The following is a 72,089-nucleotide window of genomic DNA, read 5'->3' on the forward strand; positions in this document are numbered from 1 at the left end:
AAAATTATGACATTAATTAATTTAGTATATTCCTACCTTTTGTTATTTTTCATTGCATATGTTTGGATTTGAAATTAATTATACTTGGCTAAGATTTACTTTCTTTAGTATTGATAATTAAAGTTGGCAAAGAGTTTTTAACTTTTTGTTCAAACAATAAATTCGTTTTCCCTCGTAAAACTGTAATATTTTTTTTAAAGTGAAACGCGTGTCTAAACATAATGTCAAACATCAAATATTATTTTGTAGCTTGAGTTCATATTTTAGTGTTCAAATGCTTACTTAGTTTCTAGGAATTTTTACCTAGTTATCCTATATTTATAAACAAATTACTTGTAGTCTACAAATATACTAGAATAGTATTCTAATATTTGAGCATATCATACTATTATATCAAAGGTTTTTATTTGTTGGAAAACTAATTAACAATTGAAGAAATTTAATTATATAAAATGTGATATTTGCTAGTTATATTTTGTTTCCTTTTGTCTTTTTGTTTTCTTGAGTCGAGGATTTTTCAGAAACAACCTCTTTACTTTTTCAGGGTAGGGGTAAGGTTTGCGTTCACACTACTCTTCCCAGATTCTATTAGTGGGATTTTACCGGATTGTTGTTGTTGTTGTAAAGAAGTTTAAGATGCATTGAGAAATATGAGTTTATGAGTTAATTATTAATAGGTATTATATTCCTTCACCATCAAAAATTATTTTTCTACCTACATGTAAGTATATATCCCAAAATTGACCAAAGGAAAGACTTGAATTCAAAGCTATAAAAGCTTATCACCCACGTGTCCCATGTAAGTATTAATTACTACAAGAAAACACTCATTAGCTAATTTAAATAAACTAATCCAAAAGCACAGCTACCCACCTTTCCCTTTCTTGACAGCTAAGTGTGATTAATTATTAATCATCCTAAAGATTTAATTCAAAATTATTAAAAAAAACATGAAAGACAATGTCTCTGCTTTACGAGGCTGAGAATGAGAGGGATACTATCCACGTGTCAGCTTCTCTGTCTCCATAAACTACCTTGACACGTGTCGTGTTCTCTCTGATTTGTTTATTTGGTAACACGTGTCCCACAAAATTAAAAAACATTTTCTCTCTCTCTAACATTTTTAGTAGTTCTAGTGTTGTACTCCTTACTATAGCCCTTGTGTACCCTACTAGCTGCAACTTGCAAGGGCCCCCACTCCCCCTCCTATTGTGATGTCTCACATTTATAGTTTGTTTGGCCAAGCCAGAGAAATCAGTTTATTTTGAAAAGTATTTTTTTAAAAATGTATTTTTGGAGAGAAATCGTTTGTGTTTGGCTAATCACTCTAAAAAGTACTTTTGAACTATAATTTGTGTTTGGCCAAGTTGTTTAGAAAGTGTTTTTAAATATCAAATTACGAATAAGGACATGAATAGATTTACTTAATAATTAATATTATAAGTAAATAAATAATATCAAAATTTTGTTATTACATGCAATAATTAAATTTTTTTTATTTTATTTAAGTAAAATATGAAAATAAAATTAAAAAGTACTTAATTCTTTTAATATAAGTTAAATATATTAAAATTCATTCAACAAATATAAAAACATTCACTCCTAAAGTCACTATATATTAGAAAACTATCCTAAAAATAAGAAAAAATCATTATACATTAATATCCTAAGTATTAGGTTTAACGGTTATTTTGGTATATACTATATTTTGTTAAGAATATTTTAGGTAAGAAAAAAAAACAAAACTGCTTTTGCTTCTTCCCAAAATTACTTTTTCCCTCCAAAAAGCTTGGCCAAACACCTCAAGTTAGGAAAAAAAAGTACTTTTGGGAAAAACACACTTTTGGCCTCTTGAGAAGCCTGGCCAAACAGGTTATTAGTTTGTGTTTGGCTAGTTAATTTGAAAATTATTTTTGAGCAACAATTAGTGTTTCACTCAACTTTTAAAACGTACTTTTAAGTGTTTGACTAATCAATTTAGAAAACACTTAAAGTGCTCATATCTTTCGCTTCAATTTGATTAATAACTTACTGTTATTACTACTTGTTGCCACTGCTCCTGTGCTATTAGCCAAGGGTCTATCGAAATAATCTCTCTCATAAGATAGGTGTAAGATCTGCATACCTATTACATTTCCAGATCCCACTTATTGAAATTCAGTGGATTTTTTTTATTATTGTTGTTGTTGTTATTGTTATTGTTATTGTTGTTGTTGTTGTTGTTGTTATAGTTGTTATTATTATTGTTGTTGTTATTATTGTTGTTCTAATTTTTTTTTTTCAAAAATATTTTTGGGGAGAAACTATTTTTTTCTACTTCTGAAAAACTGCTCGTGCTTCCATTCAAAGGCCTTTTTTTAAAAATTCTAAAAGCTTGACAAAAAATCTTAACTTTGGATTTTTTTTTAATAAAAAAGTATTTTTGACCACAAAAAAAAAACATGGTCAAATGGGCTATTACTCATTGAAAATGATAAATACACTGTTTATGACACTTACAGGTCGTTTGGTAGGATGTATAAGAATAATGCAGAATAAGGTGTATTAGTAATGCAATGATTAGTAATGCATGAGTTAGTAATACAAGCATTAGTTATGTAAATATTATTTCTTATTTACTGTTTGGTGTGGTGTATTAAAAATTATAATGCATTGCATAATTTTAAAGAAAAATAGATGTTTACAAAAATGCCCTCCATATTCTCTAGCTTTAAGGGACTTTAAGGACAATTTTATCTTTAACCATACTTTTGCATGCATTAATAGTCTTGGTATTACTAATGTCATGATTTTCTATGCATTACTTATACATAAGATAATACCAAATATGATGTATAACTAATACAAGCATTAGTTATACACAGGCCGGAAAAAAATGAACCAAACAAGATATTAGTAATGCACAAAGCCAATGCTTGCATTTGTTTGTCTAATACCTCCTACCAAACGATTCCTTAGGGATCATTTGGTTTGAAGACATTTATTGCTGCGATTAGTTATGTTGAAATTAGTTATCCTGATATTTTTGTTTTATTGATTGTTTGGTATGTTATATTAATCTAAGAATTGTCAATTTAATTGATTTATCCTGAGATTAGTATTTTATCCTCCGACAGATATAAATTATCCCAAGTTTAGTAACTAAATAAGGGATAAAGTGGTACTAAATTTTTATCCCAAAATTAATTTTTTATACATCGTACCAAACGATGCCTTAAAGGTTATTATTAGGTTCAGACCATATAAAGACTTTTTAGATTACAAGATTACATACATTTTACATACAAACATGATTGGCTAAAATAGTGAGGGTTTCAAGTGTGAATCACCCACACACTAAACTTCCCACATATAAACATCTTTCTGTGAAAACTCTATCGTTAGAGACACCACCAAAGAGGGAGCTATTCACTCAGTCCCACGTGTCTTTCTTTCCTTTCTCTCACTTCTGCCACTTGTCCTCTCCCAGTACTTTCTGTTGTCCCCCCAGCCCCCTATAAAACACAAAGGGCATTTTTGTCTTTACACTCCCAACCCCACTACCCCCTCCTCACTTTTTTTTCCTTTCATTTTCCTTTTGAGTCTTTTTCTCCCCCTACCTGTTTCTATCTTTCTGAGTCTTGTTTGGTTTATTATTTCATTGTATTCTTACACTCTACCCCTTCCGTAGCTCTTTGCTTCTCATGTTTTCTTGATTTTCCGGCCACCCTTTTGCCGGAACACAGCATTTTCTCACCAAGATTACATTTTTATCCATTTTTTCTCTTTTTCTTTTGTTGTATGATAATCTTTGGTGGATTTTCCTTCTCCGGGAAAAACTCCGGTCATATTTACTTTTTTTCCCAGTTGGGATTTTAAAGTTCAAAATTTGCCTCTAAAGACTTAATCTTGGAGCTTATTTAAGCTAATATGCAGTTAAAGATTAGATTTTTCCACCTGGGGTTGGTTAAATTAGATCATGGAAGTGTTAAACATGCATGTACATGTGGAAATAGTTAAGTTTAAGAGGTTTAGTGTGGTGTTGTTGATAATATATTTTGTGGGTAATTTATGGTTTGCCATGGGAGATAATACAGATGAGAAAAAGAAAAGTAGTAGAGTACGGGAAATGGAGAATTTTTCTATGGAAAGTAGTAGATTTTCAAGGGACTTATTGCAAAGATTTATGGGGAGTAGTAGTTCAAGAGCAAAGGATGAGGATGAGGAAAATGATGAGGGAGAATTAGAGTTGAATCTTGGATTGTCATTAGGAGGTAGATTTGGTGTGGACAAATCTTGTAATAATAAGTTGATAAGGTCTAGTTCTGTAGCTGCTTGTTTGCCAATAGTTAGAGATGATGATGCTTTAACACCATCACCCCCAGTTTCTTATCCAGCTAGTTTAGTGAGAACATCTTCTTTACCTGTGGAGACTGAGGAAGAATGGAGGAAAAGGAAAGAGTTGCAGACTTTGCGAAGAATGGAAGCTAAGAGGAGAAGATCAGAGAAGCAGAGGAATTTAAGGGGTGGTGATAAAGAAAGTGGTGGAGGATGTGTGGAAGATGAAAAGAGGGAAATTGAGGTGAATTTGAAAGGTAAATTGGAGAAAGAACAGTACTTGGCGACCGCTAAAAAGTTTGGTTTATCGGTATCTCCAACGTTAGCTGCAGTGGCTAGACAAGGTAGTTTGGGAGGAGGTGGAATGGATTTGGCAATGGGAAAAGGTAAAGGAAGTTATTCTGGTAGTAAAAAGCAAGGACAAGGGCAATTGGGATCACAAGGTTCTGTGGAATCCCAAGGTGGCTGTGGTAGTTCTTCAAGTATGTCTGAATTGGAAAGTAAACCTCCACAAGGTACACCATTTCCCTTTATTTTATGTTAGCATTCATTGTTTATGTGAAGGGGAACCTTGGAGCGATGATAAAGTTGTCTCCGTGTGGCCTATAGGTCACGGGTTCGAGCCTTGGAATTGGCCACAGGGTAGCTTGCCTATGTCACAACCATTGGGGTGCGGCCCTTCCCGGACCTTGTTCGTTCATCGGGCTGCCCTTTTTTTTTACTCATTGTTATGTAACTTCTTTATTGATTAAATCCTTGAGACTTGATAGCCAGTTGAATTGGAGATTTGTAGTACTGAATGATTTTACTTTGGGTTTGAATTTTTGATTGTTGTGTTGGTACTCTTATCTTTTGGGTATGGAGTGGTTATCACATGTTGCAATGAGGATGGTTTAAAACATGCTATGTAACATTGGTCATAAATGATTACTGCGGAGTTATCCATTGCCAGAAATGTGGCATTTGCTTTTATGTTCTGTTCAATAAATCTCAATATATTTAGTCAATACTTGCTGATGAGGTCCCCTCGCTTTCAGTGTTTGCTAGTTTCTTTGGTACTTGTTCATGTCTTCTGTCTTATTGCCATTTACCACATTCTTGATTCTTTTCAAAGCCCACTGGACCACACCTTAGCGTGCGGCCTAGCAGTCAATGAAGTAGGTGAAAACTAGGATTCCCAACAGAGAATTTATCGGTATTTCTGCTGGTGGAGGTAGGAATAGTCGAAGTGCGCCCAAGCTAACTCGGACATCACCGTTATCCACCCCACCCACACACACACATACACACAAAAAAAAAAGAAGAAGTAGAAAACCCCATCCGACCATCCCTGTTCGCCCCTCAAGGGATCAACAGTAGTTCCCGTTCCCTCTTGGTGACTCATACCTCTAACCTAATGGTTCGAGGTGAAGGTGTTCTATCACTAAGAAAACCCTCCCTTGTCACCATATTCGTGGTTTAAAATTGTGGTATCGCGCTTCCTTCTACTTTCGACACCTCGAGAATGTTATGCTATATTGACTGTTTGGAGATACTGTCTGATTGTCACTGTCAAGTGTTGTACTTATGCCGTATGTTTAATAAGGTTATCTAGGTGCCTTTGGGAACTTTCTTTGTTGCCATATGCGCTGAAGTCACAAAATTTGCCGGAAGAAATGCAGGAGATGAGAAGATACAGGAAAATGCATATGATAAAAATTGCAGGTGCAGTTCTTTGAGCAAAAAGTTCTGTGATGTAAAATACCTTCTTAATCTTCAATTGCTTGCTTTGATGTGAACTCCAGTAGGTTAGAACCCTAGGGAGCGTCTGCTACTGCTGATTTGACTATATGATTTTCTTTTTTGTAGTATTATATAGACCAAGTCTGATACCCTTTCCGCAGAAACTCGAGATTCATATCTTTTCCACGAAAATGATTAACCAGAGCTCACTACTTCCAATTAAACAGCAAGGAGAAAGATGGACCGTTATTATTTGTAGACTTGGGAAACCAAACTAGATCATTTATTCGTGGGGTACTTTGCACCGTAAAATAGAAAGCATTCATTCTTTTATTGTCTGATAAAATAAAAGAGGCCTTGTGTGATACATGCCACTATGTTTGTATAATGCCAATTTCCAGTCTGCTCTCGAAAATCTTGACAACTTAGCTCTACCTACTTGAAAGTACTCTAGTCTCGATTAAACTAACAGATCTCTCTAGATGGTTCAGTTTCCTTCTCACCCAAGGGAGTTAGTCATGTGTATTAAAGTCTGATGGATTTTACACCTCATGGTTTCAGATGTTTGCCCTACGTGTGCTACTTTTAGATAAGCAACAGTCTTTTCAATTAGTCTTCTTCGTTAATTACCTATTGGGCAATCAAGATTGTCTCCGGCTCTCTTATTTACCTTTTCGGTTGTGGTCCATGCGATAGAACAGATTAGGGTCCAGGTCAGCTCCTTGGAATCGCGCAATTTTACAAATATCACATAGATGTAAATTTGCCTTGCTAGTTGATGCATGAGGACCTTTGTTGCTAGATAGGAATATCTGTTGGGGAATTAATAGATCAGTATCTTATGTCCTATGACCAGATTTAAATTCTTTTTCACTTGTCCTATTCCTAAATGAAGTTCCACGATATTGCTGAGGAAATTCAATCTTTTTAATAGTTATCTATTGTCATGAAATCAGCAAGTCGATCGAATTAAAATATTGGAATTTATTTCAGCTGCTTAATTCCTGTTATCCTAAGTTTGCTGACCTTAGATGCTTGTACAATAAATGGTTATTTAGTCAAAGAATGTTGAATATGCTATTGACTATTCACTACGCAAGTGGAGTTCATTATTGTCACCAGAGAATATTAGATCGTTTGATCTGGTACTGGTCTGTATTGATTGTTCTATAATCATTCAGTAGTGTCTAATAGTTTTGCATTTTACTGCAATTTATGGTATGTTCATTTGTATGACATTAAATTGTTTTTGGAGCTTACAGCGTAAAGGAAAGAGCGAAAAGATGCAGTTTATATATGATATCTGCTTTTCTATCTTTCTGTCCGTCTATCATCTTGACCATCTTTCTAGAACCCTGATGAATTCCGGCTACAGGGTCTGGCGAGCTAAGCCCTGCCAGTATCCACTCATTACAAGGAGGAGGGAGTCAAGACGTTGGTTCATCTGGGTCAAAAATGAGAGAAATTGTAAACAGGCTGTCGGGAGGTGACATGGACAGTAGTCCATCTAAGAGACTCGGTGCAGCAAAAAGTCAGGCAAAGGAAACGGGAGCAAACATGTTGGGAGATATGCCGTGCGTTTTCACAAAAGGAGATGGTCCTAATGGTAGAAGAGTAGACGGAATATTATACAAGTACGGGAAAGGGGAGGAGGTAAGAATTATGTACGTATGTCACGGTAGTTTTCACTCACCAGCCGAGTTTGTCAAGCACGCTGGAGGTACCGATGTTGCTCACCCTCTCAAGCATATAGTTGTAAACCCCAATGCTTCTCCCCTCCTGTGACTGATACCACGGGGTTTCAGAGGAAGAGGATATCGCAGAATACTACATGCGAACCAGTAAGAACTTTTTCATTTCCATTTTTGCTTTTTCTATTCCTCTTTTTAAGAGTGAGATATATGTATCGAGTCGTGCACATGTTGGAGGGATAATGGTCTAAAGAAAAAGTTTTTTATGTACATTTACGGATTCTTTTTAGGAAATTCAGAGGAATGAATCTTGAATGATATCATGGTCTTCTCTAATCATCCTTACTATAGTTTGGTTTATATACATCGTATCCAAGTGTGCTACATGGTTTCTGTATATTGAAAATGTCTAAAAAGGCAGTCCGGGCGCACTAAGCTCCCGCTATGCGCGGGGTCCGGAGAACGGCCGGACCACAAGAGAGTATTGTACGCAGTTTTACCCTGCATTTCAGCAAGAGGCTGATTTGTTATAATCTCAAGACTCATTTTAAATGAGTAGTGTTTAGAGGCTTTAAGTTCTGGGGACCATATTGAATGATTGAATCATTCTGCTGTTGGGGTAAAGAAGAAGTGTTTGTTGGCTGCAATTATAGGTTGCCCTTTAATGTGTTCATTACATGGATTAGGAACATGTGGTTGAATTCAGATTTGTTTTTGTTCTTTTAAATAATGATAGTGGGATTATACAATACATGTTAAGTGGGCGTTTGGACATAAGAATTATAAAATTCCAAAAAAGTGAAAAAAATAAAATTTCAAAAAAAGTGAAATGGTTTTTGAAAATTAGAAGTGTGTTTGGACATGAATATAATTTTGGGTTGTTTTTGAAGTTTTGTGTGATCTGAGTGAAAATTTTGAAAAATATCTTTTTGAAGTTTTTCAAATTTTCGAAAAATTTCAAAATGCATTTTCAAGTGAAAATTTAAAATTTTATGAGCAAATGCGACTTCGAAAAAAAAGAAAAATAAATTCTAAAAAAAGAAAAAATTTTCTTATGTCCAAACGGGCTCTAAAACGTGTCTTTTAAGAAATGTAATTCAAACAATAAATAATTTTGATTTGTCTAATATTGGCCCTTTATAATCTTGGTTGGCCAAAATACAAAACTGACCAGTCTGTTGAAACTAATTATGCTCGAAATTAATTATATTCTCTAGTCAAAAAGTGTGTGTATTTTATATATATATAATTTATTTTGTCGGCTATTATTTGTAAGAGCAGCTAAAAATATATATTTTTTATTTTGAAAATAACCTTTCTACCTATATGTAAGGTTTACGTGCATGCTACCCTCTCCAGATTTCACTTACGAGATTACATTGAATTTGTTGTTGTTGTTTACTACATGTTATGAGATTACATTGGATTCGTTGTTGTTGTTTACTACATGTTCATAGAGTCTACATTTGTTGAGGTTATGGGCAAACACTACCTCATCAGCTGACTTTTCGAGAGTTGGGCCCAAAGTTTTGAAAAGATAAGTAGATAATAAAAGTTGTAGAAATAACGTGGGATAACTACTTTTTAACATGATATTTAATTTTTATTCAGTATTTTTAATATTGAGCAAAAATAACCACTATTCTATTAAAATTAATACGAAAAGATGGTTTTACCCTTTCTTCATGGGTGCTGTGTAAATGGACATGGCGTTCTTAACATTTACACTGCACATATGAAGTTAAGGACGTCATGTCCTTAACATTTACACCGCACATATGAAGTTAAGGATACTATATCCTTAACATTTACACTGCATATATGAAGTTAACAAAAGGTGCAAATTTAAGTTAAGGACATTATGCTTAACATTTATACTGCGCACACATGAAGTTAAGGACGTCATGTCCTCAACATTTATACTGCACATATGAATTTAAGGACATGACATGACACTTTGTCCTTAATATTTACACAGCATTCATGAAGTTAAGGACATCATGTCCTTAATATTTACGCATCACCTATGTTGGTATTTTCGTCCGGACGGATAAAAATTTATTAAACACTAGTTAAAGAGTAAATACATATTAAATAGTGGCTAAAGAATAAAGTCATTTTTAATTAGTGGTTAACCGTGCACTTCCCTATGAAAGTTTCCCTTATTTAACAATTCAAGATTTTAACTCAGCTAATTACGCATTCCAGGTGGTATGTTGGCAATGGCCTTCAGTTTAACTTTTATTGTCACCCATCATAAAAATGAATGCTCGTATATTTGTGCCGTAAAAAAGAAGGAAAGAAAAACAGTTTCATATGTCGACGTATATTGTAAATATAATATAAAGTAAATAAATGTATATTGGTTCATATCGTATAGGTTTGTAGATGAGGTGATTATGATTACACGATTGAACATTTATTTATCAAATAATATAAACAGACTGTACGAACAAATGATATTACTTTGGACCTTCTAACCCTTAACATAGTTCAGCTTAATTTTAAAACGACAGTTCGGTGCACGAAAGATCTCATATTCACTCCTCAATTAGAGGGGCTACATGTTGCATTACCGCACAGGTCATCATATCCTTTTACTATCCATTACCCTCCCTTTAGTCGTTATAAAAGCGAGTTTAATTAACGACCTCTAAGCGTGCTGCTACCCGTCCCTTCCTTATGATCCTGGAGGAATTTAGGACCTCTAAATCTACATAGTTCTAGACAACCTAAGGTTTTTAAAAGGTAAAAATTTAGGCGACAAGCAAAGAACACATAGGACAATCAGATTGGGAAAAAAGTAGTTAATGCTCATGTTTATAAAAGAAAATCAATCTCTACTTATAAAAATTTCTTTCACGATTTTACTATGAACTATTACAATGGATAATAACATATGAGAATTGGTAAAATTATATTATTAATAAAAAGTCTTTTACACTGATTCTAAAAGTTGTAATTTTGAATCCATGTGAATTGTTTTGAGCCTCTGATATCCTTTCTTTTTAACCTTATCTAAAAGCCCACATTACCGATAGTTCAGTGCACGAAAGATCTCATATTCACGCAGGGTTCGAGGGACGGTCGCACCAAAAGAGATATCATGTAGACAACTTATCCTAATACAAACACTAATAACTGCTTCCGCAGTTCGAATTCGTGACCTATAAGTCGTACCAGGGGCAAAGCTATGTTGGCCCAAGGGTACTAGTCAAATGAGCATCCTTCGTCGAAGAATTATACTACGTATAAGGTAAAATATATGTGTTATTAATTAAAAAATAGACTTTGAACATCCTTGCATAACCCACTGGCAAAGGGTGTTTAAAAATTAAACACCTTTATTAAATTTTCTGACTTTGCCACTGAATCAATATTTATCCAACTGTACTAACTGCTAAAGCATGGTCCCTATAGATAAATGTCTGTGGTGTGTTGTAAACTGGAGACTCATTTTAAAGTAGTCGTCTCTAGAGATTTCAGAATTTTGGGACCATTATATTGCCCGAGGTCAAGAAAGCTGTTTGGGGGAGGAAAAGTGTTTGTTGGCTGGACTTATATAGGTGGTCCTTTACTATATTCATCGTATGGTTCAAGGACACGTGGTTCCTATTAGGGAAAAAAAGTTATTCGAATTCCAAAACAATAATAGTATCACATAAAATAAAAGTTTATGTAACAGAGGAAAAAACACAAATAATAATAATAATAATATCACATAAAATGGAAGTTTACGTAACAGAGGAAATACAAATACAAACAGTGTAAACGGCAAAATATCAGATAATACATTCTCACGCTATTTCTCCAACTCATGGTCGTCCCACCTATGGTGGAGAAAGAATTTTCATTAAGGGAGAACAACGACAACAATAATAATATTGTTGGGTTTTTAAGCTAGTAATACTTAAAAATATGGTGAATGGGAAATAGAGGGAAAAATGAAGTATTTGAGTAATATTTGAGTTTCCCTCCTTGATTGTCCCATATGAGAAGAGGAAAAAGTTTTTGATGAGTATATAAGCAATTGCTCTTCTTTTAGCTCATAAAGAGTTGAGAAGAAGGCAAGCCTTGTGTCGTCGTCGTTGTCGCTCGGCTCAGATTCGGATTCCATCAAATGATCAATGGATTGATTAATTTTTGGACCAAATTTATTTGTTAATAGTAAATATTAACAGAAACGTTATTAAATATTTAGTTTAATAACAAAATATTAATATTAAAATAAATCTCTCGGATTTTCCATACGAATTTCTGAGTTCTTCTCCTTTCTTCTGCATATTTTAACTTCAAAGAAAGCAACAGTAAGTGTGATTTGCTATCGAACTTTGTGTTCTGAAACACTGGAGTTTGGAGTACCACTACACCAGTGTGTAATTCGTTCTATCGGAGGAAATAATCCATAACCTTGGGTACTAGGAGGGGATTAAATTCCTTAAGGAAACACTGTGAATTCAGTGGGCTCGAATTGGTGTTTTTTTTTATTCTGTTTACATTTCTGCTTATGTTATTTTATTTTCTCCAGAATTGTTTTACAAATACAGATTACTAACAAATATACCCAGTGAAATTCTCCGAGTGGGATTTAGGAAGGGTAGTGTGTACACAGACCTTACCCTACCTTCTGAAGGTAGAGGCTGTTTCCGATAGACCTTTGGCTGAAAAGAAATATAATAGTGACGTAGTCATGGAAAAGAAGCAATAAAAATAGCAGGAAAAAAAATAGACAGTAACTAGAGCAAAAAAACTAGGATAACTAAAGCAAACAACATGTACTATTAGAAATCTAAGAATAAGAGAAAGCGGGCGTAATACTAATACTTCCAGGGAATCAAAATATAAGAAGTATAGCAACGAACAAGTCAAGGGGGATCGATATGTAGTGTATATTCATATCATATATATATATTTTTACTTAGCTAGGTAATTTTTCGCGAAGATGCTCCGCCACATTTAAACATGAGAGAGATTATATCCCCTTAATCTTAATTAATTATCTTACTGTTTATTTGGTATGCAGAAAATAGGTCCATTTTTAAAATAAGCGAATTTTATAGCTACAACTTCCAATTACATTTATTATTTTTGAAATTCACTGCTAATATACGTGAATGAGGAATTAATTAATAAAAGAATAATCTGGATAAAAGAGCTACAAAAAAGAACAGTTTTTAGGCAAAATAAAAAAGAAGAAAAAATCGACTCCACTGGGGATCGAACCCAGAATCTCTGGTTTCGTAGACCAGCGCCTTATCCATTGGGCCATGGAGTCAACTTATTAATGAAAGAGCTCAACTGGATTTGAACTAGTGACATGAGGAGGTCAAGTGCTCTACCATTAAGCTAGGGACACTTGCTTTATCCAAATTGCAATATTTAAACTAGCTATGTTAAAACCAAGTAGAAGAAAGGAAAATGGCTCAAATTTTGCCCTTTGTATTATTGAATATTGCTTCATTTTGTCATCCATTTTACTTTTGGTCCATTGATACTCTTGTTCAATTGTTTCGTATTTATCCTTACAATTACTGAAATTTAAGTTTTTCAAGAAAAAAAGGTGTATTTATAGCCCTCAATTTTTATTGTATTTTAAAATTGCTCTTAAGCTGGAGATTCATTAAGTGCCAGTGAAAAAAACGAGATTGTTTCCAAACAACCACTTAGTACAACAACAACAACAACAATAACAACGACCCAGTATAATCCCATAAGTGGAGTTTGGGGAGGGTAATATGTACGCAGACCTTACCCCTACCCCGAAGGGTAGAGAGGCTGTTTCCAGGAGACCCTCGGCTCAAAAAAGCAACAGGAGATGATATATTAGTACCATAAAAATGCGTAATAAAAATAACAATAATATATAAGAGATATGAAATATGAAATACAGGATACGAAATACGAACTACGAAATAGATGGCTGGTATAGTACAACTAGAAGGTAAAGCCCGGCATCGATAGACGACCAATGACATTCCTAGTCTAACTCCTAACTGGATAGTCTCCCTCTATTGTGTTGTAGAAATATTCACACTCTCCCCTAACCTACAACCTTAATGCTCGACCTCCATAATTCCCTATCAAGGGCCATGTCCTCAGTAATCCTAAGTCGCGCCATGTCCTGTCTGATCACCTCTCCCCAATACTTCTTAGGTCTTCCTCACACCTCCTCACCGGTGCATCAGTGCTCCTCCTCTGAATGTGCCCGAACCATCTGAGTCTTACTTCCCGCATCTTGTCTTCCATGGGGGCCACACCCACCTTCTCTCGAATATCTTCATTCCTAATCTTATCCATCCTTGTATGCCCGCACATCCACCTCAACATCCTCATCTCTGCTACTCTCATCTTCTGGATGTGTGAGTTCTTTACCGGCCAACATTCAGTTCCATACAACATGGCAGGCCTAACCACTGCTCTATAAAACTTACCTTTTAGTAACGGTGGCACTTTCTTGTCACACAAGACTCCCGACGCTAACCTCCACTTCATCCACCCCACCCCTATACGGTGTGTGACATCCTCGTCAATCTCCCCGATCCCCTGAATAACCGATCCAAGGTACTTGAAACTACCTCTCTTGGGAATGACTTGAGAGTCAAGCCTCACTTTAACTCCCGCTTCCGTCGGCTCAACTCCAAATTTGCACTCGAGGTATTCCGTCTTCGTCCTACTCAACTTGAAACCTTTAGACTCAAGAGCATGTCTCCAAATCTCTAGCCTCTCGTTGACGCCGCCTCTTGTCTCGTCAATTAGAATAATGTCATCAGCAAATAGCATGCACCATGGAACCTCCCCTTGAATATGATGAGTCAGTGCATCCATCACCAGGGCAAATAGGAATGGGCTGAGCGCAGACCCTTGGTGCAACCCCGTAATAACTGGAAAGTGTTCAGAGTCGCCTCCTACTGTCCTAACCCGAGTCTTAGCTCCATCATACATGTCTTTAATCACCCTAATATAGTTACTCGGGACCCCTTTATCCTCTAAGCAGCTCCATAAGACCTTCCTAGGAACCTTATCGTACGCTTTCTCCAAATCAATAAACACCATGTGGAGATCCTTTTTCTTATCTCTGTACTGTTCCACCATCCTCCTAATAAGGTGGATAGCTTCTGTGGTAGATCTTACCGGAACCGGGTTGAAGAATCGAAAATTGGGCACCAAGGCACGAAGATTGGGTACCGAGTTCGGGATTCGAGATGCCTATTGAGATCGAGGCCAGTAGTGATCGAGGCCAAGTGGGACAGACAACGAACAAGATCGATGACTGCATAGTAAAGGAAATGCGAGATATTCATGACTGGTCGAAGATCATGGCGGTAATCTCGGAACAGATCAAATCAAAGGCGATTGTTTAGGCTAATCATGAGATTTACTTCCGTAATTAGAATTGTACAATAGATAGGATTCCTCTACTACATAAAGAGGGTTCTAATCATTTTGCAATGACCTGACATTCGCGCATATAAGCAATAAAATACTTTATGTCTAGCTTATATTCTTGTTCATTAGTTTGCTTATTTCTCAACTATTCAAGTACCGATCAGTTCGAGGGCACTCAAGCTCGAGGGCTGAATTACGTTTCAACACTAGTTTTCTTTATCTCATTGTTAATTTCTACTACTAATCTTTACATGCATCAATTGGTATTAGGTGAAATCATGTGTCCTTAAAACCACATTGTCACACCCATTTTTTACCAACTTCACTAAACACTCTTAAATAAATAAAAGATTTGTAAAGCTCAAAAAAGGATTTCTAATTAAAAAGTGAAAAAGCATTGTGTTTCAAAAGAATTAACTCAGAGTCGCCACCTGACATTCGTTTCGGTGTGCCAGGTCACCGTTTTTCTTTAACAAATAATTTTTCCTTTTAAAACATTTTAGACTCTAAAACCAAGTCCGCACCAGAGATTAGGGTAAGGGGGTTCATTTGACGGGGAGAAGGTGTTAGGCATTCCCCGAGTCCCGTAACTAGTATGGTTGCGTACATGATCAAGTTGGCTTTAAAGAATATTCAGATTGAGGTAAAAAAAAACACAAAAAGAAACAAGCGATCAAAAGAGGCTCGAGGTCATCCCCACCTAATAAAATAAAAATAAAAATACTATTCTATGCTTCCTCAAAGTGTTCCATCACTGGCCTTCAAACACAAATACTTCGGGGCATACCCCGGATAAAAATATATACAAATTTTTCGGGACATTCCCCGGATATATTCAACTAAAGGAACGACCTCTCGCCGCGAAACCAACAAAAATCCTAACGGCCTAAGCATACTCCTAGTGATTAAAAATAAAATGATATTAAGTGAAATTTATATTAAATCCAGTTCACACGTGTAAACTGTGACCAAAGCTCAAGCCCATTTAAACCCCAATTAACTAGATTCTTATCCCATCCAATACCACTCCTACGACTCAGTTAATGTCCATTCTTTTATCATTCCGTTTGAAATCATTTACTGGTTCATTAAGATTATCTTTCTCACGCATCAACACATATACACAAAAACAGGAATTCAACAATGTTTATATTTGAAAATTCAGTTCAAACAGATTTAAAAATAAATAAAAATCAGTCATAGCATAATAATTAATGCACGAAGCGCGAACAGGCATAAATCATGCACGTGAGCTAGATTAAGTAGAGAACAGAGTAAGGAGTCGACCTCAGGTGGAGCCCAAAACAATGATCAAAATTTAAACTGACGAGAGACCTCCATGCGAGTTCAAAGAGCAACAAACTTTCAGAAATGAACTGGCCAAGAATAAAATCGGACCTCAAACGTATTCCAAATATGGACTAGAACAGCAGGTCGTAACACTCGAACCTCGGACGGCAAATCCAGTTTCGAACTCGAACACTTCACATAAACTCTATTTTGAGAAAGCAAAAATCCGAAACTTTTCTGCTTTTTCTGTTTGTCGCTGGTGGCGATGGGGTTGTGGAGATTAGGTTCGTTGGTGTGGTGGGCGGCTGCCTTAGGTTCAAGGGTCTTGAGTTTTCTTGTATTCATGAAGAAGAAGATTAAACCCAAGGTTTTTGGACTCTTCGGCAAAGGAATGAAAATCTGATCGGGATTCTCCTTTTTTCAAAACGACAGATAATTTTTTGTGTCCAAAGTTTTAGGAGGGTGTTTGGCTAAGCTTATAAGTTGGCTTATAAGCACTTTTTGGCTTATTTACGCGTTTGGTAAAATTAAAAGTGCTTATAAGGCCAAAAATAAGCAAAAAGTCATAAGTTGGTCTCCCTCAACTTATCAAATTTCAGCTTATAAGCACTTTAGGTTTGACCAAAATATTTACTATTCTATCCCTAAAATAATTCTTTTTAAACAAAACTCTTCGTATACCCAGTTCTTCAGCTGTTATTATTAGTTTCAGCACTTTTATCCAAACACGTAACTGCTTATTTTGTAAATCAGTTTCAGCACTTAAAAGTATTTTTCAGCAGCTAATGATTATCAGCTACTCTAAATCAGCTAAGCCAAACAGGCTCTAGATCTTTAGGTTTTTGTTTTATTTTCAGAAACGGCTCCCAATCCAAAATTGTCTAAGGTCCCTTTTAAGTGTCTTCCTAGGGTTTTAGGGGGATTGGGTTTGGGTTGTTATGGGCTAAGTCCAAAAATTAGGCCTGAAAATGGGTCGCTGAGACCAAATTTTATTCCTTCTCCGTGAACGACACTGAAATACGACCTCATTTACTAACTAACCCTACTTAAATAAAATAACTATTAAAATAAGACTAACCGTTAAAACAAACCTATTTTTGGTATTTTTCAAGATTAAAAATGACTACAAAACGTTAATGAAACTATTTTTCTTGTAATTTTCATTTTTTGTGAGTCAAAACTAATTAAAATAGCGATATTAGGCCTAAACTAAACATTTACATGCTAAAATATAAAAAATCTTGGGGAATATCAAAAATCACATGTTTACATACATTATAAGTTTAATTGTTATCTAATTTTAAGGGTAAATACTCATACATAGTAAACCATGACATTAGCAATATCATAACCTTTAATATATGGATAAACATATATAAAGATAGTACCGCCTTTTTAAATCTTTTTCCTAATCCTTTCAACCGTTTTTAAGAATATTTTTGTATATGCATACTATTTTTGATACACAAAACCAAACTATTGATAAAAATAATTTAAGCATAATTAATTTCAATATTATTGATACATTTTATTGAGTACTATTTTTATACCCCGACCAAACAACAAGAGTCACAAGTTGGAGCATCATATTCCAAGTTAGGACGAGTTTTACTATTTTAATACTCTTTTCCCAATGCAATGTGAATATCTCTATATTTCAGATCCGAATTTAAAAGTAGAAAGAATTAAAAGGAATATACTGTGACATCTGACAAGATTCCTACTTATGAAAAGTAAATTATAAGTTATAATATTGGTATAAACCATTGTCCCTTTGCTTGTAAGCCAAGAGAAATGAAGAAAAGACAGAAAATGAACACTTATTTTTTCTCTGTAATTTTGGGGAAAAATGAAAAAAATAGTGTAAAGAAAAGTTAATCTTTCAGTCATTTTTATGCATCTATTAGACAAGATCTCTTAGGTTGTTCGTTGAAAAAAAAAATTAGACAAGATTTGTTGGAAAAAAATTTAAAAGCAATTTCAATGGCGAAAAAAAAAATCATTCTGCAAAATTGTAGGATTTCGATGGAAAGAGTTTCTTTTTATGCAAACTTTTCTTTTCCTTTTTAATATATAATTCAATTAACTTTTCGGAGTTGTTTGGCTGTGATATTAAAGCAATTAATCACAAAATCTGGCAATAAAATCATATTCATATTAAGTAATGCATGAACTTATATAATATTTTATGCATGATATAATATTAAATAAAAATATGTGTATTAATAATACTGAAATTAAACTATTTAAAGATCTTTTAAAATAAGTAATTTATGTATAATGATTTATTATTATTAATCACTGCATAAAAAACATTCGCGGTATAATATTATAATCCTGGCATAACTATCAAGTGAACCAAATGACTATTTCACCCCTAAATAATTTTCTTTCCATATTGTCTTATCCCCCTTGAGTCTTAACCAAACAAGGGATTTTAAAAGGGATTGTTTTGTTATAGAAATAGCCGGCCGAATTTAATGCTTACTTTTTTTTGTCAATATATATAGATTATATACAGTTATATATATATTATTCATGAATTATACATATATTATATATTTGCCTGCTATTTTTAGTTTAAAAAATTAGGTGAGTGGTTATTGGGCTAATTCTTCTTTTAAAAGGACAAAAATTACTTTTAACCCGCAGCCGAAACTATTTACCTCGATTAACAAATTTATATATTTTTTGTATATTACATACAAAAAAATATATAAATATACAAAAAATATGTATATTTTCGATTATTATTTTGAGAGCGGCTATAAAATGTCATTTCCCAATTTAGAAAAGGTATTTTCACATTCTTTTCCTTCATTTTCTATCCATCCTATTTTCCCTTCCTTTCTAGTATTCTTTTCCTCACAGTTTGTAAAAACAAACGGTTTAGATTGTAGCTACGTTGTCCACTTGATCTTAGATCCTCGTTTGATTCATCCAGATTCCTAGGACCCTTCGCTCCCCATTCCCCAATTATTACTACTTTATTATTCACCGCAAATCTTCAGTGTGTAAAACGTGCTCTCATTTACTTGTTTTTCACTTTTTGTATTCATTTCACCTTTTGTATTCTTTTCTCCCTTTGACTTCAAGAATGTTGCAGGCCCTTTAAGCCCAAAAAACATTTTCTTGAAAAAGGTATGAGCTTTCTCTTTGCTGCCACTTTTGTGTTTTGAGTTTTATTAATTCAGCTTCTTGATTTGAGATGCTCATGGGTTTTAATTTTCGTAGTGATTAGTGCTTTATATAGTTGAAGATTTTGTAATCTTTTGTGGTTCAGTATACTGTGAATTTTGAGTGTCAAGATTCAGAATTTGTGCTTACCAATCAAAAAACTGATAAAAAGATTCAAATTTTGTGCTTTTTCTCCCCACACCTATTTTAGTGTATTTTTTCTCTTTATTTGAGCTTGAATTTTCTTAGCCTTCAGTTGTCTATAGTTGAGGATTTTGTAATCTTTGGGGGTTCAATATTGGGTAAATAGGGCAGTGTACTGTTAATTTTTAGTGTCAAGACTCGAACTTTTTGCTCTTTTATAGCTATTTTAGTGTAGCCGTACAATTATCACTATGAATAAAAAAGGGCAGTCCTGTCACAATGCATTCCACATTCACGCAGCGTCGGGAGAAGGCAAGGGGATTTTATGTAGTCAGCCTACCCTGATGACTCCACGGCTCGAAGTCTCAAACCCGTGACCTATAGGTCACACAGAGACAAGCTTTGTCTCCTAACCGTTGCTACAAGGTTCCCCTTCCTAATTATCACTATAAGTAAGAACCATGATTCCAACAGTAGTGATTAATATTGACATAATAGAAGTAAGTGGGTCGATCAAGTATCCGAAGTCTAAAGAAAAATCATTATTGATGATCCAAGACCATACATATTTATAAAAAAAGCTGCTATTTATTTGCTGAATAGACATTTAGTTAAGCTGGTAGCGGCCAGGATTCACTATGAATATGCACCAGATAGTTTGAGTCTTTGAAATTGAAAAAAAGTTTCTTGACTGGTTTATGGATTTTAACATGGTTATTGATTTCTTGTGGAATAGTGTTGAGTTTGCGGAAATTTATTTTTGACGTTGGAATTGAGTTTCCATGCTGTTTTTGATCTTTGGTTGCATGAAAACTGAGTGGGGAGTAGTGTGACTATGTTACACTATGTTACTATTGCCAGATTTCAATGCCATAAGCTCATGACATGTATCAATAGATTTGTATTCTTAATAGGAAGGAGGAGGAAAAAAAATATGCCAATCTTTTTCATTAAACGGATCAAAAGCTTGAAACACTCTATGGATGATTAAGAGTGAGATCTAATTTTAGTATAACTCAATCGTAATAACTATATTAACTAAACCTACCCACAAACAAGAAAAGTCAAATTTGTATACTAGGCATAAGGAAATGTGGCATAAAAAGTTTTCAAGCTCTAGCCGATGGGACAAAACTACTTTTGAAAGAGAACCTTATTCCATCTAAAGGAGATACTCGTTTATTCAGTATCTGATCAACCATAGCAACAATGTCATTCTTTCTAAGTTGTAAAATAGATAATAAAAAATAAAATAAAGAATCTAAAAAAAGCTCGATTTCGATATATAGTTCTACATTTCATATACATGCAAATGTGCATTTGTTTGATGCTTGTCATACCTTTTTATCATGGAATTGGGGTTGGATCAGGAGCTTAAGTGCATGAATAATTTATACTAAGGCAAGTTATAACCTCCTATTTAGATATCTTCTAACTCTTCCTTTTTTCGCGTGTGTAATGATCTTTTTTGATGTTGGAATTTGAGTTTCCATGCTACTCTTAGTTTGGGGTTGCATGAACTGGACTTGCATTTCAGAGTGGATCTCTTATTATGCTTGCAATACACTTTCTCATTGTGTAATTGGGATTTGGGTAGGAACATACATGAATGCTTGGATAAGCTTGTACGAAGTTCAAGTTAAAATCTCCTCTTTAGATATCCTCCATTTCTTATTTTGCAGATTATGAAACCATGATATCAGACTCCTTTAGTTAATTCCTAATTCTTAATCTCCATGAATGCAAATGCAACGGACATATGCTGTTGAAATAGGATTTGCATGTCCCTGATTTTGGCCTATGCTTAGACATAAGGAACTTATTTTGATGAAGATATGAAAATTATTTAGCAACAACAAAAAACCCAGTTTGATCCCAACAAGTGGGGTCTGGGGAGAGTAGTCTGTACGCAGACCTTACCCCTACCTAATGCAGGTAGAGAGGCTATTTCCAATAGACCCTCGGCTCAGGAAGGGCAAGAAGAAGAGGAAAGCAAGGAAGGAAAAAGATGTAGATAAAAAAAAAGGGGGAGATAAAGGATAAGTGGTACCAAATAATAGCAACAGAGAATACAGTACCTGAGGCGAACAAAACCACATAACATAATAAAAATCTAAGAATATGAAGGGACATGCATACTACTAAGACTATCGGTGAACAACTATAGACTACCTACTAACCTTTTACCTTAATCTTCGACCTCCACACTCTCTTATCAAGGGTCATGTCCTCAGTGAGCTGAAGCATCGCCATGTCCTGCCTAATCATCTCTCCCCAATACTTCTTAGGCCTACCTCGACCTCTTCTCAAACTCTCCATGGCCAACCTCTCACACCTCCTAACAGGCGCATCCATGCTTTTTCTCTTAACATGTCTGAACTATCTCAGCCTCGACTCCCGCATCTTGTCCTCCTTAGCCCCATACAGCATAGCCGGTCGAACCACCACTCGATAAAACTTACCTTTAAGTCTTAGCGACACATTCCTATCACACAAAACACCGGAAGCGAGCCTCCACTTCATCCATCCCGCTTCAATGCGATGCGCGACATCTTCGTCAATCTCCCCGTTACCCTGGATAATAGACCCGAGATACTTAAAACTCGCTCTCTTGGGGATAACTTGAGCATCAAACTTAACCTCTACGTCTGCATCATGGGTCTCGTCATTGAACTTGCACTCCAAGTATTCTGTCTTGGTTCTACTCAGTTTGAAACCTTTAGACTCCAAGGTCTGTCTCCAAACCTCCAACCTCGCGTTAACTTCGCTACGCGTCTCGTCAATCAACACTATATCATCGGCAAATAGCATGCACCAAGGCACCTCCCCTTGGATGTGACGCAACAATACATCTATCGCCAAGGCAAATAAAAATGAGCTAAGAGCCGATCCCTGGTGCAACCCCATCACCACAGGGAAATGTTCCGAGTCACCACCCCCAGTCCTCACCCGAGTCTTAGCATCATCATACATATCCTTAATCATACTAATGTATGCTACCGGAACACCGCTAACCTCCAAACACCTCCACAGGACCTCCCTCAGAATTTTATCGTATACTTTCTCAAGGTCAATAAACACCATATGCAAATCCTTCTTCCTCTCCCTGTACTGCTCCACTATTCTCCTTACCAGATGAATCGCTTCCGTAGTCGAACGCCCCGGCATGAATCCAAACTGATTCTCGGAAATAGACACACACCTCTTCACCCTGGCCTCCATCACCCTCTCCCAAACCTTCATAGTGTGACTCAACAGCTTGATACCCCTATAATTATTGCAATTTTGGATATCACCCTTGTTCTTGTAAAGCGGAACCATCGTACTCCACTTCTATTCTTCGGGCATCTTCTTTGTCTTAAAAATAACATTAAACAACCTAGTGAGCCACTCCAAACCTGCCCGCCCCGCGCTCTTCCAGAATTCCACCGGAATTTCATCTGGCCCCGTCGCTCTGCCCCTGCACATCTTACGCATCGCCCCTTCCACCTCCTCTACTGTAATCCGCCTACAGTACCCAAAATTCCGCCGACTCTCGGAGTGCTCCAACTCACCAGCACAATGCGTCTATCCCCCTCCTCATTCAACAGTTTATGGAAGTATGTCTGCCATTTTCTCCTAATAAGTGCCTCGTCCATCAACACTTTTCCATCCTCGTCCTTGATGCACTTGACTTGGTCTAAGTCGCGGGCTTTCCTCTCGCTCACCTTGGCCAACCGGTACAACCTCTTGTCCCCGCCTTTGCCCTCGAGCTCCTCGTACAAACGAGCAAACGCCGCGTTCTTAGCCGTCGTAACTGCTAACTTCGCCTCTTTCTTAGCCTTTTTGTAACACTCCCGATAAGTGCTTTTTTCCTCCTCGTTTGTACTCTCTACTAGCTTCAAATATGCAGCTTTCTTAGCTTCCACTTTACCTTGAACCTCTCCATTCCACCCCCCGTCCCCTTTATGACACCTAGGAGAGCCCTTTGTGACCCCTAAGACCTCTCTAGCAGCTACCCTAATGTAATCTGCAGTCGTGAACCACATACTAGACGCGTCCCCCCTACTCATCCAGGCCCTCATAGCCAACAACTTCTCCCCTAACTCCTAAGCTTTGTCCTTGGTCAAGTTACCCCACTTGATCGTAGGTTGCCTGCACCCCGCCCTCTTCCTCCTACTCCTCTTGATCTCTAGGTCCATAACTAGGAGCCTATGTAGAGTCGTGAGGTGCTCACTTGGGATGACCTTGCAGTCAATGCACATACCTTTATCGCATTTCCTGCAGAGAAGATAATCAATTTGAGTCTTGCCCATTGAATTTCGGAAAGTGACCAGGTGCTCTTCCCTCTTCGGAAAACTCGAGTTAGCTATAACCAAATGAAAAGCTCTAGCAAAATCCAACAGTGAATTACCTCCCTCATTCCTAACCCCAAAACCGTACCCGCCATGCACATCATCATAACCCCTAGCACTAGCCCCAATATGAAAATTATTTAGCAAAAAAAGAAAGGGAGGGGGGGGGGGGGGGACGAAAATCAAGGGGACGTTTAGGATTGGACCAATGACCACGTGTTTGTCTCATTTTTTAGTAACCATTTGGGAAGCGTGATTCAGGATTAACGTGCTTATGAATTTTGTTCTGAGGCTCTTATGTACTTATGTTGTTTGGTGTCCAGATGAAGCTATTAGTGAAAATTACATCTATTTGTTTTGTTCTTTGATAAGTTACAATTATTTCTTTATCCGTTCTGTTCACAATTTGTCTTACAGGAGCAGGCAGATATGAAAAATAAAAAGGTTACAGGAACTATAATAAGAAGAGCTACTGCTGTTGCTTACACTAACACTCGGCTAAAAGCAACAGTGCTGCAGTTGGCTTAAGAGTACTAGTGGCTTTGTTCAATGCTGAAATCTTTGTTTCTGAGATTTGTTACTAACTCACAGAACGTGAAAGCAAATGGCAGAAGAAAATGGTCAATTTGTTTTTACAGATTTTCAAGAATCTACGTCTGCTAGATTTAATACAGATGTACAGGCAAATAACAACTTTCACGGGCCAGGTCTTCCTGGTCTTAAGAGGAGAGGCCAAGGTCATGGGAGTCGCTCTTGGATAAAGATTGATGAGCATGGGAATTCAAAGATTTTGGAATTGGATAAGGCTACTGTTATGAGACATTGTGCTTTACCAGCCCGGGATCTCCGTCTTTTGGACCCTAAGTTTATCTATCCTTCCACGATATTAGGGCGAGAGCAAGCTATTGTGGTAAACCTTGAACAGATCAGATGCGTCATCACAGCTGATGAGGTTATACTGATGAATTCTTTGGATGGTTGTGTACTGCAATACGAGTCTGAATTGTGTAAACGCCTTCAGACAAATAAAGATCAGCCGGGTAAATTCCCATTTCTATTTAGTCTTTCTGCACCAAATCTTAGTTTTTCTCAAAGCGACGAAACCAGTGTATACTAGTTTCTGTGGAAGAGTTGAAAGCCAGTAAATTCTATTCCGTGCAAGCTTATAGCTAGGTTGCTTCCTTTCGTCTCTACATAGCTTTAGACAATCTTTAATTGTCTTGCATCATACTTTTGACAAAAATAAACTATTCCGCCCTCCATTAAGTCTCTGCTATATCTCCGTGCTGGTTTAACTGTTAGTTGTGGCTTTTCAAGACCCACTAGACCAACTTGAAAAGTGAGATAATGGTTAATGTATTGAAAGCAAACTAACAGTTTCAGAAACTACTTGGATATACTAGCACTTAAGACTCTGCATTCCAGGGTTAAAAGGAGAAGTGAAAAACTACTTCTCATGGAAAAACCTGTCTCACTCTTGGAAAGGCAAAAAAGACTAACAAATCGCACAGCTGTACTTCTCAGAGTTAGATTAGTATTAGTAAAGAGCGGAATACAGAGAGCCTATTTTTGTAAGGCGCCTACATTGGAATCATAGAAATGGCAGTCTTTATGTTTGAATCAGATCCATGTAACTCTAAGTCATTGGACATATGGGTACCACTAATACAAGAAATGCAAGATTAATTATTAAAATCGATTAGTCTTCCCCCTCAATGAGAAAAGTTGAATAAGGGGTAAGCTTGTGCCGTTCCATGTTGGGAGTGAAACCACTTGTTGTTTGGTTTTTCTTTTTAATATTTGTATCTGGTATTTGATCAACGATTGTCAATATGTTTGTACAAGCATAATAGAACTTCTGAGCACCCCACATACGCACACACCCCACAGATCAAGAAGTCCTGAAACAGTTCTTGGCTCCTTTAGCTTTTTCTCATAGAATCTGAAGCTGTCCGTGAGTCTGCATAAATAAGGGGAATCATTTAAAGTAAAAGAATGGAGTACCTGCATAATGCTATAAGTTTTTTTTTTTTTTTTTTATCACTATTGGAAAATGACTTTTTATTCTGGAAATTTTATCTTGTGTAACCGCGATATTTCCATGACACTAACTGTGCATCATGGGCATAAAGATCTCATTTAAAAGGAAATATAGGAAAAAAGAAAACTGATAAACATTAAAGGTATTGAGTATAGTCTTTCTTGAACTCCAAGTTTGTTATCCAGCTGCTTCTGTCCATGTAGCATGCACTTATTAAGATCTTTCACAAATGCTACTTTTGAGTTTTGCCCTTCTCTCTGCCTTCTTGAAGGTAGGGGTAAGGTCTGCCGAGACATCACTTGTGGGATTACACTGGGTTTGTTGTTGTTGTTGTTGCTATTGCAGAAAGAAATAGAAAAATTAGCCTTAAAATGTTTCTGGTTCCTCCTTGTCGGTGCTCTCGAATGACAGCTTGGCTTACATCTTTGACTTTAATTTGATCAAACTTCTATACTTATTATCTATAGCTCTTCACTTGTCAGTGAAACAGATCTATAGCTATTAGAAGCAATTGAGCCTATCCCCTCTATTATAAATGTACGATACTTGAGCATGTTCAGCAACGGATGGTGTTTTTGTTGTTTGAGTGTTGCATGTAATTACGGTGATTATTCTGAAATGTTCTCTCCTTTTCATTTATTTACTATAATGTCATATGCCATTTGATACAACAGCAAATACACCATTCCGAACTTGTTCGCGTCTGTTCTATGAATCCTCTATATCCATTTTATTCCAATGTGATGTGTCATTTGATTTATGGTAAATTTGATATATTTCAAAATTTTCACTATGAGTGGTGTTTTAATTCAGATGGTCTTCCTTTCGAATTCAGAGCCCTTGAGCTTGCTTTGGAGCTAACTTGCTTGTCTCTTGATGCTCAGGTATGCGGCAGACTCACTTGGTGGCTGATTGAAACTTTTCTTTCTGTAATAAACTACAATATTTCTGTCCATAGTAGGCAATAATATACTTGCACTAATATATGCCATTGATGCATAATGCGATAAGGACCATCAAGAACTGCAAAGAGGAGTTATAGAATATCTTAAAGCTCAATTGCAGTTTGATCCATTCTAAGTTAAGAGCTTTCATTTGTTCTTTGTTGGTTAACTAATAATGGATTCAAGATGCTTTGCATCAATTGCTTTCGGATGTTAGATTATCCCCTCCATGCTGTTTATTACTCAGTTTTATTATTACCATACTGTGAGGTGTTGGCCGAAAAATATAAGTGCACTTTTACATGGTTTTCTTTTCTCTGTATCCAGTACCTCAAACAAATTGCAGTAATTTCTCATGATTAAATATATGTTCTTAATCAAAACTTATTTTTCATTTCGTTCTAAATTTAACAGGTGAAAGAATTAGAACTGGAAATATACCCAGTTCTTGATGAACTGGCATCATCTATTAACACTCTAAATCTGGAACGAGTCCGTAGATTGAAAGGTCAGCTGCTTGCCTTGACTCAGCGAGTCCAAAAGGTATGATTGTAGTACACAGTCTGACAACGCTTGGTAACTTCTTAGGCTGCTTTATAAACTTTTTAAACAAATGTTCAGGTCTGTGATGAAATAGAACATCTAATGGATGATGACGGTGACATGGCTGAGATGTACTTAACAGAGAAGAAACAAAGGAAGGAGGATTTTCTTAATAATGATTTATATGATCAACCAGATATATTTGGCAAAAATAGAGGAGCAGCAAGATCTGCTCCGATCTCACCTGTATCATCAACTTCGGGGGTGCAGAAGTTGCAACGAGCATTCAGTAATGTGAGCTCAAGCAAATACGGAAGCTTTTCAGCTTCATCTAATGGTCAAGAAAATATCGATCAACTTGAAATGTTGCTTGAAGCATACTTTGTTGTCATTGACAGCACTCTCAACAAGTTGTTATCAGTAAGAGATTCTTATGTTAAGCTACTTACTTGCTTTCCTTCTTGAATATTGTCCACAAAATCTTATATTTATAGTGCAACATTAATTACATTAGAATAAAGTAAGCAGTTCCTGATAGATTCAAGAGATGCTTTTAGAGATAAATTACCATTCTGACCAACAACAAAAAAATTCAACAATCTTAAATTTTATTCCTTATATATAGCCTCAGGTTCTGGTTTATGGATAAGGGGAGAATTATGGGAATAATCTAGCACCTGATTAATATATTAGTGGGTAAATTAAGTAGACCTCATATTACTATTTACAACAACAAAAAACCCAGTGTAATCCCACAAGTGGGGTCTGTGGAGGGTAATGTTTATGCTGCCTTACCCTTACCTTGCGAAGATAGAGAGGTTGTTTCCGATCGACCTTATATTACCGTTTGACCCCTACATTTCTTTCCAACCTTGGGCGACTCATTCACTTTCTTTCTCTTTTTTCTTTAGGATGTAAGTTGTTTAAGTACTTAATCTACCCCTAGTTATTAGCTTTTTATGTGTGAATAATTCTGGGAGAATATACTGCGGACTACACGGGGTTCAGTCAAACCGCTTATCTTAGTCTCATAAACCGAACACAGGACATGAGAGATCTTCAATAGAGTCAAAAATTGCATAGGCCGAGATCTTTCCCAATAGTTGTGTGTACTCTTCAAAATGCTGCCGCACCCCCGTTAGGTCCTCCAAAAATACCCTACTTTTGGAGGATCAAACACACACCTTACGATATTTTCGGAGAGTATGAGCAACATAGCCAATAACTCGTTTCCTTTCCCTTTTTTGTATTTCTCACTTCCATTGTCTCTGGTGTTGCAGCTTAAAGAATATATCGACGATACAGAGGATCTGATCAATATAAAACTGGTAAGACTAACAAGCAGATAGTATCTTTGAGTGTTCACTTGTTTCTGTGTATATATATATATATATATATATATATATATATATATATATATATATATATATATATATATATATATATGTGTGTGTGTGTGTGTGTGTGTGTGTGTGTGTGTTAAAGCTCATGAAACTCACTCCAGTTTTTATTCTGTAACAGGGGACTGTCCAGAATCAGCTAATACAATTTGAGTTGCTTCTAACAGCTGCAACTTTTGTGGCTGCTATATTTGCTATGGTGACTGGAGTATTCGGAATGAACCTGAAAACCACGGTTTTTAACGATCCAGATGGATTTAACTGGGTTCTTATCATTACTGGATTGTTCTGTTTGGTCTTGTACATTGCTTTCTTGATTTACTTTAAGCATAAGAAACTCTTTCCACTGTAAACAAATCTTAACATTTTAAATGAAGGTGGAGTTGAAATTGCCACACGGTCATTTGATTCTTCGTTCTCTCGTCTTGCTTGGGAGCCCCTTTATGCAGTAACTTGATAGTGCCGAATTTTTATTAGCTTTTATCTGAGCCTACTATTCTCGCTTTCTGTATTTGATTGCAGAAAAATAGACTAGCCGGAGATGAAGTTTTCTCCATATGTATATGCCTTTCTACTTGCAGAGAATGTAGTGATGATCTTTTGGTGTTTTTTCTCATTGAGTTTCTCAGCTTGGACCAAAGGCGAATCTAGGATGTAAACAAAATGTGTTCAACATTTATGGTTCTTGGCACTAAACTCTTTGCACTTCCGAAATTATGAGTTTAGAATCTAATTTTGTTGTAATTTTGTTTGTTTACATCTATGTTCTATGTTGAAAATAATGGGTTCAGTCGAACCCACATCACGAAGGCTCCATCCACCTCTGTCTTGGACTTGTTTGTTGGCATTTCCTACTTGGTAATGGTCCTATAGATGAACCTTTGTCACTCCTCTTCTAGTGGCATGCCTAGTCACCTAGCACATGATCCTGCCACATCTATCCTAGTAGTCAGGGGCATATCTAGCGTCAAGATAGCGGGTTCAGATGAACCGGTATTTTCTATGTAGAGTATAAATTTATGTATAAAAAATTACTAAAATTGCAATAAATAGTAGATATGAACTATAACTTTAATGAGTTTACTATTAAAAATCTTAAAATTGAACCCATAGAGTTTAAACTTAGATCTGTTGCTAGTAATATAATAAAGCTAACTTGGGAGCAAGAAATAATTCAAATAACTTGATGTTATAAATAGTTTGTACATTGGATGCTACATTGGATGCCCATGTTGTGAATAGCTTAAAGATTAAATCTCCTATTTTATGTCCATCATCTTTACTTTTTATGCCTATAAAAGGCTATGTAATTGCAATGGAAAGATACACCAAAGTTAAAGAAGAAAAAAGTTCTTCCTTCTTTCTATCTCTTCTTATTTACATTTTACTGTATTGCTTTTATTTTATAATACTTGAAACTTTGTAGTTGGTTTTGGAGCTTTATTCTCCTTTTTTTGTTCTTTGTGAGGGTTGGGTGGGTATTCTTCCTTTTCTTGAGCAGCTATACATACATCATCATAAGCAAAATATATTGACACTCTCTCACCAATATGTCTATTGATCTATACATATTTCCTCAATATTTATATGTACACTGTACATCTTTTCTCTATTGTGACAAGAGTAGAAGACACAGACCTAGCATAAACAATAAGGTAAGACAAACAGATGCTGATAAAAAAAAAAAGTAGCCAGGTGCACCAAGCTCCCAGTATGCGCGAGGTCCGGGGAAGGGTCGGATCACAATGGTCTATTGTACGTAGCCTTACACTATATTTCTACAAGCGGTTGTTTCCACAGCTCGAACCCGTGACCTCCTGGTCACATGGCAGCAACTTTACCGGTTACGCCAAGGCTCCCCTTTACAAATTGATGCTGATCAAGTTCTCAAAAATATGTAAAGAACAACCTCATTTTCTCCCTGCCCATTTTCTCCAAGACATGAAGATATAAGCCATCTTCAGATGTCATGTTAACATAATATCAACAAGATCATTTTCCCTCCATGTTTGGTCTATCAATCAGTGCTATATCTAGAGGAGGACTTCTTATATCAATTTCAAAAGTAGTTTCACTTCCATGCATGGTCCTGATGGTATCTTCATTGGCCTCATGATAACAATATGGACTTTGTGGATATGCAGAAGACTCCGATTCACTCGATGCATAGTCCATTTGAGATAGAATGTGTTGTGCTTCCAATGAATAAGCTCTGATTTGGCTGTTGTAAAGGGCTGTTTCAAGCTCTTTAATTTGAGCTTCAAGCCTGGATTCTATTACCTCGTGCAGGCGCAAGCTTAGTTCCCTCGGGGAAACAGGATAATTTGCAGGTTTAGAATGATAAATCCTAGTTTCACTAGTATCCCATTCTGATTCTGATGAATCAGAACACTGCATATTGAGGTAATCTAGTTTCAACTCTCCTTGAGCCACATCTACTTCATCTTCTGGATCTAGCTGCAAAAGTGAAACACATAAATCAGAATACAACTCTAGTTAGTCACAGAAGGAAGACTGAAGAGACTTAGATGATGTGATAAAAAGTTAAACAGCAGTAGATCTCCAAGTATTGTTAACACAGACACCAAATTAATTATGAAGTCTATGCTTTCTTTTATGTAGACCAACATCTATGAGTTTGAATAGGATTCAATCAATCAATCAACTACACCTCAATCCCAGACTAGAAGACGTCAGCTATATGATCCTTTATATTTGTCGCTATTTGAGGATTTGTCATAATTAAGTTAGTTTTATGTTGGCTGTTAACCTTGTGTAATCGTCCTTTTTCGGGTGATTAGAACCGACTATACTTTTGCAGAAAGGTGGAGTTACAAGTGTGACTAGGATTATGACAAGTGTGCCTCAATCTCAAGCAAGTTGGGGTCGGCTATATGAATCCTAACTGTCTATGTCGTTCCATTTAAGGTCGCCTTAGTCAAAGTCTCAAAAAGGGCATTTTCTAAAATACCAGTAAAAGTGTAGCTAAATGCAGGCTTACCTCAACAAAATCAGATAATCTTTCAACCTTCATGCTCATTTCCAACCTTTCTAATTCAGCTTCAAGCTCTGCCTCAATTTCACTCATCGATTCGTGATTCTCAGCTACCTGATGATTTGTGTTTTCACTAGTTTTTGGTTCATTAACTTGAACTTCAGAAGAAGATGACATTGGCTCAACAGCTGACATAGAGGGACTATATAGATTTGGCTTTTCATAGCCATCAGTAGCAATCTCTTTCACGGGCTCCTCTTGTAATTCTTGAACTAAATTCTTGCTCCACTTTAACTTCTCATTTACCTTTTCTATCTCTCCTCTGTTTGCAGTAATAGCAGACATCATTCCAGTAATGATTCCCATATAAAATAGAGCCAATCCATTTGGTAGCCCTGCTTGAATCAAGGCAAAGTAGAATCAGAAATAAAGCATTACTACAACAACAAACCCAGTTTAATACCATAAATGGGGTCTGGTGAAGATAGTGTATACGTAGACCTTACCCTACCCTATAAAGGTAGAGAAATTGTTTCCGATTGACACTCAGCTCAAGGAACAATAAGAATAAAGAAGAAATAAAGCATTACTATACATAAAAAATAGATAACTTTGCATAAATATCAAGAGATTCCTTAAGTAGAAACTTATGCATCAAGAAAGTGAAAATGAAAATGAAACAAGAATATATGAGATCAACTGAGATAAATTGAGTTTAACTTATATAAACCGGCCATGTAAAAGAAACTTGCATACTAACATGTCCCCTATGATTATTATAGGTAACCATCCATAAAAAAGTGAGATTAGTAACCTAGAAAATAAGGTAGGTTACCTTCTACAATAAGTTAAAGTATACTGATAGCGTAAAAGTTCGTTATATTATTAGTATATATAGTTAAGTCCAAATAAATTGGATGGTAATCTATAAAAAGGGCACCCCGGTGCATTAAGCTCCTGCTATGCGCGGGGTCCAGGGAAAGACCGGACCACAAGAGTCTATTGTATACAGGCTTACCCTGCATTTCTGTAGGAGGTTGTTTCTACGGTTCGAACCCGTGGCCTCCTGGTAACATGACAGCAATTTTATCAGTTACGCCAAGACTCCCCTTCACTAAGTTAAAGTACAGTGATAGCATACAAGTTCTTTATATTATCAGTGTAAAATAAATTTTGGTATAATAATTGAAGTTGAAAGAACCTGTTGAATTGAATTGTCCACTAGAAACTTTGTTCCAGGTAATTGTATGCTCTCTTCCATTATAATCTCCTGGTTCCCATTGGACCTCAAACTCGCAATTTGCTGATGAATCAAGATTAAGACGTCTGAATCCGAAAACCCCTTCATCAGTAATTTCTTTTTTAGCTCTTTTTTGAGCTAATCTTCGAAATGGACAAAGATTTTCACGTATTTGGTACACCAAATTCTTGTTATCTGATTGCTCATGTGTTGAGATTTTAGAAAATTGCTTTTGCTGTAGTAAGTTGTCCTTATTGTCTGATGAACTTTGCAAATACTGTGCTACATAACCAGCACCTGCAGCTGCTACAACAACCCAAAACTCCATATTCTTTTATCTTCATGCACAAGCAAAACTATACCTTATTTCTTCAAAAAATTGATCTTTCCTTTCTAAGGCTCCAAGATTAATATTATTACAATGAACATTCATTATAATTGGACTAAGACGAGCTTAAACGGAGCGATATGAATAGTGCAGACTCATATAGCCGACCCTCAAATTGAATGAAAATTCCGGAGATTTCTTTCCATTAGCTTAAGCTTTGGTGGACAGATTTAGCCAATACATGTATGAGCTAGCTAGTAGGTATACCTTGAAATAGTCGATGTACGTACAAGCTGATCTGGACATCACTGTTTGAAAAAAAGAAAACTATCAAAGCTACCAATCTTTGAGGTTTTAGAGAGAATGGAAGTTATTTCTGCTAAAATATTATTGGATTGTAGATGATCTAAAAAACAAGTTGTACTAGGAAAAAAAGAAAAGAAAGAAATGGAGAAAGTATGAACTGGAAAACGAAAAGCTACTAATTAATTACTTATTCAATGATAAGGAAGACGTGGAAACTATGATAGTAACATTATCCCTTCTGAAAATCCACAAAGAACATAGCATAATTCCGTAGATAACAACACGATTTAAGTTATATACACAGATAGTATAAAAAATTTTACGCGATCAATATAGTTTAATAACGTATAATAGCAAATTAGTTATCATCTTTATCAATTTACAAATTTATCTTTATAGTAGATATTTATTATAATTTTATTATGATTGACCCGATTATTATAATTTTAATATATAGAACTTAAACTCTTAACGATATTAGGAATAGGATAGCTCAAAAGGCACTCTATATTGTTCAATATCAAACAGAACAATTTATTCCTAAAAGCAATTGCTAGTCATATTTACGAAAAATAGAAGAAAAAAATAGGTGGAATTATGTATGGTTATCAAAGTTTAGTCACCATGACCACGTAGCTTGTTCTTGAAAGTGAAAGCTGGAGCCAAAGAAATAAATTTGAATAAATATTAGTATTAATAAAAAAAGAAAGACTAATAAGTGGACTTTTCCAACCTACTACAATGAAGTCCAAACGTTTTCTTTTTCTCCAAAAAAAAAATAAAAAGAAAGAAGTGAGGCCCTAAATGATTCACGTATCTTTTGAGATAATTTTAATTCGTATATTATTTTTTCCAAGAATTATTAAATTTAATTGTTATTATAGTTACCAAAATCGCTGGCCAGAGAAATTGTGAGCAAGCATTTTGGCTAAAAATTAGGCCAATTGGTCTCTAATTAGGCCACACAACTAGAATTAATTACCTGGTTTGAGATTGGATCCCACTCTAGATTGCGTTTGTTTCAAGAAACAGGTATTTTTTTTTTCGAAAATTATTTCTGCAACTTTTTTCTTTCAGATTTTTTAGCACACTGAAAAACTATTTTAGAGGTGCTTTTCAGCTTTGCAAAAAATAAAAAAGCTTCTTTCTAATAGGAGTAGTATTTAGTTGAAAAACATTTTTCCATAAGTTTTTCAAAAAAAAATGCCGGGATTGTTACAAAAATAGTCGGTCAGGTTCATTTTTTATTTTATCTTGCGGAATGTAGAGTATAAAAGATTGATATTGTAATCTTTCTTATTACTTCTCTCATCTTATGTTTGATCAATGTAAGAACTCAAATATTTGAGCGATCCAAGTATCCAACTTTCGTGGGTGAAACAATTACGTGCTCACAAGGTAGACAATAATATATTTATCAATAATGAAACAATTAACAAAAACGACCTCAAGAAGCATTGTTGTAAAGTGAGAAGTAGGGCAAGGTACTACAACAGTTTGTAGGAAGTGTTGGGGCAAGTGTCGGGTATGGGTTCCCGGAACCAGTAACTTCTATCTATCACAATTATTTTTCAATGCTAGCTATGACAAAGAATTTTGCAAAACTCCGTAAGAAATGCTATTTTTTTAAACCTTGAAAGTTTTTTAGGTGAAAATTGGAGAATTACATGTTTTTTGATCTGTTAATCGAACTATATTATAAACCACTGGAATAACCCAGCAGCATACAACAATGATATTGTTTCTTACTTGTACTATTAAATTTGAGACAATGACGCTACATTTTCTGCAGAAAATAATTTCTATCGAGTATTTCTTATGCCCAATGTGTTCTTTCACACTAATTTCGAAAACTCTTTTTTTTTTTTTTTGCGTTCTAAGATTGTGCGGTTGAGTTTATGTGGTTATGGCGTCGTCTTAAAAGAAGGGCCGTTTTGAGAAGTACATTTACGCCCTTAATTTGCTTTATTACCCACGTTATTATAGCCCATTTCTGTAAATTTATTTTGTCTAGGGCGGTGGCTGACACTACTTTGATTACTTTGCGTTCTTACTTGTCTCCCATGGCTAATAGGTAAATATCGGTGAGAACAAGAATATATAGACAAGATGCTCTGCATGTTGTCACCCTCAAAGTCTCTACCAAGAAACAACATCGTTGGAGGCTTTCTTTCTGTTTGCAACATTGACTCATGAATGAGGAATCTTAGTAGGTAGCTCTTTGGTCAGGTTGTTATTTTTGAGTTTCTTTCTTGGTGATCCTAATTGTTGTTTTATGTGTTTGATGTTGTTGTCCAGGTTATAACTTTTAGCTAATGGCTGCAATTGAGTTACTTTAATAGGTTGGTTTGCCTGATTTAATAGGTGTTACCTTAGCCAATTGCTAAACTACTTATGAGCTAACTAAAATTGTAGTCTATAATTCAGGTTCTTCGTATTTTGTTGTTGAAATTGGTAGGCTGAATCCTCGATTTTATTCTAAGAAAAGTCTTTGCTATTTTGTAGTAATTTTTAATTTTGTATTTGTATTCTTTATAGGTTCTTGTGCGTATGTTATCTGCTGTGTGAGTCTAGAGGCTTTTTTAGGCAACTGGAATCACTTAGTCAAAATTCTGTTGATGGAGATGGTCAATTTCCTTGAAAAAAAAGGTACATGTGTCTTACATATATTGTGTTTTTGCATTGGGGCACCCGTGTTTTCTACTAGGAAAACTGCAAAAAATGCAATTTTTTCGAATAATATTTAATCTGCTTGATTTAAAAAATGTCAGTTAATGTGTGTTTTTAATGTGATTTGTGATTCTAATATATCAATGGATATTACTCTATGGTATTATGTCAGTATGTTATGATTCTTTGGGGTTGGTTCCAGTTGTTGATAAGAGACTTTTATCTAACGTTAAATAGTTACTGGATTCTGATTATTAGTAGACATTTGGGGTCACATTGTGTCAAACGGTGTATGTATGTGTATGTATGTATACATAATATGCAATGACAGAATACCTATACAAACATTATAAATGACACTGCAACACAAATAGCTCTATATCTTGATGGTTAAGCGCCTACTATTCAGAGTTTAGTCTAGAGTTCAAACCTTGGTCATGAATTGCGCTTTTTTTAAAATTAAAAAAAAAATGGTCAAAGTAAAATTTTTAATTTCTGCCAAATTTAGGTTGTTTACAAACTAGCTCTATTTGACTCTAGAGACTAGCTCTCAAAAATAGCCTCTGAACAACAACTGATAAAATAACCTAGTGCACACCTCAGTCTTTTACCCGTCTGCTGAAACATACAGGTTGTGAGAGAGAGGCTTGAACCATAACTCCTTATCAAGTGAGATAATACAAAGCAATCAACTTACGATTCATTTCCATAATAAACTTCTTTTTCTTTTTTTATTTGCATAACTTAGACAATTAATTTGTTGATAGTTGATACTTGATACAACCTTAAACAAGATTATTCAAGAAAACTTAAATTGGAATATTATTTTTTTTAATCAGATGTCCTCGAGGAACAACAAACTTAAAATGTATATAGCAATTTTGTTCATTTGTTCATTTCTTCGAATGTTGACATTACTTATAGAACATCCTACATACTCCTTTGTAGGTATTATACTCTGTGGTATAGTATTAGGAGTGAATGATATAGTACGATTCCCCGTATGTATTGATTCTTTAAAGTTGGCTTTGGTTGTTGATCCAACGTTGAACAGTTAAACATGTGCTTAGAACTTTGTTTTAAGGTGAGAATGTGCTTAGAACTTATAGGATGAAAGTTTGCAGAGTCGGTGGTTGATTTATGAGCTTATGGATACTGCTGTTTTCCCACTAATATTTTTTCCTTTATAAAGAGGTGTTAAATATAATAACAAAATGAAGGAGTTTTTTTTTTTGTCTTATTGTGAATATGTTGCTGGGTTCCGACTTATCAAAAATATGTTCTTAGGTTCTGACATTGAGACGACTGAACTTCAGGTAAAGATTAGTGAGGAGTTAACTATGAAAAAGGTCTACATTCAGTTCCTCTGGTTTTTGTCTTGAAAATGATTGACAAAATCCAAGTTTACATTATTTACGTTTGGTAGTTTGCATTTCAACTCTGCTATTTAATTTGTAAATGGTAATGAACACAAGGATTCTTAAAATTCCTCATACTTTTATTTAGTTGTTGGTTGTTGTGTGTTTCGTCTATTTGTCGTGTCCAGCTACTCATAATTGGAAACTGGCGACTAAGGGTGCCAGCTGAGCTACAAGCTTAGTTTCTTTTTTATTTTTTAATTAGGGGAATTTGCAGTACTTTATATCCACCATTAGATTGACCATTTTAGTTATTCATCAGTTTACTTAACAAAAGAAAGAGTAGATTTGGCGTTCCCCGTAATATATGCTCCTACCATTTTTATGGCTTGCGACTTAGTTATGGGCCTGTGTTTGGCAAACACCTGCATTGCTTCTTGTGCATCTATTTGACCCGCCAACTTCGTGGAGTTTTTGAGGTTTGTAGCACTACTTTTTACGACATGGTGATTTAATGGAGCAATCAGAGAGGTAGTAACATTCTTCTTTGTAACTGCGATCCTTATAATGATTCATTTTATTCTTTTCATTGAACTTCAAAAATCAGTCTACTCTTGGATGATAACTTTAATTAACAACTACACATCTGAATATTGAAACAAAGATAATTTTCCGAGCATCTGTCTTTCATTTTTCCAGTGCAGAGCTTGATGTTTAGGGACATGCTGGAGTGTCGGCTTTGCTTTTGTAGGAAGCAAAAAAGTGTTTGAATTTTCCAACCTGAATTTCTGTATCTAACCTTTAGTTATTTATGTTGATGAAAACCTCTTTATTATTAGCTAAGTAAGGAGTTAGGAAAGAACCCAATGACATTTTTATATCCAAGAAGCTCTATCATCCAAAATATAACTGCTACAAAAGTATGTCTGAGAAAAAACTACCATATTGTTATAAAATAAAGACTGTAAAGTAAAGACAAGTATAGAGAGAAACTGTTATATTATTCGAATTCAAACTGATGTACATAATGAACTGAAATCTCTTCTATTTATAGAAGAAAGGAAGCTGATGTGTAAGCTGATACTATACCAGATATGGATAATCTTCTACTGAGAGCAATGTTTATCCATAACGGGGTACTGAAAGGATAAGCTTATTATACCCGGTATGGATAATCTTCTACCGGGGGTAATGTTTATCCATAACTGGGTACTGAAAGGATAAGCTTATTATACCCGATATAGATAATCTTCTACCGGGGGTAATGTTTATCCATAATTGGGTACTGAAAGGATAAGCTTATTATACCTGATATGGATAATCTTCTACCGGGGGTAATATTTATACATAACTGGGTACTGAAAGGATAAACTTATTATACCCGATATGGATAATCTTCTACCGGGGGTAATATTTATCCATAACCGGGTACCGAAGTGATAAGCTTCTTTAGAAAGCTTATTTCCAATAGAGTACTAAATAGATAAACATATTTACGGGAAGTCCCATATGGATAAGCTTCTTCAAGAAGCTTATTTACAATGGAGTACTAAATGAACATCCATAATATAATATATTTATAACACTCCCCCTTGGATGTTCATGAAAAGATAATGTGCCTCATTAAAACCTTACTAGGAAAAACCACGTGGGAAAAAATCCCAGTGAAGGAAAAAGAGTACACATATTTAGTAAGACGCATTGCTAGGTGCCTCATTAAAAACCTTATAAGGAAAACCCCATGGGAAAAACCTTAGCAAGGGAAAAAGAGTGCATCGCGTATTTTACTCCCCCTGATGAAAACCTTGTTTCAAATATTTGAGTCTCCACATTCCAATCTTGTATACCATCTTCTCAAAAGTTGAAGTTGGCAAAGATTTAGTGAATAAATCTGCTGGATTATCACTTGAACGGATTTGTTGCACATCAATGTCACCACTTTTCTGAAGATCATGTGTGTAGAATAATTTTGGTGAAATGTGCTTCGTTCTATCTCCTTTTATAAATCCTCCCTTCAATTGGGCTATGCATGCAGCATTGTCTTCGTATAAAATTGTGGGTCTTTTCTCACATTCCAAACCACATTTTTCTCGAATAAAATGAATTATTGATCTCAACCATACGCATTCCCTACTTGCTTCATGAATAGCTATTATCTCAGCGTGATTTGAAGAAGTAGCAACAATAAATTGCTTTGTGGAGCGCCATGATATGATAGTACCTCCATATGTAAATACGTAGCCGGTTTGAGATCAAGCTTTATGGGGATCAGATAAATAACCTGCATCTGCATAACCAACAAGGTCTGCACTATCTTTGTTAGCATAAAACAAACCCATATCAAGAGTTCCCTTTAAGTATCGCAATATATGCTTAATCCCGTTCCAATGTCTCCGTGTAGAAGAAGAACTATATCTTGCTAGTAAATTAACAGAAAATGCTATGTCAGGCCTTGTAGCATTAGCAAGATACATTAGTGCATCAATTGCACTGAGATAGGGTGCTTCGGGACCAAGGAGTTCCTCGTCCTCTTCTGGAGGTCGGAACAAATCCTTATTCACTTCAAGTGATCGAACAACCATTGGTTTACTCAATGGATGCGCTTTGTCCATGTAAAAGCATTTTATGACCCTTTCTGTATAGGCAGATTGATGGATAAAAATCCCGTTTGCTAAATGTTCAATTTGCAGACCAAGACAAAGTTTTGTCTTTCCAAGATCTTTCATCTCAAATTCTTTCTTAAGATATTCAATTGCCTTTTGGAGCTCTTCTGGAGTTCCAACAAGATTTATGTCATCAACATAAACAGCAAGTATAACAAATTCTGATGCCATTTTCTTTATAAAAATACATGGACAAATAACATCATTTATGTAACCTTCTTTTAGCAAATATTCACTAAGGCGATTATACCACATGCGCCCAGATTTCTTTAAACCGTACAAAGATCTTTGTAATATGATTGAATACATTCCCTGAGATTTTGCTTCAGGCATTTTAAATCCTTCAGGGATTTTCATATAAATTTCATTATCAAGTGAACCGTACAGATAAGCTGTAACTACATCCATTAGATATATTTCAAGCTTTTCATGTATTGCTAAACTGATGAGATATCGAAATGTTATGACATCCATAACAGGTGAATATGTTTCATCAAAATCGACTCCAGGTCGTTGTGAGAATCCTTGTGCAACAAGGCGAGCTTTGTATCTTTCAACTTCATTTTTATCATTCCTTTTTCGCACAAAAACCCATTTATGACCAACTGGTTTTATACCAGCAGGTGTTTGGACTACTGGTCCAAAGACCTCTCTTTTAGAAAATGACTTCAATTCTGATTGAATTGCCTCTTGCCATTTTGGCCAATCAGATCTTTGTCGACATTCTTCGACAGATCAAGGTTCAAGATCCTCACTATCTTGCATAATATTAAGTGCAACATTATATGCAAAAATATTATCCACCACTATTTCAGATCGATTTAAATTAATCCCATCACCGATCGAACTTATTAAAAGTTCCTCACTCACATGAGCTTCGGGTTCATTGGTTTCTTCAGGAATCTCAGAACTAATCAGATTTTGGGTCTCTTCAGGAGATCCCTTCATAGTATCGTTTTGATCATTTGTCGATTTTCTTTTTCGAGGATTTCGATCCTTAGAACCCAAAGGCCTACCACGCTTCAGGCGTGCTTTAGGTTCACTATCTCTCATGCTAGTAGATGGTCCTACTGGGACATCAATTCGGATAGACACATTCTCTGCTGGGATATGTGACTTAGTTATCCTTTTCAAATCAGTAAATGCGCCTGACATTTGATTTGCTATATTCTGTAAATGGATGATCTTCTGGACCTCCTGATTACATATAGGGGTACGGGGATCAAAGTGAGATAATGATGAAATTTTCCACATAATTTCTCTTTTGATTTCCTTTTTCTCTCCCCCTAATTGTGGAAAATTTGTTTCACCAAACCGACAATCTGCAAATCGAGCAGTAAATAAATCTCCTGTCAATGGTTCAAGATAGCGAATAATAGAGAGTGATTCAAACCCAACATATATTCCTATCCTTCTTTGTGGTCCCATCTTACTACGTTGTGGTGGTGCTACTGGCACATATATAGCACATCCGAAAATTCGTAGATGGACAATATTTGGTTCATGACCAAAAACTAATTGTGGCAGAGAATATTTATTATAATGTGTCGGTCTGAGACGGATAAGTGATGTTGCATGCAAGATAGCATGGCCCCAAGCAGTAGTGGACAATTTTGTTTTCATAAGTAGTGGTCTTGCTATCAATTGCAGGCGTTTAATAAATGACTCTGCAAGGCCATTTTGAGTATGAACATAAGCTACAGGATGTTCAACTTTTATCCCAACGGATAGACAATAATCATCAAAATCTTGAGATGAGAATTCTCCAGCATTATCAAGGCGAATAGCCTTTATAGGATAATCTGGGAATTGTGCCCTTAATTGAATTATTTGGGCTAATAGCTTTGCAAACGCCAGGTTGCGAGATGATAGTAGGCACACATGAGACCATCTTGAAGATGCATCTATTAGGACCATAAAATATCTAAACAATCCACTTGGTGGGTGAATAGGTCCACATATATCCCCATGTATACGCTCTAAAAAGGCAGGGGATTCAATACCAACCTTCATTGGTGATGGTCTAGTGATCATTTTTCCTTGATAACAAGCATCACAAGAAAATTCGTCATTTGTAAGAATCTTCAAGTTCTTTAATGGATGCCCACTCAAATTTTTAGTAATTAATCTCAGCATTATTGATCCGGGATGGCCCAAACGGCCATGCCAAAGCACAAAAGTATTTGAAGTGTGCTTCAATTGTACTAATTTTTGAATAGTATAAGCCAGAAGATAAAGTTGGTAACTTTTATACAATGCATTTCTGGCCAGAAATATTCTTTGTAATACAAAGATATTCCCTGTTCATTTCATCTATTGTCTCAACATGATACCCATTTCGGCGGATATCTATAAAACTCAACAAGTTTCTTCGGGAGTTGGAGGAGAACAATGCATTGTCTATAATAAGTTTTGTTCCCTTAGACAGAAATATTATAGCTCTTCCGGAGCCTTCAATCAAACTTATATTACCAGAAATTGTTGAAACATTTGCTTTTTCCTTATGCAAATAAGAAAAGTATTTCTGATCGTTGAATATGGCATGAGTTGTTCCACTATCAATAACACAAATATCTTCATGATTTGTCTTTGATCCAAACATAATTTGAGGGTTATCCATATTCTTCAAAATAACATAAATAAAATATATTATAGTAAACATCATTATCAAAGTATAACTTTTATTTATGTACAACAATTACATAACCATACTATCTATTACAAACAACAAAAATTAAAATATTTACATTTCTACAGATTCACTACCGATTACATGACTTGTTTCTCTTTCTGGGAGTGCAAAGTAATCAGCTACATCCAAATGCATGAAGTCTAAATTATCTTCAGAAATAAAATTTGTTTCAGCATTTTTCTCTGTCTTCTTCAGGGAGGCTTGATAAAGCTCAACCATGTGCTTTGGCGTATGACAGGTACGTGACCAATGCCCTTTTCCTCCACATCTATAGTGTAACGACCCGACCGGTCGTTTTAAGCTCTAGCGCGTCGTTTAGCAGTTGGAAGTCATGACAACTTCATTTTAGGTATATTGACTTGTACGTATGGTCAGAATTGAATTTCAAGAATTTTGGAGTCAAATTGGAAAGAAATTTTTCGTTGCGGCAACCTTAAGTTGAAGAAAATGGCTAAGATTGGAATTTTGAGTAAACGACCTTGGAATTGGGATCTGAAAGTTCCAGCATGTTCGAATGATGATTTCGGACTTGGGCGTATGTCCGGATTTGGTTTTGGATAACCCGTGAGCATTTCGGCGTGTATTGTGGAAGTTAGTATTTTAGAAGAATTTCATAAACTTGGGTTGGAAGGCATTTCAGAGTTATAGATGTCCGTTTGGGATTTCGAGTCTGGGAATAACTCTGTATGGTGATTCTGGAGTTGGGAGCGCGATCGGAAGTGAATTCGGATGTCCGGAGGTCATTTTGAAGTCATTTGGCTAAATATAGGAATTTGAAGGTTTTTGAGAAAATTCGACCGGAAGTGAAAATTTTGATATCGGGGTCGGAATGCGATTCTGAAAGTTGGTGCAAGTCCGTAATATCGAATGTGACTTGTGTGCAAAATTTGAAGTCATTCAGACTAGTTTTGGTAAGGTTTGAGACACTTGGTCTCTTTTAAGGAAGCTTAAGTTGGAAAAGTCAACCGGATATTGACTTATATGTTAGAGGGCTCGAAATGCAAATTTTATGGTTCGGATAGCTTCGTTAGGTGATTTGGGACCTAGGAGTGTGTCCAGAATATTTTTGTGATGAATGGGTAGAATTAAGCTTGAATTGGCAAAGTTAGTATTTTGGCGAATTCCGGTTGATAGGTGAGATTTTGATCCGGGAGTCGGAATGGAATTCCGAGAGTTGATGTAGCTTTTTTATGTTATTTGTGATGTGTGTGAAAAATTTCAGGTTATTCGGACATCGTTTGGTCGGGTTTTTGATCAAAAGTGTATTTTCGGAAGTTTTTGGAAACTTAGGCTTGAATTCGATGAGTTTTGGATAATTTGATATTGTTTGAGGTGTTTTGATGATTGGGGCAGGTTTTAATGATGTTATGAATTATGTAGGCATGATTGGTTGAGGTCCCACTGGCCTCGGGTGTGTTTCGGATGCCCAACGGGTCATTTTTGGTAGATTTGCCGTTTTGAGCATAAATGTAATGATCTAAAGGTTCATTTGTAGTTCTATAGATCCAAATTTGATTTCGAGACTTAAAAATTTAAATCATGAATGATAGGACTGATCTGGAAATTTTGGTTTAATTTCATCAAGTCGCGATTGGGTTTTTGACGTGAAATGTGAGTTAATTGTTTAACGAGCGAAATGGGTATTGAACTGGCCAAACGAGCTCCGAATTGAGTTTCGATTGAAGGGTTGTATTCGTATTATTATTTGTGACTCATAGGAACAAGAATCGTCTAATTACGAGTTTGTATGATGGAGTTAGAGCCATTTTAGTAAAAAATGGTTGTGCTGCAAATTTCATAAAAAGCTGTTGTATTTTCTGCAACAGTGAACAGTAACCGCGCGAGTGAACATTGAACAGTGACCCGTGAACAATGTCGTAAATAGTGACCCGTGAACAGTACTTCCGAAATATTAACATTTCATCCGCGAACCCAACTCATTTTTCCACCATTTTTGAGCAACCTTGAGAGCTTTTGGACGGGAATTGAAGGGGTTTTGATGGGAAGTGATTGGAGGTAAGTCCTATGAACTAAATACATGATTATACTATGCAATCATCCTTGAAATTCATGAAAATATAGCCAAATTGTAAGAAAATAGGACTTGAAATTGAAATTCTAAATTTGGGATTTGAGGGGTCAAATGGACTCCGATTCTTGTGAATTTGGTATGTATAGACTCGTGGCGATATAAGGAACATTTTGATGTAAAAATTTCTGGATTTTGAGAAGTGGTCCCGGGGCTCGGGTTTTGCAAATTTCGTGAATTTCGATATTTTTCGATTGCTTTCGATTGGGTATTGTCCCTTTAGCATAATGAGACATATTCGTTGCGATTTTGGGCAGATTCGACACACGTGGAGGCCAATTCGAGGGGCAAAGGCGTCGCGAGCTAAAGAAGTAGCCGGTTCGAGGTGAGTAATTGATGCAACTGTTGTTCTGAGGGTTTGAAACCCCGGACTTTCACATCGTAACGCTATATTGAGGCGTGACACGCATCCCATGGCAGGTGCGGGGTCGTATATGATTGGGGATTGTGACTTGGTCCATCCCGAGTGATAATTATAGTATATTGGCGACTGATTCGCACATTGTATTGATACTTATATTATGTTGGCGACTGATACGCACATGTATTGATGATATTTGGGCTTAATGCCACGTTTGGGGGCCTTGTGCCGACTTGTAGAATCCTTCGGGGATTAATATCATTTAATTTCAGTCCAAGGTTTTAATTACTGTTTTGCAAACTTAGCCGTAATTCTAAGTGTTGAAAACTCAAATGACATTTTAAATGTATTTCGGGCTGGAAACTTCTATTTTGTAAATGCCCAAGGGGCTTATTATATTATTTTCTGGACTGATTATAAAGTGACTTGAAACAGTGGTAACAATGACACTATATGATATACTCGAAACAGTGGTAACAATGACACTGTATGATATACTTGAAACAGTGGTAACAATGACACTGTATGACATACTTGAAATAGTGGTAACAATGGCACTGTATGATATACTTGAAACAGTGGTAACAATGACACTGTATGATATACTTGAAACAGTGGTAACAATGGCACTGTATTATGTAAATTGGTCAGGTAACAATGGGCTGACCGGTCAGGTAACAATGACTGACCAAGATATTGCGCTTGGGCTGTAGGAGCCCCTCCGGAGTCCAATGACACTGTATGATATACTTGAAACAGTGGTAACAATGACACTGTATGATATACTTGAAACAATGGTAATAATGACACTATATGACATACTTGAAATAGTGGTAACAATGACACTGTATGATATACTTGAAACAGTGGTAACAATGACACTGTAGGATGTAAATTGGTCAAGTAACAATGGGCTGACCGGTCAGGTAACATTGACTGACCAAGATATTGCGCTTGGGCTGTAGGAGCCCTTCCGGAGTCTGTACACACCCTCAGTGAGCGCCATCGACGATAAATAAATATGGATGGCTCGGGCTGCATGCCGCAGTGGGTACTGGAATGTACCATCATATGCATTGCATTGCATTCATGTATTTCTATTTATACTGTTGTTTAGCTGCTCAATTCCATATGTTGCTGTATATTTGGATTTTAGCTTACTTTGTGTATTTACTGGATTTTCTTATCTTCGGACTGTAGTTACTTTTATTACTCACTGGGTCGGAGTACTCACTTTACTCCCTGCACCTCGCATACAGCTTCAGGTATTGATCACCCGGTAGCGGGATATTAGCTCATTGAAGGTATTACTATTGTAGCTGAGCAAGGTTACCGCCAGCGTTCGCGACACCGGACATTGTCTTTAGAATTTCAGAATTTAATTTTGTATATTATTGGCCCTGTAGTTGTGTTCAGGATTTCTTTAGATGCTCGTGACTTGTGACACCCCGGTCGGGTTATGTTGGGCTTTAAACACTGGTTATTATTGTCGTTAAGTTGTATTTATTTATTCATTTATGTTTAATAATTGTTAAAGATACGATTTGGGTTAGTTGGCTGGCCTTGTCTTCACGAGAGGCGCCATCACGACCGGGTTAGAAAATTGGGTCGTGACATATAACATGCATTTTCTGCATTTGGCGCTTGCACCGCTTCATGCTTTTGTTCCTTCCTTTTCCACTGCTGGTGGTGAGGAGGCTTCTTTGGTGCATTACTATTACCATGATTGGGGTTTCTTCCCCGACCACGGCCATGACCACGACTAGGGCCACGACCTCTTTCACCTTTAGCTTGGTGGAAGTTCGTCTCATTCACTTCAGGGAATGGATAAGAACCAATAGGTCGACTTTCATGATTTTTCATTAATAGCTCATTATGTTGCTCTGCTATAAGAAGATGTGAGATAAGTTCAGAATACTTTTTAAATCCCATCTCTCGATATTGCTGCTGCAGGAGCATATTCGAGGCATGAAAAGTGGTGAAAATTTTCTCCAACATATCATGATCAGTAATATTATCACCTCATAATTTCAATTGGGAAATAATTCTGAATATAGCAGAATTATACTCACCAATAGATTTAAAATCTTGTAGCCTTAGATGAGTCCAATCATAACGTGCCTGTGGAAGAACGACCATCTTCAGGTGGTCATATCTATCTTTCAAATTATTCACAGTATGACTGGATCTTTAATAGTGAGATATTCCATTTTTAGGCCCTCATCAAGGTGATGGCGTAGGAATATCATTGCTTTGTCACGATCTTGATTTGATGCCTGATTTTTATCCTTGATGGTGTCTGCCAGACCCATCGCATCAAGATGAATTTCAGCATCAAGCACCCAAGACATGTAACTTTTGCCCGATATATCCAGGGCTACAAATTCAAGTTTAGAAAGATTTGACATTATTTAGGAAAAGAAAGTTCTTACCTCTAATACTTTCAAAGTATTTGCTCGAGATGTCAGAGTCTCGTGCTGATAACGTGTTATAAAATAAAGACTGTAAAGTAAAGACAAGTATACATAGAAACTGTTATATTATTCGAATTCAAACTGATGTACATAATGAACTGAAATCTCTTCTATTTATAGAAGAAAGGAAGTTGTTGTGTAAGCTGATACTATACCAGATATGGATAATCTTCTACTGAGAGTAATATTTATCCATAACGGGGTACTGAAAGGATAAGCTTATTATACCCAGTATGGATAATCTTCTACCGGGGGTAATGTTTATCCATAACTGGATACTGAAAGGATAAGCTTATTATACCCGATATGGATAATCTTCTACCGGGGGTAATGTTTATCCATAACTGGGTACTGAAAGTATAAGCTTATTATACCCGGTATGGATAATCTTCTACCGGGGGTAATGTTTATACATAACTGGGTACTGAAAGGATAAGCTTATTATACCCGGTATGGATAATCTTCTACCGGAGGTAATATTTATCCATAACCGGGTACCGAAATGATAAGCTTCTTCACGAAGTTTATTTCCAATAAAGTACTAAATAGATAAACATATTTACGGGGAGTCCCATATGGATAAGCTTCTTCAAGAAGCTTATTTACAACGGAGTACTAAATTAACATCCATAATATAATATATTTATAACACATATATGTTTTAATTGCATTCATCTCAATTTAAAAAATGTCCTCCAACCGATGCACATTGATCTAAAATATTGATCTCTTATTCTAGAATTGTTGGATGACTCTACAGTGACATTGATTTAACGCTACTTTGACCTCATGGAAATGAACATTCTTTACGTATATTTTTGTTTCTGTTCTGGCCTCCCTCCTTTTGGTGTGGGAGACAGATTTATCACCAGTGGAAGCTTTTCCAGGTTTGATGGTAAACAGTACTACCATATTGAACTTGTGAATCACTGCTCTAGCAAGATGAATTCAGTAATAGTTGTTTAATCATTTGACATTTAGGACTATCTTGTTGCAAAAATTATTTTTATGTTACTTTTCTGGCAGTTAACTTTCCTAATGGGTGATTACGTCTTAAGTAAATAGTGTTCAATTAGTTTAATTTGGTTGAACAAGTTGTATTTTACTATTTTGTGAGTGGTGTTTTGCATCAACATAAAAGGGGTAGGATGGAAGCATACCCCACTGAAGGACGTTTAGTAGAAGGATTACACTAAACGTAATATCCAGGTCAAAAGTGTTACTTGACTCTCTTATGCCTTGCTCAGATAAATTACGTTCTCCCTCTTCTTCCCTGAAGTCTTTTTTAAATTAAAAAATGTCAATATTTACTCTATGAAGGTCCATGTCTTGTTAAAAATTGGCGTGTAGTTTGTTTGAGTTGTAAAGTTTAAATCTTCTTTGGTTCTCTTCTATAGGAATTAGTTCTATGGTGTGTGCAATGTTAGATATAAGGGGGCTCTTAATAGTCTTGTCCATGAACCATGTATTTTTCTGTTTGCAGGAGACCAAGAGCACCAATGGAGCAGTAGGAAATTCATTAAAAATGAAAAGTAAAAAAAAAAATTTGTGTAACATATGTATAACATGAAGGACAAGGAAAATCAAATGGAACCTTTGGGTCTATTGTCATGTATTACCCTGTAAGGTCCAAGCCGTCAAGATGGATTTCTTTGATGGAAATGAAGTGTACATTTATAAAGTGCTTCTGATGATTGTTACTTCAAGTAATTTTTTGGTTTGTACATTTATATTTGCTACTCAGTAAAGTATATTGGTCCGGTAACTAACGTAAATAGTTGCTTTTGAAAGATTCGACAATAAATCTTATCTTCTTTGTGGCTTGAATTTGTTTTCTCCCTTCTACGATCTGAGAGATTAGAAAACATCAAGTTTTCTCCGTAGTTTGTTTGAAGAGCACGATGTAGGAGAGGAATAAAGAGAGTAAAAGCCTAGGATCAACCGAAAGTTGCCCTTAAGGAAGGGCTCATACATGCCAATCAATTTGAGTGCCCCAGATGAGATCAAAGCTTCTATCATATGAGGTACATATGATGAGAGCAGCAAAACAAATGCTCCAATAATTGACCTATGAAGGTTATCTCACTTAGAAACATAGATCTAAACGATTATTTACTATGAGAAACTGGTAAGTTGCAATTAGTTTAGTATAGCCTCGTCATTCTCTTTTTACTTTTCTTAATATTCGTTCTTTTATTTAGAACAATTATTTTAATATAATTTTGGTATCCATCTGAGAAGTTCCAATATAGTCTATTTAATATCTTAAGTATAATTTTTGTTGCCAGAAAAAAACAGCAAATAGCACAAATAGAAGTGCACAAAATTGAAAAGACATTCGTCTTTGTTCAGATGTAAAAACATAGATATTACTTATTGGCAGAAGATTTTTCATAAGTGGTGTCACTATTTCTAGTAAAAGGGCCGTAACAGTCAAAAAATATTTTGCAAAGCCAAGGGAGTTTGAACCTAAGACCTCTCACATAATACTTGAAGCTAACAACAACTAGACTACTAAGATGTTTTGTTGCAAGTGGTGTCACTTTTAATAGTTTTATCTTGTATTTCTGTTTTACTTATTATTTTTATATATACAAATAGTAAAAAATTTCGACGAAGCGGTGTCACCACCATGTGAATACGCCCCTGCTTATTGGTCAACATTTTGAATATATAGTTATTTTACTAAGACATCATACTTCATGTGGAAAAAAATTTAAATTTTAAGCCTTTTAGGTGATCTCTTCAACGCGCTAATAACCGTAGACTTGCACATGTATATTTCAAATAACAAATCATCAGATTGAGTACTTGAAATTGATGCATCACAACTCCAAAAATTAATCATAGTATAGGTTACTCTCTGTGAAAAGTTCTTTACTTCTTTCATAAAATAATACTCCCTTTGTTTCAAATTAGATGTGGTACTTTCCTTTTTAGTTTGTTCCAAAATATATGACACATTTCTAAATTTGGAAATAATTCAACTTTAAACTCTTTATTTTACCCATTTTACCCTTAAAGAGAAGCTTTTATAACCATACAAATGTCATGACTCCACAATGTTTTTACCCCTTAAGCTTTTAAGATCACAAGTTGTAAAAGTTTTTTTCTTTTTCTTAAACTCTGTGTTGAGTCAAACTACATCATCTAAATTAAAACGGATGGAGCATATACCTTTTACTTATTAGGTTTGGGCCCGGGCTCAGCACGGGCCATGCCCTACTAGTACTATTTAGAAGTGAGAATAAAGAGGTCTTGGTCGTCCGGGGGTACTTTGGTCTTTTCAACATATCTTTTGAACGCCTAATTTTTTTCTATTCCATTCGGTTGGCGCTCAATTTAATAACAGTAAGAAGATTAGAGTTGCTCGAGTTGTAATTGTGTGTTGAAATCACTTGGTCGTGAAACTTGTTAATGGGAAGACTTTTAACTGTTCCTTCTTCAACTTGTTTTTCTATTCTTTAGTACCAGAAAACACAAGAGGGGTTGCTCTGATAGTAAGCAACCTCTACTTACAACTAAGAGGTTGTGAGTTTGAGTCTCCTCAAGAATAAGGTGGAAAGTTCTTGTAAGGAAGGATGAAAACAGCCTACCTAGTAGTCTGAGAAAATAGCCTTCCCTTGATTAGTGTGATAACTAATTTACTGTTACAGTTGCTTGTTTAACCGTACATATATTGTTATCATGTTGATGTGCTAGCTCCTTTAATTTGATAGCAGGCAACAAATCTAGATTATTTAAATCGAGACATAAATGCGGAAAAACTCTTGTAACAGATATTAACCCAAATTGCCCTCAGGGCGCTGGTTCTTGTCACGACTCAAACCCATGAGCCGCGACGGGTACCCTCCTTATCCAATCGAGTACTAATATAACGTATTTTTTTTTATCATACCATTATGGGAAAATGGGACATAAAGGCCGTCATGATATAATCAAAAGAAAACATAAGGGAATACCAGACATTGGACGGCCCAACATGATATATAAGTTTATACATGTGACATACGGGTCTATAAGGCCGACATGATCATTTCTACAATCAAAATATTGGCCGCCAAGGCCATACAAGTATCCATATACATGACATATGTCTACAAGCCTCTAAGAGTACATAAACGTCATAAAGGTCGAGATAGGGCTCCGCCATACCAATCAATATATGTCCAAATCATACTGACCAAATAGGCAACTCCGGAGCAAGTGGAGTGCACCAACACCTTTCGCTGAGCTGATAGCCTACTAGGAGGACTGTCAACCTGTCTATCAGCACCTGCGGGCATCAAACGCAATGTCTCCAGGCAAAAGGGACGTCATTACGAATAAAGTACCGAGTATGTAAGGCAAGAAAGCATAAATAAAAACAGTAATTTAAAGAAAGATATATGAGATACATCCTGTAGCATCTGAGTGTCTCTGAGGGCTATTGACATGAATGATACATCTATACATAAACTTTTTAAAACATATGCCTATGTGGGCATTATCATCATCATATCGTACCCAGTCTCGAAGAGGACTCGGTAAAAATGTACCCGACTACCATAAGGCTCGGTAGAATCGTACCCGGTCACGTGAAGCTCGGTAAACCCCAACTAATTAGTGGTTGTACAATATGTATCGTACCCGGCCGACTATAGTGTGGCTCGGTAGAGTAAAGTAGATACATATATAATGCATGCTAGATTCATGAAATCACGTTCTAAATCTTTCGGAGTGACGTATGGTCGTTGCACCTTCTATTAACGTTATGGACATCATACCATCAGTATGAACCTTAATATAATTCAAGCATAATACATACATGATTAGAATAATTTTATAAGAAAAGAACAACATGGATAACCTTAGTTACTAGGAGTAGATTCGTTATGAAATAGCATATCGTTTACGTCCATTTCACATGAGATCATGCCAAAAGAAAGAAGGAAGTGCCTAACATACCTTAACCCCGTTGAGTCCTTAATACCCTCCAAGCAACTCTTCAAACAAGTCAACTCAATCTATCATAGCATATGGAGATTCAAAATTAGTGCTGAGCAAAGGCTAAGTTTGTATCTTAAGCTAATAGCTCGTTTACGTAAATTAGGGCAGCATCTTCCCTGTAACAAGGGCCTCCTCCAATACCCTATACCAACAACAACAACCAGAGAAATCCAGCAACATATAAATATTAATAGGCGAATACATAAAGCGCCCCTTTAAGTTGTCCTCAACGATCAGCCATACACCTCAATTGACCCCTTTATCATTTAGACACTTCAAGTGACTGTTAAGTAAATCAAATAGACACCCGAGTGCACCAGACCAGATGCGTGAGTTACACTTGCCAATGGCGTGTCAAATGAGCCAATCAACAAACGACACATGTAATTTGTAATTAAAACTTAATAATATAATTAACAAAAAAATGAATTTAAAGAATAACAAGACACCATATAATAACAACATGTCAGAACTACTTCACGACGTGCGGCAAGCTCCGATTGGAATCCGTATAATCCATATCACCCCTTATAGACTTCTTAAATTAACTTAACAATATCATTACCATGATAATGAAGTCATTCATCAATCATTCCATCCTTACGCCATATATTTATAACAAAGGAAATAATCCACAACTCCATCTGTCTTCAATTAGCAACTTTATTCACTAGTTCATGTCTAGTCCATCCATTTAACTTAATCAACATCAACATAACCTTAACAACATGCAAGAACACAATACACATACCTCCCACAATAACTTCAAGTCAAAATCTAAGTTATAATTATCTTACAACAACCCTCAATGGAAATACAACACCATAGAAGTGACTTAAGCTAATCCAAGTAGTATCTTGTAGTTTATCATCCTAACAACTTAAACAACATACAAGAAAGCTTAAGCACAATTAGTAGGCTGTTATAATCACCTTAAACAGTAGCAAAAACTTGAAATTTTTCCAAATACAAACCACAACTGTCCCCAATGACAACACAACCTCAAAGAGGTGTTGTTCTTCACTAGAACTAACTTTTGATATTGAAATATAGTGTAATCCATTTGCAAGACTTGATATAACCCAGGGTTGTTATGAAAACCTTGGGAGAGTATTTTATAGAACTTAAACCACTTAAAACAACCTCCCACACGAGCTGGAACCACCCAAAAATTAGCAACAAGAAGAAGAACAAGAAACTTTCTAGCGCGACAGGATTCCCGACACTTGATTTGTGTTGTTTGCCCTTTGTTTGGATCTTGGATCATGAGAGAACCTTCAGAGAGTATTTTTAGGTGTCTAGGCTCTGAAGATACTGAAAAAGAATGAGTTAAAATATGGTTGAGGCATCTTATATATCAATATATCTCAACCGCCATTGTGGGTCCCATTGAGAACTGCTTGGCGTAGTCTTGCAAAAATGCGAATATATCTTTACTCCGATATCGTATTCACACATGGTTTAATGCATTAAAAACTAGACTCGTAGATCTTCAATTTGGTAGGTAGACTCACCCCATAACTCAAAGTAAATTGGGAGAAAATTTCATCTAGATTTGACCTAATTTTCAGCATAATTATGAATGTAAATTGTGATGAATTTTGTCAACTTTTGTTCCACAACTTTCTTGCCTTCAAAACGTAGCAAATGACTATCATACGACTAAAAAGAACTCATAGCATTACCTCCTTATCATGTTAAGAATCCTAGTCTCACCCCAAAGTACATGTTATAACATTCCAAACTTGTCGACTTTCGACGGAACTTATTTTCTTCAATTGGTTTAGCTTATAAGCTTTCCAACCTCTTGATACTCGTTATTCATGATCTTAAATATTTGTAACCTCCAAGGTAACATGATTAACTTATTTTTTATGCTTCCAAATATAATCTTATTTCTGAGCTTACATCAATCGACTTACGGCGTACTCTCACGTATGAAAACATGGGTGTAACAATCTTTTTGCCTATTTTTTGCATCGTGTCTCAATGTCACGACCCCAAGCACCCAGTCATGATGACACCTATCACAATACTAGGTCAGCCGAAATAACACAAACAATATAGAGGTCTTTTGTATATTCAGTTTCTAATCAGGTAAACTCTCAAATCTTTCATTTTAATATATATCAAATATGTGAAAAAAGACAAATATGTAAGTACATCAACCCAGCCCGATCCTGGTGTCACTAGCCATGAGCTACTAAATACAACTCAACATTGTTTTCTTAATACAAGATAAGTCTGAAATATAAAATACTAAGGATAGGAAGGAGAAAGGCAGGGATGCGGATGCCATACAACTACCTTGCAATCTCCGTATAGTACTCTGAAGGCAACGAACAGCTCTCACTCGGAGGATCTGGCCCCTGGATCTGCACACAAGGTGCAGGGAGTAACGTGAGTACGCCAACTCAGTAACTAACCAAAGTAAATAAAGGCTAAGTGCAGTGACGAGCATTTAAAATCATATACATACTTTATCAATAATCTCAACAGAAATATCAAAGTCAAAATCTGTAGTTCAATAACCAAATATCTCGTAAAAACTCCAGTCTCAATGAAAATCCTTTAAAGCATTTATTCAACATTTTTCAATAGAGGCTCAATATAAAAGAAGAGTGAAAACAGAAATCTCATAAACAAGCCACTTCAAAGTATCACTAATAAGTATAGCCCCTCGGGCAAGCCTCTCGGTCACTCGTGACTCAGCTCTCGTCAATTAGTACTCACACTCAGCACTCCCGCTCAGTAGATATCTCGTAATGATAACCACTGCGACGTACAGCCCGATCCATAAATATATATATAGTCGACTACGCTCACTAGGGGTGTACAGACTCTGGAGGGGCTCCTATAACCCAAGCGTCCCGATCCAACATATCGTTGCGGTGTGCAGCCCGATCCATATATATATATATATATATATATATATATATATATATATATATATATATATATATATATATATATAATAAACCTCACCATCAGGTCCTCGACCTCTCTCTCATTTATTAACCTCACAGCCACTCGGGAATTTCAGTGAAAATCAGGGAACTCATCCCAAACAGTTTTCATATATTTGAAAGTAGAGTAAAGAAACTGAATTAGACAATAAACAGGTAAAATCATGACTGAGGATATTCTTTCAAATCAAAACTGTGCGAGGAAAGTAGTAAAATACCCCTAAGGGTCCAAACAGCTTGGCACAAGGCCCCAAACATGGCATTCAGTCCAAGTTAACAGATTCATTTCTAGAACACATGAATATCATATAAAGTTTATCAAAATATGCAACTCTATAGTCGCCACGGGATGAACCAAGTCACAATCCCTACGAGTGCACGCCCACACGCCCGTCACCTAGCATGTGCGTCACCTCATTTATCAAAACAGTACGAAATTCCGAGGTTTCATACCCTCAGGTCTAGATTTACAATCGTTACTTACCTCGAACCGGATGAAAATCTACTCCGCAATGCCCTTTCCTCTCGACTTGACCTCAAATCGTCCCGAATCTATCCAAAATCAGAATCATAATATCAATACAAGCCAAAGGGACAAAGCCCACGCGAAAATCATCAAATAAAACTCAAAATCCCGAAATTGGTCAAACCGACCCCCGGGTCCACATCTCGGAATTCGATAAAAATTACAACACTAGAATCTTTATCCTCTCACGAGTCCATACATACCAAGAACATCAAAATCGGACCTAAAATGGCCCCTCAAATCCCCAATTTTACCTCTCCAATTTCAAGCCCTAATTTCTCAATTTTTCACCCGTAATCTCATAAATTTCCATGTTTAATCAACTGAAATTCACCATAGATACAAGTATTAAGTTCAAAAATCTTACCTCAACAAGAATCCCCTTGATTTCCTCTTTAAAACCCTCCAAAAGCTTCAATCACGACTTCAAAAATGGTGGAATGTGCTAAATTTCACGAAGGGGAACTTATATACTTTCTGCCCAGCGATTTTCGCACCTGCGGGAAAATTATCGCATCTGCGGTCAACTTAACCGCATATGCGGTTTTCCATTAACTCTTCAGACATCGCACCTGCGACCCAGGTCTCACACCTACGGCTCACAGATGTGGTCTAACTACTCGCTCCTGTGACCATGTCCCTTCTGCGGCTCGCACCTGCGGTCCCCAATCCGCAGGTGCGGTTATGACAGAACACAACAGCTTCAACTGCTCCAATTCAAGTCCAAACTTTCCGACAACCTTTTGAAATCATCCTGAGATCCTCGGAACCTTAACCAAAAATACAAACAAGTCGCATATCATCATTCAAACTCATACCAACCCTCAGAACACTCAAAACAACATCGAAACACCAAATCACCCTCAGATTCAAGCCTAAGGATTTCCAAACTTCCAAATTCCGCAATCGATCCAAAAACTTATCAAACTTCATCCGAATAACCTGAAACTTTGCGCACACCTCACAAATATCTACTCCAATTTCTGGAATTCCATTCCGACCCCGATATCAAGATTTACACTGGCAACCGAAAAATGCCAAATTTTCAATTTTGTCAATTCAAGCCTAAATCTACCATGGACCTCCAAATTACATTCTGAACACGCTTCTAAGTCCCAAATAACCTAACAAAGCTATCTGAACCATAAAAACTAAATTCCGAGATCGTTTACTCACAAGTCAACTTCCGGTTGACTTTTCCAACTAATGCTTCCAAAATAGAGACTAAGTGTCTTATTTCACTCCATGATCAATCCAAACACAGAACAACCGACACGACATGATGAAATACAGCTAAACAACACATAAAGAAATAGAAACGGAGAGAACACGACTGTGACTCATGAAACGGCTGGCCCGAATCTTTACACTAAATCAGCTTGAAGTAGGATGACGAGGATGAATAGAGAACAGAGAATCTCAAGTGTCTATCACTCATTTAGCAAGTGTAATTTCTCTATGCATGTCCATAGTTATGTCTATTTCTTAATATGTTTGAATTTTTTCTGATGCATTTGTGTCAATCAAGCCTTCAAGTTAAAATACAGATTCTACTAAAGTGTTCTGTTATCTTGACTTTTTGTATTGGATAGTAGAAAATAGTATGAAGGCAATGAATCATAATTATTACTCCACACTTAAACCATTGCTCGTCCTCGAGTAATCAAACTATACTTTATATAGACACGACCTTTTTCTTAAACAATTCTCCTAACTCATCACACCAAGAATATTTAAAATAGACTAAGCACAAAAGCATAACATCTTCACCTCAAGATTTGACTCACAAGTACCACGCATTATTCACAACTCACCCACTTACTCTAACATAGAGGTCACTGACATTACCTTTCCTTCATGAATCAAGTGCCCTCACACAATAAAAGAGAGTAGTTCCACACAATAAAATTTAAGAACACTTAGGAACTCAAGATAGAAATAATTCACTCACTCTCAGAAATAACATTCATATGCCACAAAAGATGCACCATAAGCTTACCCATAGTGTACTACTCCACTAATCGAGCTTATTCAATCTAGGATCAATTAGGACTTTATTTGGTTGTAATGTCGGCTACGGGACGGGTATGATACATTTGGATATAAGAGTGACTACACTTCCCTAAGCACTTTAATACATATACTTTAACATTCAAACATCATACTTATGTCAAACCAAATTCCACCTTCACATCAATGTATATTACCCCATACTTCTTTAAGTACAATTACATCAAGAGTTACCACTTATTAAGGAATACTTTTTTCTTTTCACAACAATACAACTATTTTTTTTTCAATTCAAGTGGTTATTACCTTTTTTTTCCTAATACAATGCACCTTTCTCTTTATCTCGTTACTTCCACTCAAATGCCAAACCAACCACCCCACACTTTAATTTTTACACAGTTCATAACAATTCAAGTGCTCATGAGAGGTGAACGGGTTCAAATAGATGGTTAATTCAAACAATTGGGTAAGACTTGTAATGTGGTTGCCAAAGAAACATGATTACATGCTCAAAAGGGTTAACTATGATACATAACAATTAGGCGGGTAAAATACATATATGGCTCAACAAAGAAATGCCTATATCACTTCCAAGACTGAAAAAACTACTATTTCGCTTTGCAAACACATGGGGCAAGTTATAGACATCAAATGCAATGCACAAAATACAAAAACCCTCACACACAGATGGCACATAACTCACTCAAGATTGGATCATCAAGATACTCTAGTCAAAGCAGTTGAGCAAAGTTAAGAACATACAATTTAAGGTACTTATACAAGAGTCAAAAACTGAGCCTAAATGTCACAGCCAAAGTACTCACTATTCTCAAGGCATAACCAAGTCAAGAGATATTGCTTCAATTCAAAACACAACACAATGGCTCCTACTCCCAAAAAACTAACTATACCCGGTTTAAATAAAACCCTTGAAAAGAACCACAGCACAAAGAAAAACCAAGGGGGAGCTATTACACTACTTACAAAGAAAATCTTTTTTTTCTTTAAACTTAAATCCCTCAAGAAAATTGTCTAGGATATCCATCGTCGGGAAAAGTCTAATCTTTTTATTTTTTGTTTTTTGTTTTTCTAAAAAATAAAAAAAATCAACTAAACTAACACAAGTAAAATAGCATAGAAAGTCACCCAGACAATATCCTCACCCCACACTTAAAATTTTGCATTGTACCCAATGCAAACCATACTAATAAGAGGGTAAAAGAAACTCCTTGGTAGACCAAAGGCCGAAGCACTAGCAGTTCATGGGGTACTCAGACTTCTTCCAGGCTTGGTCCTTCGTGCGGGTACCTCACACTTAGTTCCAACCATCTGTTTCACTATTGCATCCTTCCAATAGCTTTGTTTTCCATGCTCCTAGAAAATTAAAAATCGGCATTACAAAAATAATACAATAAAAAAATAAAAATAAAAATAAAAGAAAGCAGTAAACCTGGGTTGCCTCCCAACAAGCGCTTGATTTAACGTCGCGGCACGACGCGAATTACTTTCTGCCTCCACTTTGAACTTATGAATCAGACCCCAAGTTTTGATTCTGCTCTATGATCATGCTCCTGGGGTGGTGGAACGAATCTGACTGGCCCACTAAAATAATGTAGTTTTCTGCACTTCTTGGCCTTTAGATGAGGTGTGTAATTCCGACTTTCTGGCAAGAAGAACTCCAGAATATAAGCACCTTATTCCTCATTCCTTGACTCCTCAAGTGGCTCAGATGACTCTATTTCTATATCATCATCCAAACACAATGTTGAAAAATGCTTGGAGTGAGGACCAATGCGCTCAACTACATAAACATTGGGATTGTCTACATTCTCAACACTAATGATAATAAAGTCAATTAAATATGTTTCCTCAATATCCTTGGTTGACTCTAGTATCTCTTCTATGACATCGACATCCTCAAAATCTAGTTCGATTGATTGTCGGTGTTTTACTCTGGCCTTCTCCTCTAGCTCCTCAATTTCTGTATCTAATTCACGCTCATTTTTGGATACTATTCACAATATTGGCTTGTTGAGCATTAAAAACTTCAACCAGTTGACTCATGTGAACTTTCAAGTTGTGAATAGTTTCCTCGTGCCTTTCTATCTACAGTTGTAATTTACTATGTTGTTCCAAAATGCACTTTAACATAACTTCAATCTTCTTTAGGTCAGCTTCCCTGGGTTCTTTGTTCATATTAACTTCAGCAGAAAAAGAAGAACCATCAAAGTAAGGAGTTGGGGGAAGGTAAGAAATATAAGCACAACTGTGAAAGTGACCATCTTGACCACCACACATATCACACACATTCCACACATAAGATTGAGTTGGTGCAGAAAACTCGCTCTCAGGAATATTTTGATAATTTTGCCCTGGATGGTTTCCTTCATAATATGCATAAGGAGGATTAAAAGTAGAATTACCAACATCAAAATTCTCATAATTTTATGATGCCATGTTTCTCAAATAAACAAATAAAAAAATAAAAAAATAAAAAAATCAAATACAAAAAAATAAAATAAAAGTTCAAACTTGAAACCTAGCAATATGTACACCTACAACTACACCGTTAGTTCCCCGGCAATGGTGCCAAAATTTGACCACGCCCAACTATGCCTTAAAAAAATGACTAAGCGGTCGTTGCAAATATAATCCGGTTTACAAGTCCGGAGTAGAATCCCACAGAGAACTAAGGCTTAGCTACAGTTGTTCACTATCACCAAGAAGACAAGCTTGAACAATTCCTAACTTATAGATATTAAGATTCTTGTGTTTAACTAACTAACTAACTAACTAACAAATTAAAATAATAAATTAACACGAAAGATACTACAGGTTGGAGAAAAGATTAAGGAGGTCTAGAGTTATGATTTTTCCAATTGTCGGAATCCTTCCCGCTATGTCTTCTATAATTTTGCTTAAGTATTCTCTACCGATCATGAGCGCTCTACGTATTTTAATTCTCTCCCAAGTAATTACGACAATTTACTAGACATACTCTCCCGAGTTATGCTAGCCGGATTTAATTACAGCTCACTTAGATCGCACCCAAGATTTCGTTATCCCTAATCTCACCTTTAAACCCTTGGTTATTGATTCCTCACATACGTCGGGAGTGATGTTGTTCAACAACTACCTAAATATGCACTCTCTCCCGAGTAATACATACTAAATAGGCACAGCTAATTAACGTCCCTTCAATCAACCACAAGAATAATATAGTTGAACAAATAGAGAAAATACTACGGCTCAATTATATAAAAATATAACAACAATTTATCCTACAAAAGGTTCTATCAAAACCCTAGATAGCAAATTAGCTATTCATAATAGTATGTAAAACTACAATACTAAAGGTCATAACCAACAATGAAAAATAGGAAGAGGAAGGAAAAACTCGTAGAAGAATTTTCTGCCTTGCTCGTATTGTGTCTCTACCTTCTTAGGTCGAATCTGTGTCAAAAATTGATCTCCTCTCCTCAAACAATTACCCTAGATAGCAAATACCATTTTTCCTTGTATATATGCCAAGTAGGGTCGGGCCCAAACAATTATACATTCTCCTACGCGAAAAAGGACAAGTTTCCAGGCCTGGACGTCCACGGCCGCAGTCGGGGCGCGGCACGGACGCGGTATTTGGCAAGTCTACTGTTTTAGTCCGCGTCAGGTCTGCGGTCGTGGTTTTGACTGCATTTTTCACCCTGTTACGTTTAGAACATGGATAAACATAAAAGATGAAAGTTGTAGACCATTGAGTTAGCTTTCCGACCATATATTATGAAGCCCAAATGGAGTTTTGAGAAAAAAGTTATGTGCATTTTACTAGACAGTGCATAATATGCCTACTCGATTCTTTGTTTTGTTGCTCTATCAACCATTGATCCCCGAATACGATCCCGACTTAATTCCTTGGGCTTTTACTCAGACTTCAAAGCTCCAAATCACTTGAATTCATTCCATAACATCTACATAGCTCGGAATCACTCCTACAAGGCATAAAACACACACTTAGGGCAAAACACTAGCGATCAAAGCTCAAACTCAACTAAAGTGCAGTAAATTAGAGTATAATAATCGACTAAAATACGCAATTATAGCCTATCATCAGTATATCAGTGAAGCGAGAATACAAAAGGCATTTATATAAAAGAAAAGGAAAACGAATTTCTTGATTACAAAGTTTCCAAAAAAAGTTTACTTTTGGTGGAAGAAATTAATTTAACCTAATTGTTATAAAACAATAAAAGAAGAAGAAGAGTATTGCAGGGAAAAGTAGGGAGAAATTTTTTTTATTGATTTTGGGATGAATTACAGTGGAATAGAACCCTCTATTTATAGGGAAAAAGTGACTTAGCCAGAGGCGGATGTAGTTAGCAACGAACGGGTTCAACTGAACCCATAACTTTCGACGCGGTGTAAAACTTTATATGTAAAAATTCACTAAATTATAAAAATAGTGGATATGAACCCATAACTTTAAAAGTATAATGGGTTCAATGCTAAAAATCTTAAGAGTTGAACTCATATGATTTAAATCCTGGATCCGCCTCTGGACTTAGCCACCAAGTAACAAACCCTAGAATCTTTATAAAATATAGACATTTACCTTAAATACAATTCTATTTATAGCACTCCCCCTTGAATGTCTATTCAACAGATAATGCGCCTCGTTAAAACCTTAACTAAAACAAAACCCAGTGGGAAAAAAATTCTAGTGAAGGAAAAAGAGTACACATATCTAACAATACTCCTTTTGGTTGTCTCGTTAAAAACCTTGCAAGGAAAACCCACTCGGACAAAATCTTATAAGGGAAAAAGAGTACAACACGTATTAACACCCCTTACGAGAGCATCAATTCACAACCTTGAGCCTTCGCATTCCAATCTTGTGCACTATCTTCAAAAGATCGTTGGTAGAGATTTGATAAACAAATCAGCTATATTAACTTGAATGAATATATTGCACCTTAAAATCATCATTCTTGATAGATATATAATATCTTCATATAATGTCGTGGAATGGCTTTTCAATATCTCCATAGAGGTATTCTCGCTATCACATTATCATGCTTATCGTTATAGCACGATACATATGTGCACAAATTGCTCTAAGGATGTGGTACTTCAAGATCAAGAATTGCATATGCTTCAAGCAATTTAAATCCTTCAGGGATTATCATATAAGTATAGTCATATAAGCCATTTAAATAGAGTTTAGATGCATATCAAGTTTTCATGTCATGGCCACATATAAAATACATGAAAGTGACTGCACACACCTTTTGACTTTACACTTTCGAGTGTTTGAACTACATGTCCAAAACTACTTGTCTTTCATCTGAAACCAAATTCTACTTGAATTGTTTCTCTATACTTAAGATCCTCATATATATATTTAGTAATATTATCGATGTCGTCGACAAACATTTTATATCGGTTCCAACTTCCTTATTTTCATATAAACATAACATAGAGATCTCTTCATTTATATATTCAGGTACCTGAATCTCTCCTGAGATTTTATGAAGTGTTATGTCATGTGATCTTCTAGAACACTTGCCTCCTTTATTATGATCATTTTGATCATTTGCTCATCTTCGTTATCAAGAAGTTTATTTCAAACCGATTTGTCTATACGCTTTAAGCGTACCATAGACTTTATCCTTCTAGGACTTATTCTAATATGAGCATTTGTAGTGAGAATATAGTAACTTTTTTTGGGTCAGCAAATGCGTCTGACATGCTTTGCAATATATTGCAGATGAATTATCTTTTTATGAACTTCAAGTTCATATTATCTTATCCGAGGATCGAGATGTATAAATAATAATTCATTCCATATAACCTTTTCTCAATTGTTTATCCTGTCTCCCCACCATGTTAGAAAAATTAAGTTGCTTCCTCAACTTTAGAAATCCATCTTTGTGTGTTATGGTGCTAATCAAAATACACACTGCACATTAATAATAATACGATAGAATTATTTGATTCCTGACCCTGAAGCACTTGTGATAGGAGAATGTAATATACTTTCGTATATAACGTATATCAAACTAATATAGATAACTTTGTTCTCATAAGCAATAGTTTAACTATTAAGTGGAGGCACTCAATAAATCATCTTGCTAAACTAGTTGTGATATAAACTAACTTATCAAGATAAAATATCTTGAATAAAAAATATGAAAATTATGCTCTAAATTAAATTATTGAGCAAGTTACCTCGCAAACACAGACTGCGGGTTAATAATAATCGCACATATAACCATCTCATAGATGCATCTTATGTGGTATACATGGCAGGTGAATGAACCCATATTCACCTTTGATATTTTCAGTATCCAGGGGATTCACTCCCAATTTTAATTGATCTATTAATTAATGAGAACAAGCAATATAAGAGAATTCATAAAGAACTTTCTAGTGTTTTTAATATTTACCCATGTGAATTCTCTTTTATTTTTGCACATCATACTTAAATTAATTTGGCTAAACCAATTATGCCAACTGGATAAATTATCAATATTGTTAAACTTTAGGTTTACACCATGACGTGTGCAATTATCAATAAACTATAAGTTTATTATGATATGAGTTTTTATATCAATAAACTTTTACTTTATTGTGGCATTCTTTTAGCTGTGTAATACAAATTGGATAATAAAGAGGGCAGTATTTCACATACATATTACCCCGCTACAAGTTGTAGTAATAGAAAATATTAAATCTTTCCTTTATTATAGTCTCAATATAACCAATCGCTTTTGCGAATATTTTAGAAACTCAATAAGTTTCCTTGAAACTTACTACAACATAATGCCTCGTTGATAATTAATTGTATTCCTCCAAAATAGTAATAATTGGCTCTTTTAGAGCTCTCAATTAATTTAATACTACTACATATTCATTAACATTCATATGGTGAATATCTCTTTCAAAGAGAAAGTTATACCATTATGGTAATTGTCAAAATTATATGCAAGATCTGTTTCTTGCATCACTGTTGTCCTTTAATAATCACATTGCCAAAATATTTTAGCGTACAATAGATACGTGACCAGTGATCATTCATACCATAATAATGACATTATTTTCTTATTTCATCTCAAACCTCCCTCTAGAGGTGAGTGTGGTATATTCACTACCACTAGCACATTCATATTCTTCCAAGAATGAATATGTATTCATAAATCACATATTGTCACATTCACATCGTGAATGGATCATAATTATCTATATGTGATTGAAAAAATCTCATGTCAAAGTGATGATAATATTACTTTCACTGAGTGAAAGATTATTTTGAGAATCCTTATTATTCTCATTACCACATGATGATGATTATAATTTCATCTATTTCCACGTACACATTCATTGATATCTTCACGGTAATAATTTTATCTTCTTTTAGACTTATTACATATTGCCACCACATTCTCTTGAGTGAATGAGAATGAAGCAAATTCAATGGGACGAGTTTGCACTTCTTGTGCCCGCAATCATACATGAATTTGATCATGGTAATGTATAGAAATTTTACCACTTTGGGTGGTTATAATTACTTTTAAACTCCATTAGAGTTACAATCAAAATTTATCGTCTTTGCTTGTATTTAAAATTAAATTATAGAATGTCAAGAATTTAAAAGAGAAAAATAAAGTAAAATACTTACCTTAAATCCATAATTTAATCATGAAGGAAGTTCATGGGACAATTGACAATCATTATGCTCAATCCCAAAGCTTTTACTCAATTGGTTAGTCTCGTGCTGATAACGTGTTATAAGACAATAAAAGAAGAAGAAGAAGAGTATTGCAGAAAAAAGTATGGAGAGAGAATTCTTATTGATTTTAGGTTGAATTATAATGGAATAGAATTCTCTATTTATAGGGGAAAGTGTGATGACCCAAAAGGTCATCACTCGTTTTGAAAGTAAATTTTATATTTCGAGACCTTAAACACCTCTATTTGTCTCACCTCGATTTAAGCGCGCAGTCCGGGCGCATTTTCGAAAAGCTTTTATGTAAAATCTAAGTAAAATAACGAAATTGACCTTTAAAAAAAAATTTAAAGTTAACTTTGGTCAACGTTCTTGGTAAACGGGTCCGTAGTAAAATATGGGATTTGGACGTATGCTCGAAATCGAATTACGAGATCCCAAGCCCGAGAAAAGAATTTTTAAAGAAAATTGATTGCTGGTAAATATAAAGGCTTTTTGAAGTGAAATGATGCATTTTCTTGATGGTATCGAGCCCATATTTTAGTTTTAAAGTCTGGTACACATTTAAAATAATAATTAAGTCGAATTTGTGAAGTTTGGTAAGAATCGGAGTTCGTTTGGTATAAATCGGACTTTTAGTTGAGAAAATGGAAATTTCAATATTATTGAGTAATTTTATGAATTTGAGGTTGAATTCGTAGTTGTTGATGTTATTTTGATAATTTGATCACACGAGCAAGTCCGTATAATGTTTTTAGACTTGCGTGCATTATTGGTTTGGAGCCCCGAGGGCTCGGGTGAGTTTTGGATAGGCTATGGAGTGATTTTGGACTTAGGGAGATTTCTGATGTGTTGCAGGTCCTTGATCTTGCAATTGCAAGATCAGGCATCACAATTGCGATGTATTTAGGGACCACAAATGCGAGCTTTTGCTTCGCAAATGCGAAGACCTCAGGCCAGCCTTCCTCGCAAATGCGAGATGTTCTTCACAAATGCGAAGGCTGTTAGATGGGCTAGAGGTCGCAAATGCGACATTTCGCCTCGCAATTGCGAAGATGGCAAGAATTATCAGGGGTCGCAACTGCGACAGTTTCTTCGCATTTGTGAAGACAACAGATTTTGAAAGGGTTTGCAATTGCGAACCCCTGGTCGCAATTGCGACATCTGCACCTGATAAGTGGGATTTTAGACGGGATTTCATCCATTTTTCAATCTCTTTCAAACCTTAAACTCTGTTGGGTGATTTTCCAAAGAAAGATTCTTCTCCAAATCGTTAGTAAGTAATTTCTAACTTATTTCCTTTAATTTATAACATCTTTTTACATGATTGCATTTCAAAATCAAGGGGCTTTTCATGGGAAATTGGGTGATTTTGGGTTGAACTTAGGATTTTCAAATTTTGGGGGATGTGGACCTCAATTTGAGGTCCGATTTTTAAACAAATTATATATTTGAGTTCGTGGGTGAATGAGTGATCGGGTTTTGGTTCGAACCTCGGGTTTTGACCAAGCGGGCTCGGGGTTGGGTTTTGATTTTTTTGGGGAAAACATTGGGAAAACCTATTTTTCATGCATTAGAATTGGTTTATTTAGCATTTATTAATGTTATTAAGTAAATTGTGACTAGATACAAGCGAATTGATATTAAGAATATTTAAGAAGGATGAAGTTGAAGCAAATACCCTACGAGTAGTTGGAACAATGTAAGTTATATTTAATACTACAAAAAAATTAAAAAATTAGCGATGAACTTCATCGCTAATTTGTTGATAAATTGCTCGTTACTAATATAATTTCTTGAATAAACTGTCGTTAATCCATCATTAAATAGAATTAGCTACTGAGTTTTTCTGTAATAATTTTATCTTTTTTAGACTTGTTACATATTGCTACCACATTCTCTTGAGTGAATGAGAATGAAGCAAATTCAATGGGGCGGGTGTGCATTTCTTGTGCCCGCAATCATACATGAATTTGATCATGGTAATGCATAGAAATTTTACCACTTTGGGTGGTTATAATTATTTTTAAACTCTATTAGAGTTACAATCAAAATTTATCGCTTTTGCTTGTATTTAAAATTAAATTATAGAATGTCAAGAATTTAAAAGAGAAAAATAAAGTAAAATACTTACCTTAAATCCATAATTTAATCATGAAGGAAGTTCATGGGACAATTGACAATCATTATGCTCAATCCCAAAGTTTCTACTCAATTGGTTAGTCTTGTGCTGATAACGTGTTATAAAACAATAAAAGAAGAAGAAAAGTATGCAGAAAAAAGTATGGAGAGAGAATTCTTATTGATTTTAGGTTGAATTATAATGGAATAGAATCTTCTATTTATAGGGGAAAGTGTCTCGTTTTGAAAGTAAATTTTATATTCTGAGACCTTAAACACCTCTTTTTATCTCACCTCAATTTACGCGCGCAGTCCGGGCGCATTTTCGAAAAGCTTTTATGTAAAATCTAAGTAAAATAAGGAAATTGGCCTTTAAAAAAAATTACTTTGGTCAACATTCTTGGTAAACGGGTCCGTAGTAAAATATGGGACTTGGACGTATGCTCGAAATCGAATTCCGAGATCCCAAGCCCGAAATCTTTTTTTTTAAAGAAAATTGGTTGATGGTAAATATAAAGGCTTTTTGAAGTGAAATGATGCATTTTCTTAATGGTATCGGGCCCATATTTTGGTTTTGAAGCCTGGTACACGTTTAAAATAATAATTAAGTCGAATTTGTAAAATTTGGTAAGAATCGGAGTTCGTTTGGTATAAATCGGATTTTTAGTTGAGAAAATGGAAATTTCAATATTCTTGAGTAATTTTATGAACTTGAGGTTGAATTCGTAGTTGTTGATGTTATTTTAATAATTTGATCACACGAACAAGTCCGTATGATATTTTTAGACTTGCGTGCATGATTGGTTTGGAGCCCCGAGGGCTCGGGTGAGTTTTTGATAGGCTACAGAGTGATTTTGGACTCAGGGAGATTTCTGATGTGTTGCAGGCCCTTGATCTTGCAATTGCAAGATCAGGCATCACAATTGAGATGTACTTAGGGACCGTAAATGCGAAGATCTCAGGGCCAGCCTTCCTCGCAAATGCGAGATGTTCTTCGCAAATGCGAAGGCTGTCAGATGGGCTAGAGGTCGCAAATGCGACATTTCGCTTCGCAATTGCGAAGATGGAAGGAATTATCAGGGGTCTCAAATGCGACAGTTTCTTCGCATTTGCGAAGACAACAGATTTTTAAAGGGTTTGCAATTGCGAACCCCTGGTCGCAATTGCGACATCTGCACCTGATAAGTGGGATTTTAGACGGGATTTCATTCATTTTTCAAACTCTTTCAAACCCTAAACTCTCTTGGGTGATTTTCTAAAGAAAGATTCTTCTCCAAATCGTTAGTAAGTAATTTCTAACTTATTTCCTTTAATCTATAACATCTTTTTACATGATTTCATTTCAAAATCAAGGGGCTTTTCATGGGAAATTGGGTGATTTTGGGTTTAACTTAGGATTTTCAAATTTTGGGGATGTGGACCTCAATTTGAGGTCCGATTTTAAAACAAATTATATATTTGAGTTCGTGAGTGAATGGGTGATCGGGTTTTGGTTCAAACCTCGGGTTTTGACCAAGCGGGCTCGGGGTTGGGTTTTGATTTTTTTGGGAAAAACATTGGAAAAACCTATTTTCATGCATTAGAATTGGTTTATTTAACATTTATTAATGTTTTAAAGTAAATTGTGACTAGATACAAGCAAATTGGAAGTGAAATCGAGAGGTAAAGCGGTAGTTGAGGCTTGATTCTGTTCGTGGCACTGAGGTAAGTGTTTGGTCTAACCTTAACTTGAGCGAATAGGAGTTATGGTCTTGTTTGCTATGTGTTAAGTGTTGAGTACGACGTATAAGTGTGGTGACGAGTATCTATACGTTGGTGTCAAGCATGCCCGTGAGTCTTATACTATGATTGTTGTGACTCCGTTATGTATTGTCCATGCTTAATATGATGATTATAAATGTTGAACAAGGCTTATAAAAGTATTTTTGGTAATTGACCATTGTTGAGCATTGACTCAAGTTGAGACTTATGTTGTGAAGTGATTGTGGAAACGAGATGAGATATATTGTTGGTTCCCTTCCCGGAATGTTATTGTTTATGATATTGTTTCCTTTGTCGGGATGTTATCGTTTATGATATTGTTTCCCATAATCTAACATTTTTTCATGTGCTCATGCAATATTGAGTGTATTGAGACTCATCAATAACAATAACTTAATTTTATTGGACTGAATTGAGTGTATTAAGACTCATCAATATAAATAGCTTAATTTAATGGACTACTTTTTCAGAATTATGTTTGAGTTTAAGTATTTGATATTCGACATATTTAAAAGACGAGAGAAAGGAATAGTTTTATCTATATAGGTCATTAGAAAAGGAATCGATTATTAATTAAACCGAAATGATGAAAAATTATAGAAAATATAAAATTATGTTGAAAATTAATTAATACTTTGAAATCAGGTATATTTATATATAATGAATAATATATGTTAGATATTAGAAAAACACTATTTAGGTCCTGTATGCGCGGTAAATTCACTAGTTTTTTATAATTCCCAGACGGGCAGACGGGCGACGGCACAACTCCTCAGACGGGCGACTAGCGAGCGGCAGACGGTGGGACGGGCGACGGCAGTCAACTCCTCACTCACTCCTCCATAATTTACTTGAAAGCTTTCTCCTTTTTTTTCTGTATGGGAGGTGTACACTGTACAGAGATGGAGATGATATTAGGCAGATGAGTTTTAGACTTTACATTGATTACAATAGTTGTCTACATTTGTTTGCTTTTTTATAATTCTTCTCTAGCTGTTAGTTTGAAATTGAAAACCTGAGTTAAAATTGTTCGTAGTGTTGTTTGATTCATCAGCACGTGCTGAATATTGGGTTTTGTTAGTGCCATCGTTTGTTCTGTTCTGCTGCATTTACCGTTGGTATTTCGGACTTTTGGTACTAGTTGGTATTAACAAATTCACGTGTTTTAGTGCCATGTTAAAGTTTCATTTAGTGCAATGTTAAAGTTTAGAAACAGATTAGGAGTGTGTGTAAGCAGGATTTTATCAGCATTTCGTTGTTCTTTATCAGCAAATATTAAACCGAAACCGTACCGAACCAAAATAATAAATACTGAACCGTACCTAAATACTTTGGTACGGTATTTGGTATAAATAAACCGAATACCGAACCGAAATTATTAAATACCGAACTGAAATACCGAATGCCCACCCCTATTGTTTATGGCTGTGATTAATGATGACTTACAGTGAATTGTTATTTGTTAATATGTTGTTGAGTTATACACGAGATAAATTTTGTCCTTTAAATGGTACAATTCGTCTTTCTTATCTTAGGTGACTTCACATTGGATTGTTTTTTTCTGAAATAAAAAAAGTAACTTTACATTGGATTGTAAATGCCTTTGAATGAGCTATTTGATAATCATAGATGGCATAGATAAAGTATGAGAGTTACAAATTCATCAATAAGTTAATATTGAATATATTTTGCTTCTTAAGTCATTTTTTTTAATCTTCCCAATAAATTTGCTGCTTTGAGTATTGAAAAGTTGAAGGGTTATATCCAGAGTCGATTTCTGTGAGAGATTGTTTATTTGTCTTTGGAAAATAAAGAGGATTATTAGACGGAT

The 72,089-nt window shown here is 35.6% G+C and overlaps 3 protein-coding genes, 1 long non-coding RNA gene and 1 other non-coding gene across 10 annotated transcripts; 3 read left to right on the forward strand and 2 right to left on the reverse strand.

Annotated features, from left to right (window-relative positions):
- Positions 1 to 3,547: 3,547 nt before the first annotated feature.
- Positions 3,548 to 8,050, forward strand: LOC107803501 (ninja-family protein AFP2-like). Its single transcript, XM_016627243.2, has 2 exons — positions 3,548 to 4,832; positions 7,415 to 8,050. Exons 1-2 carry the CDS (start codon positions 3,959 to 3,961, stop codon positions 7,822 to 7,824), a joined length of 1,284 nt encoding a protein of 427 aa, XP_016482729.2. The 5' UTR covers positions 3,548 to 3,958; the 3' UTR covers positions 7,825 to 8,050.
- A 4,882-nt stretch (positions 8,051 to 12,932) lies between these two features.
- On the reverse strand, positions 12,933 to 13,005 carry TRNAR-ACG (transfer RNA arginine (anticodon ACG)). Its single transcript has one exon. It is a non-coding gene; the product is annotated as a tRNA-Arg (tRNA).
- A 6,268-nt stretch (positions 13,006 to 19,273) lies between these two features.
- Positions 19,274 to 29,382, forward strand: LOC107803500 (magnesium transporter MRS2-5-like). The gene is made up of 7 exons (XM_075240574.1): positions 19,274 to 19,547; positions 24,479 to 25,101; positions 26,916 to 26,986; positions 27,461 to 27,589; positions 27,668 to 28,009; positions 28,870 to 28,917; positions 29,111 to 29,382. The coding sequence occupies exons 2-7, from the start codon at positions 24,666 to 24,668 to the stop codon at positions 29,339 to 29,341; spliced, it is 1,257 nt and encodes a 418-aa protein (XP_075096675.1). The 5' UTR covers positions 19,274 to 19,547; positions 24,479 to 24,665; the 3' UTR covers positions 29,342 to 29,382.
- Positions 29,383 to 30,504: 1,122 nt separating this feature from the next.
- Positions 30,505 to 34,119, reverse strand: LOC107764889 (uncharacterized). The gene is made up of 3 exons (XM_016583474.2): positions 33,186 to 34,119; positions 31,991 to 32,379; positions 30,505 to 31,446 (listed from the first exon to the last, which is right to left on the reverse strand). Exons 1-3 carry the CDS (start codon positions 33,550 to 33,552, stop codon positions 30,982 to 30,984), a joined length of 1,221 nt encoding a protein of 406 aa, XP_016438960.1. The 5' UTR covers positions 33,553 to 34,119; the 3' UTR covers positions 30,505 to 30,981.
- Positions 34,120 to 34,609: 490 nt separating this feature from the next.
- Positions 34,610 to 48,245, forward strand: LOC107828832 (uncharacterized). 6 transcript variants are annotated; one of them, XR_012704036.1, is made up of 7 exons: positions 34,610 to 34,890; positions 35,933 to 36,071; positions 36,157 to 36,200; positions 36,397 to 36,507; positions 43,437 to 43,479; positions 45,588 to 45,655; positions 46,951 to 48,245. It is a non-coding gene; the product is annotated as an uncharacterized LOC107828832 (long non-coding RNA). The 6 variants fall into 6 exon arrangements; XR_012704040.1 differs by lacking the exon at positions 43,437 to 43,479; XR_012704035.1 differs by having other exon boundaries at positions 34,613 to 34,890; positions 45,588 to 48,245.
- The last annotated feature ends 23,844 nt before the right edge of the window (positions 48,246 to 72,089 follow it).

This window comes from Nicotiana tabacum, chromosome 20 (genome assembly GCF_000715075.1).
Source record: "Nicotiana tabacum cultivar K326 chromosome 20, ASM71507v2, whole genome shotgun sequence".
In the NCBI taxonomy this organism is placed as follows: Eukaryota; Viridiplantae; Streptophyta; class Magnoliopsida; order Solanales; family Solanaceae; genus Nicotiana; species Nicotiana tabacum.

Coding starts and splice junctions, on each gene's coding strand:
- LOC107803501 (XM_016627243.2), top strand. CDS start 3,959: ATGGAAGTGTTAAACATGCATGTACATGTGGAAATAGTTAAGTTTAAG. Junction 4,833..7,414: donor GGAAAGTAAACCTCCACAAG/GTACACCATTTC, acceptor TTCCGGCTACAG/GGTCTGGCGAGCTAAGCCCT.
- LOC107764889 (XM_016583474.2), bottom strand. CDS start 33,552: ATGGAGTTTTGGGTTGTTGTAGCAGCTGCAGGTGCTGGTTATGTAGCA. Junction 32,380..33,185: donor TGGACAATTCAATTCAACAG/GTTCTTTCAACT, acceptor TGATTCAAGCAG/GGCTACCAAATGGATTGGCT. Junction 31,447..31,990: donor GATTATCTGATTTTGTTGAG/GTAAGCCTGCAT, acceptor TCACTTTTGCAG/CTAGATCCAGAAGATGAAGT.
- LOC107803500 (XM_075240574.1), top strand. CDS start 24,666: ATGGCAGAAGAAAATGGTCAATTTGTTTTTACAGATTTTCAAGAATCT. Junction 26,987..27,460: donor GCTTGTCTCTTGATGCTCAG/GTATGCGGCAGA, acceptor TAAATTTAACAG/GTGAAAGAATTAGAACTGGA. Junction 28,918..29,110: donor ATCTGATCAATATAAAACTG/GTAAGACTAACA, acceptor ATTCTGTAACAG/GGGACTGTCCAGAATCAGCT.